Here is a 72,089-nt window from a genome sequence, read left to right as displayed (position 1 = left end):
CCCATAGAAAATTTTAATTTCTCGCCTTTGCTACTCACAAATTTATTTGACCGGCTATTAAAGTTATATAGTCTTTAATTTTATTCAGCCGTATTCGAACGATCATACACGACGGTCTTGTAAGAACGAGACATGTAAAGGTCGTTTATCTTACTATCTCACTCTATCCTACTATCTAGCTAGTCGTTTTAAAATGAGAGCGTAACTACGTTTGTTTGGAGAACCGAGCTTGAAGCGAGCTTAACAGACTTAATTCCCTACTTTGACGTAAATGCCTGAAGCTGTTTTTATATATTTGGTAGGCGGGTGGTTATGCTCAGTATTAAACTTCAAAATAACGTCGTCTTTACTGACATGCGCATACGCCTTGCACCGTCTACTCAAGTAGCTTGAACATGTATATCTGGCGCCGCCGTCGCGAATATTCCCGCTGACGAAGTATGAATAGTCGTTGATCATTAGCAGTTTTGTGCCTCTTTCTAACGTTATGTATGACGCTGAAATAATAAAATACATTCACTTCACTTTACTTACACAAATGTTAGAACGTGACAGGCACGGTCACAGCAGTCACAGGTGATAAAATCCGCGACCAAAAATATATTATGGTCGGCTAAAAAATAAGTGCATTCCCGTTGCCAGGGAGGTTTTGGGATTATACTGAGCAACTTTTACTATAGGTGGTCCCATAGTTCCACGAAATCGTAAAAAAAAAAAATTACCCATTATTATTCACAACGACGGGACTTAATCGCGTAAAATAAGTTTTAAATTTACCTCCGACGTTTCGAGGACGGCGAAAAAATTTACCATCCCATAGAAAATGGACCAGCCAAAATGTATGAAACAGCCAAATTTTTTTTCGCGATTTCGGGGTTGGTCCCATAGTAAAAGTTGCTCAGTAAAATCCTAAAACCTCCCTGGCAACGGGAATGCACTTATTTTTTAGCCACCGTATGGTCAACCATATTAGGCAAGTTGGTTTACCGACCTATAACTATTTACAAGTAGAGGTCGAGGGAACAATAACATAAACAATAGCTTTGTTTTAATAGGTTATTTTTATCACATATTGCAAATCACAACAACGTTAAATTTAAAACTTATTTTACGCGATTAAGTCCCGTCGTTGTGAATAATAATGAGTAAATATCGTGAAAGTTTAAATCGGTGTTTAACTTTTTACTGTCCAACAATGGGAATATAGTTTTTATTTATTTCCAAGCAACGTGTCCCGGACCCCTAGTGTAAATTTCATTCGGTAGCGTGATGAGCGTACGCGTTTGTGTTATGTCTATTTTTATATGGGATTTGGACGTTTTGGAAACTCAAAATCCCATCACGTCACGCTATCGAATGAAATTGCACAAAAGCTAAAAATATGAAAATTGCTTCTCAAAATGCGCAATTTTATTTTTGAGGGAACTCATCGATTCCTTGTTTTTTGTTCAAACTTACAACAAATTAGAATTCATAACGCACATCTATCTGGAGTACGCTGTTTCCTTGAAAAAATCCCTGGGCTCTCGCATAAACTTTAAGAAACCCTGACTCATCAGATTAATTCCCTACTTTAATGTAAAGGCCTGAAGGTGTTTTTATATACTTGGTGGGCGGGTGATTATGCTCAGTATTAAACTTCAAAATAACGTCGTCTTTACTGACATGCGCAAACGCCTTGCACCGTCTACTCAAGTAGCTTGAACATGTGTATCTGGCGCCGCCGTCGCGAATAGGCCCGCTCAGGGAGTATGAAAAGTTACCGATCATTAGCAGTTTTGTGCCTCTTGCTAACGTTATGTATGTAGCTGCAAAAACAAAACACAATTAACATTATAGTAGTCTATATCACTACTACATAATGCCTAATTATGTACAGTTACATGCACTGTTCTACACACATATTATAAGCTCTTTATAATGTGATCAGGAACCGCATTTTAGGACCGCCATTGTGGCATTTGATCACAATTCACAAACTTATTAAAATGTCATCTCGACTTATTTTGTTTGTCAAAGATGTTCTAAATTTGATTTTGTCATTATTAAATCGATATCGAGGTTATTACTATGCAGACAAGTTGGTTTACCTACCGTTAACTACAAGTAGAGGCCGAGGATACAATGAAATCAAATAAAAAATAAGTTTTAATAACTTTAATCACTAATTGCAAAGCATAACTTTGTATTTTTGAATTTGAATTGTAAAACACAGCACGTTCCTTCTTCAAAGTTTCATCTGTCAAAAACATAAAACAGAAAATCATATACATTTATTTGCAAGCAACGTAATACCCCGAGCTCATTTTTAAATACTTCGTCGGCAGATGGTTATGCTCCAAGTAAGATTTATATATGATTTCATCTTTATTGACATAAGCATAAGCGTTGCATTCCTTACTGAGTCGGTTTGAGCAGGTGTATCGGATACCACTGGCGCGTGAGTTGCCATTTTTGCAGAAAGTGTACTCGTTGATGTAGAGAAGTCTGGTACCCCGCGTGGTTGTTATGTAAGAGGCTGAAAAAAAAAGTAAAAGTAAAAACCACATCATGGGGAGACTAAATCTCACAGACTACGTTGGTTAGGCCGTCTTGAGAAAATGGATGAAGATCGGAATGTGAAAAGAGCGTACTAGGGTGCGTAGCCAACGTGCAATCGTTAACGCTCCGTAGCGCACGAAACGCAACTGACGAAGAGTGATAACGATGGCACGTTGGCTACGCGGCGCGCCCTGGGCCGCCTAGCAAAATGACGTCCTGACGCCCCGGGTACCGCTGGAGCAACATGATGGGAGCGGATCTGCGCGAACACCGAGTCAACAATTGGCGAGAAGTAGCGCAGGACCTAGAAAAGTGGCGCTGTTTTGTGTCGAAGGCCATGCCTCATTATCAGTTACTGAGCCAACGTAGTAAGTAAAAACCACATGGTGTATAGCATATAGATTAGAATGGACGTCAAGGAGCAATAATGCGAGACAATCTTATTTGCATTTTAATGAATTGACAGAAAGTTATAATTCCAACAACTCATATATGCTACCTGACAGGATAACAGTTTTCATTAATATAATGTAGATAACTTTGATCACTTACTTAAACATAAGTTTTGCGACAAGACGTGTAGATACGCAGTTAAAACAAGACGACAATTGTACAAACGGCAAACAAAAGAAAAAAGTATCGGGTTGGCAAATACTACGAGAAATCACGTGACTATTTTAGGTTAAGTCCCCGGCACTCGTTTGCACATATTTGATGGACGCATTGTTTAGTTATGGTTAAAGTCTGCCTTGATAATGACTTCGTGCTTGTCCGTTACTATCTACTGTGCACTTTTTTCTGCTTAGAACATGTGTGTCTCAACGCAACGATATTACTGCGCTGCGCCAAAGGGTCTGAACATTGACATACAATTTAAACTTTTTGATAGAATCCATCATTAGTTTGCACATATTTAACGGGCGCATGATTATGGGTCAAATCCGCCTTTTTAATGACGTCGTCCTTACTAACATGAGCATGAGCTTTGCACTTTTTATTCATTCTATTGGAACATGTGTATCTGAAGCCATCGTGGACGGCGCCGCTGCGGCAAAACGTGTAGTCGTTGATGCATAGCAATTTTATTCCTCGCGTTGTGATTATGTATTTGGCTGGAAAAGAGTTCGTTTTCATTGACTTGCCCAGGAATTATGAGTACGTGTGTCGTCTTGTGAAGGCGATACGGGTCAAATGTGGGGTCAAAATTGGATTAGTAAACAATTTCGTATTTAAATTCTTGTTATGATGATAAGATAATAAGATGGTAGGTTAGACGCAGGGATGTGGGATGAGAAAATATTTTTTTAACAGAATCATTGCAGTGAAACTACTAAATCTACTAGCAAACCAGTATTTACTTTGCGGTAGACAAACGCATGTTCAACATTCGATCTCACAGCCAAAATGCATCAATTAACCTTGAAAAGATTCTATAACCTCTAGCGGCCCACCAAACAATAAAAAATGGAAGTATATTTTAATCAATGAAACAAAATAAAAGCGACTATGTTCCCATTTCATAGTGAATTTCGTTGGAAGTAATTTGTACTAGTATAAGGACCATTAAACGCTAGAGGATAAGCGTACTTATATAAATAGTAAAATAATACCACAAATTAATTTATCATTTTATTTTTATTTTATTTTATTATTCAAAATTAGTTACACAGCATTACAGTATTACTACTAAGGCACTGCGAACTATAAAGCAAATAAAAATACAAAGATACGAGAAAACACAAATAATAAATAATGTATTAATTACAAAAATAATAATTTTAATATTCATTTCAATTAACACAATTTAATAAATCTGCCGGAAGACATACGCATAAATCTCGAAGGTGGATGATTATGAAACGTGTTGGCCTTCAAAATGACGTCATCCTTGCTCACGTGAGCGAAGGCCTTGCAGCCCCTACTGAGGCAGCTGGAGCACTTGAACCTGAAGCCCTGGTCGCGAAGACGGCCTCTGATGGAGTAGGAGTACTCCCCGATGATCAGCAGCTTGGTGCCGCTGGCTAAGGTTATGTATGATGCTGAAAATTACGACTTTTTGATTCTAATCTGTAAATATATGAGTTGGGTGGGTGAATCGACTTTTTCTTGACACTGTGTGTCTGGGTCATTCTTAAAATAAAACCCTTGTGTATGGCATTTAAAATATCTAACACACATTTTTATGGTAATTCAAGCGCTTTTTATAAAAAGTCATCTACTTAGCATAGCCAAAACCGGATTTGGATTAGTTTATTTATTTATTTTGTACTAGAAGTACATTTTGTTCGAGCTAAGATATAAACAGACTGAAGGTTGATCTATAATCGATAATTTCAAAGAGAAAGTAATGTAGTTTCTTCGGAAGGTATAACACGTAGCCGCCGACCATATATTATAATAAAGTATATATTATGAATATTACTTGGAAAAAGTAACTGTAGAAAATCAAAAATTTACAAGCGCAAATAATATGACAATAACGAAATATGTAATGTAACATTTTAATGCATTTACATTAATTGGTAAAGTAAATTGTATGTAGGTCCAGAGTTTAAACAGAACGAAAGAAAAGCAATTCTGAATTATTAATATCTAGATTTATTTAATATTTTAATCTTTACAAGTTCAACTTGCAGGTTAATGTATAGAAAAATAGAAATTACATGTAATTTTATGTACAATAATCTGTTTTGCTACTTACTGATCTACTGGACGATTAATTTACTTTTGGTAATGACTTAACCTATTAACCTATTATAAAAAAACAGGTTTACTTATTACCTAGTTAAGGCATTAAAATTCGTCAATCTTGGAATTCTTGGATTATTATAACTTCTGTAATTTTCTGACAAGTGTACAAATCACTATCAGGATAAAATGTATTTAATTAATACAACAGTGTTCTAGCCACAGGTGCTCCCAGAGTAAATGAAGCAACAAGCTTCCTTGGCCCGTATAAAAAAAGGCAGGCAACACATCGCTTACTTTTGGAAAATTTGAAGCATTTTTAGACAAGTTTTGTGGACTTGTTTAGGCGACTGAGCGATTCAATATCTATTTATTTATTTTATTTATTTAAAGACGCATCAATCGTTTGGTGATTAATAATCTCCTTTAGTATTGTAGTATCAGCATAAAAATGATCAAATTAAAATCCAAAATCATTTAAAATAACACCCACCAAGTTGTCCAAGCTGCACCGAATTCGGCGGGTCATGATCATCACATTTCCCTTGACGATCACATTTTGCTCGTCCACATGTAAGTAAGCTTTGCAGTTGAAGGTCATGAATCTGGAACATCGCTAGTGCGGCCACCGGACATGGGGTTGTTCTTGGAATATCAAAATAAAATCCAACATCATCATTTAAAATAAACCCACCAAGTGCACCAAATTCGGAGGGTCATGATACTCATGATCATGAACCACATTTCCCTTAACGATCACATTTTGCTCGTCCACATGTAAGTAAGCTTTGCAGTTGAAGGTCTTGAAGCTGGAACATCGGTGGTGCGACCACCGGATATGGGGTTGTTCTTGGAATATCAAATTAAAATCCAACATCAACATTTAAAATAAGACCCACCAAGTTGCACCAGATTCGGTGGGTCATGATCATGAATAACATTTCCCTTGACGATGACATTTTGCTCGTCCACGTGCAAATAGGCTTTGCAGTTGAAGGTCTTGAAGCTGGAACATCGGTATCTGGTGCGGCCGCCGGAGATGGGGTTGTTCTTGGAGTACGTGTAACCGTTGTGGAGGACGACCGTGCTGTGCTGGACACGTATGAATTGGGCTGAAATTTAATACATAAAGAGACAAGATTTAATAAATAATATACAACTCATCTTTGGTTTAAGGATGGTTCATAAGTTATTTTCTAACTAGATCCTGCTTTTAAGAGCCGCAAAAAAAACCACACACTGTAGTAGTTTATGCAACTGATACATAATGAGAGGCCTAAAAACACAAGTGTGGTTTTATGAAACGAGCATCAGCGAGTCAGCGAATCTAATAGTCCTATATTTCGAGTTCAACATATTTCGAAATAGAAAAAGGTCGCAATACTATAATATGGTAACATTAAAAGCCCAAGCAAGATCTTCATAAATAAAACTAATTTGACTATGGGTATTTAAAAAAGTAACACGTGTACAGTTTAATTTAAACCATTTTATTAAAAAATTATGAGATCGAAGCTACAAATTGTGCAAAATTATTTTATATTTGACTAGAATTGCATATCACTGTAAAAATGAGCTTTGGAATGTTTAAATTCGGCATGTTCAATGAAACCATCTTTTCATAATACAAAATCCTACAGGCAGAATTTAAAGACAAAGTTTAACGCGGAGTGCTATTAGCGAAGATGTGCGCTTAGAAAATATGAGCTTAAAACGAGGTCATAATTGCGATGGTTTAGCTGTATTCATGCCCTGTGATGTTGAGAAATCAACTACTTAAACATTTATTATCCTTAGAGACTGAACCACTTTATAAAACTGTAACAGTAAAAACAATGTGGCTAGATTAATTAGATGCCTCAAGAAGAATAATAACAATGTTTCGATATTGGCGTACCAATTATACATTTTAAAATTAATACAAAAGTCCGGCAGACCAAGCAGGGAATTGAACTCTCCACCTCTGGTTCTACATCTTGGTATAATAATATATGAGTTCAAGATATTTTAACATGCTGAGTTTGACTAGAAAATTAACATCAATCATACTGTTTAAACTTATAGAATTAAACAACATACAATATAACACCTATAATTTATGAGATCAACTGACTAGACGTAATTACAACTAAGGCTTAAACGAAATTAACTAGCTACTTTTAAAACTATTGTTCAAAAAATTATGTGAGATAATTAATGAACTGGACAATTATGACTTCTACTCCTATTTTTTATAACATAGACATAATTATATGACACACTTTAAAATAATTTTATAAACTACTAGTGAGTCATTAATCATCATTTATTTGCCTTACGAAATAATGTATATTTTGAATTTAAAATTTAAGTAATATCTACCAGGCTCTCTACTTATCCATAAATATGTATAAAATACATACTACATCATAATTAATTGCTGTATGCAAAACAAGGGCATTCTATTTTAAATTTTACCTATTGTTGATTTTATTAAGTACTATTAACGATTAAGGCTTTTGTTTTAATTTAATAATTTAAGTGAATGTCTTATCACATCAGTTTTTTATTTAATGTTACGATGTTATGATTAATTTAATACATAAACTGAAATAAGCGTTTCTTAGCGTTATTTCAGTTCATGTAATAATTGCAGTTTTATAATGTGTTAGAGTCTGGCTAATGCAAGTTGAACCTTTTAAAACGCGGCAATTTTAACAAAATGTGTAGCAGGCGGCTCTTTAATTACAAGGAGTGCATAATTTTATACTTTTTATGATTTCTAGAATATGAAAATTATTAAAAAGTATAAAAGTTATACAATCTTTGTAATCAAAGAGCCGCCTGCTACAGTTTTTTTTTAAATTGCCGCGTTTTTTTAGGTTCAACTTTCATTAGCCAGACTCTAGCATACTTCATTCTGAAGGGACAGAAGGGCAAGTTGATATGATACATTTAACAATTCTAACTAGTATATCCGCAAAACATAAAAAGTAACATGTTAGATGATTCACTATGTCCAGTCTTAAATCAACGTCATCTTATTCTATAAACGAGATCAGTGGCTCTATATGTAGCTTTAATATTTCTAAATTAGCTACAATATCATTAAAGTATGCGACTAGCTAGTGGGATATCACTTTATTATTATATTATAGTATGTGTATTGCTTTAAATGCTCTGGGTCATTAAAACCATCACCATATCTGGACTAAAATTGCAATTGTTTGCTACAGTGCAATCTTCAAATCGTAGGTTAATCAATAATGTATAAAGCACAACCGACTGCGTGTGCACAGATGTGCACATGCGCGTGCGCTAAAATGTTGGAGCCGTGCACGCACACGTGACGCAAGCGGTGTGTCGTTTCTCATAAGGATAAGTACAACGCGTATACCTCTACGCATACGCAGCCGGTGTGCACAGGAATTTAACCCTTTATAAGGCAGAGGGGTGACAGTAATTATGCAAAATTGAACCCTATCACTTTGAAACAAAGTTCAAAATCATGTGGGAAATATATTCCCAAATATATTGGTATCTGTAAGCTTTACAATAAAAAGTAGCAGTAGCATTTTGGAAATGTAGTAAAGCATATATTTGGTAGTCTCCAAATGTGGTATTTTGGTATTATATTTTTATTGTATTGACTAGTCATGCATATACCTATACCTTTATTCGTGCTACAGCACCAAATCATTTACAAACTATTTCTATTGAATCATACATTGATTAACACTCTCGAAAAATAACGTGCTAGTAATACTTCACTTATATATAAAACTTTTATTTCACAATGTACTATACTACTCTAAAAAGCTCTTAAAAGTATGTGATTGTAAAAGAAGCCAATGTGCTTCTTAGTTTTATAGATTATGTCGCATGGTTAGGTACAGTCAGTGCTCTAACGTCAGGTCAATACGGCTAAGTGTGGCTGTGGGACTGGGTTAAGTGTGGCTGGTCTTTACATTGGAGCCTGTTACAGCATCGATGTGTAAACAGCCCCAATGTGAAGACCAGCCACACCTATCCCGCAGACTCACTTACCCGTATTGACCTTATCCATTTTTCTAAACAGCTAGTATGGCTACGGACGTGGCTGCTTAAGTTGGCCCACTTCCTGTACCTGGTACTCATTTTATAGTAAAGTCAAGAGTTTTGCAAACTGATACGTCTCTTAAAGCCTCAACACAACCTGAACCTCCGTTCATTAGTTTTTGTTTGTCATGTTTGGTTTGAGGCTTTTTGGAATTCTAGTTGAGAACGTTAGTGCAGTGCTATGGTGGCATTTCAAGATAATATCATCGTTGAAATCCCAGCGAAATATTGTATCTTTGTTACTCTCATTTTCATTTGTTTAAAATCTCTAAACTCCATTATTTATGGTGAATGTTAAGGCTTTCGCAACCAAGTGAACTAATGGGGCATTCCAGGAGAATGTCGCTTACGATATACCATTCTTTTATAATACTTTTGAATATGCTGAGAAAGCTAATTTTGGTCCGGTAATATTTTATAACTTGGCTAACAAATTGACAGTATATTCTTAAGATTTAAGCATTTGATTAAGGTATATTTGTAGCGTCATTCTCGTGGAATGCGCCCAATTCATTTATGAACCGTATAAACGGTTACGCGTTAATCTGGTTCATACATCGTCAGATCCAGATATTTAGCCAAGTTAAGATATCAGTTTCGTATGGGCCCTCCAATGGCGTCATGGGTGTGGTCCATGTTGCTTCTGACGATGGTCATGTCGTCAGCGAGGTGGAGGTAGGCCTTGCACCTGTGCCAACGGTTCTTCGTGCAGCCCCATCGGAAGCCGCTCCTGGTGCGACTCTGCTTGTAATAAGTAAAGTTGTGGTAGACTAGACGCTCCTTTCCCCTGGCCGTCATGAATATGTTTACTGAAATGTAAATTGGTATAAATATCATCCGCGGAAAATAATACTTTGCTACTATTTGCAATTGTGCATGAAAGAATTAACTACAGTGCCTTGTTTGTGTATTTGCCTGAATTTTGCAGGGCGGTGATTTTTTTTACTCCTATTTATAATAATGGCAAATTAAAGGACTATTAGTCGAGTTAAAATCAAAATGACGTAATCTAAAACAGTCTCGTTTTAGGAATTGATAAACATATTTTGGGAGCTATAATAACTAATAGATTTAACAGGAAGTGTTTCCTTTAATTTACGGTGGGGCGAAGATTTAATTAAAATAGTCATTTGTTATCATAGTTTTTATTCGTATAACTATCATAATTCGCGAAACGTGATCTAACCAACTTGAATAGAACAAAGTGAGGGAATGTCATTATATTCTATTTACATTTAAAGTTGTATCCATCCTTTCTTGGTCCTCTTATATCTCGGAGGTCCATGGTTGTGTCGTTCGACAACTTTCTCAATGTCCAGATTGTCCGACACCAAAAGGTATGACTTGCAGGAGGATTCGGTGCAAATCCACTTGTATCTGTTATACTTATTGCTGGCTCGACCCTTGTTGGTGTAAGTGTGCTTATTGTATCTGACCAGCTTCTTGCTGTTCGTTAAAGTTATAAGTTGACCAACTGGAAGAAGAAAATATTTGATGAAGGCTTTTAAATAGACGTGCACATTTTTGAACAGGTTAATGAGGTCGGCGACTGTCAAAAGACCAGGCCACCACCCTTTTTACCTGCCTCTAGTTTTGTTCCATGAAATTTGGCTTAAGGGCATCAAAGCTGTACAATTGTACAGCTTTACAAAAACAAGTATTTGTATTTGTAGTTTTTTGAAAAAAAAAACAAGTATTTGACACTATTCGTAGGACTGACAGGTCTGCACCATCTGCAAAATACTAAATTCGACCGGCCAATCCAATTACAAGGCTCTTTGAGAAAATGGAAACACCAAGTCGATTTTTGTGGCCGGTTAGGCGAAGGGCGAGAGTGTCTGCTTTGGACTGTCTATTTTAATGATGTACGTGTAAAACGGAGTTTTTAGTTATGCCTATCATGCAGAGTACTTAACCACGGTGCTCATATTCCCATTATCACTGACGATTCTAAAGTGTTTTTAATACGAGAATCTTGTTGTCGACTCTTCCTCTTCTTATTAGCTAATTTAGCTATGCGCCATTTTGTTTTGGCCAAATGATGCTCAAGAGGCGTCATGTCTTTCACTAAACGCTTTTTGTTATGGTATCTTTCTCTGTGCCTCTTCTTTATCTCTTTTTCTCTGTCAGGGTTATGCCTGAGTCTTTGTCTGTATCGTCGCTGTTTTTCAGCAGCAGTCAAAGGTCTACGTTTCTCTGGAATTGACATTATTATTTTTATTGGCATTGTTATTCTGATTACTAAATTGTTGTGATTTATAGGAATACACACAAACCTGAAATAGATAAGAAATCTGTTGCTATCTAAATTTATTTAGGGCAAAAAAAGGTATTTTTGCATTTTTTATTGACACACAGTTTTATTTACAAGGGCAGTAAAACCAATAAAAAAGTAGTAAGAAAGAATAATTCTAGATCACGAAATTATCATTTCCCAGGAGGTTTTATACATTATTTATGAAATAAATTTCTTTTAACTCATTGTTCTAAGCTTCAGTTTTTCTGACAAAGAAATCCACCATATTGTGTTTTTACTCGTACTCTCAAATTATAAGCTACTATTCTATCTAACTTTAATATATATGCCATTATTAGTCATGTGATACCGGGAAGGCGGATGAATCTTGTTGGCGACTCTTCCTCTTGTCATTCGCTAAGAGCCATTTTGTTTTGGCCAAATAATGCTCGAACGGCGTCATGTCTTTCACTAAACGCTTCCTATTATGGTATCTCTCTCTATCCCTCTTTTTTATCTCATTGTATTTGTCAGGGTTATAATGCCTTCGTCTTAATCTGCATCGTCGCTGTCTTTCAGCAGCAGATAAAGGTCCACTAAGTTTTTCTGGAATTAACAATTACACCATATCATTTTTAATGGCATTGTTACTCTTGAGTATGATTTATAGGAATACTTACATACAAACCTGAAGTGGAAAAGGGATTTGTTTCTATCAAAGTTTTTTGTTATGTGAACTTATATTCTTTGAATAGAAAAAGGTAATTGAAATTAATATAATTTTAATTAATCAATTTTATTTACAAGGACAGAAAAATAAATAATGAAAATGACTAATTTTCCATCATCAAGTACAAGCAACTAATCTATCTAACTTTAATATATTTTCCATTATTAGTCTTATGATACGTGGGAGGTAGATGTGTGTGGTTAATGTTAGCTCTGGTAATGTTGGCATCGTGGTCCAAGTGCAGGTAGGACCTGCAGCGGTGGTTGCTGTTGTTTGTGCAGTACCAACGAGATCCCTTGGCAACTTTGCCGTGTTCGTAATATGAAAAGCCATCGTATAGGTAAATCAGCTTCCCGTTTTGTAATTCTATGAAAGAACCTAAAACATTTTACATTGTTTAATTAAGCATACTTATTTCTAAATATGTAGTACTTACTTAGTACTACTTATTTTGTTATTCAAGGTTTTATTTCAGTAAACAAACGTCAATGCAGAATTTGAAAAAAATATTTTTTTACTTCAGGTTTATTTCAAGATTAATACGACTAAGATATATACTTCATGTTCACATCACTTCATTCTTTACCATAGGTACATGGTACATACATATATTATAAGTAGTGTACATTATCAGACTACATATCATATCGCTTAACTATACATATTATTACATATACAGCCTCAACTTACTCAACTTCGACCGGAAATTATTTGTTTTCCAACCATGTCCAGGTGCCGTAGGTTCAGGCAGCTTTTTTGGAAAATTATAGCGCTTTTTTAAATCATAGTACGGTTGCCAAATAATATGAATAGCTGAATTGAGGCACTTCTCTAGTAACTTCATCGATTCGTAACATGATTAAAAAAACTTTCGCTCGATAGAAAAAAATCATGAACTCAAAAACACCATTAAATAATTGTAATAATTTTTGCACAAATGCTAATAATACGATAATTGCTTCTAAAAGTGCGCATTTTTTTTATAGAACTCATCGATTACTTCTTTTGTTAAAACTAACTAAAAACTATAATTCAAAACAGAGATATCCGAAATCCCGGGCACGCACACTGTGCGTCGCACAGCCTTCCCGCTTAAGCCCACGCTCAGTGAGAGTGAAAGAAGAATCTGATTCTGAACTCACTGCGCCGTAATCTTCAAGAGGCTATTTAAATTTAACTTATAATAACTATTACATTAAACATTTCAGAAACCACCTACCTACGGTATCGGCAATAAATTCCATTTTATGCCACAAGTGCCTTATATCATTTTGGAACAGAGCTGATACTCTTCAAACATAGCAAAAACCACCACAAAAAATTCGCTTTCACGTAAAAAAAAAACGCATCGAAATCGGCCCATCCGTTGGAGACCTGCGATGCCGCAGACAGACAGACATTGGCGTCAAACATATAACATCCCTCTTTTTGCATATTTACGCAGGCAATTAACGGGGTATTACTGCAATGTTCTGCCACCAGAGTGCAGCACTAGCCCTTTTAGTAAACCATAGAGTAACTTATACATACTGTACCTTTAATAGGTTTTTGACAAGTTTTCAGAGATAATAAAATATGACATTAATGTAGTGGCGCCCCCTAATCAGAGTTTCACGTAATATTCCCTATTTGAGTAACCATATTAGCTGATTTTAATATATTTGCCACTACTAACCCTGCGATATACTCGCTGCTCGTAATACGAGAAGCCGTCATACAGATACACCTTTTTCCGCTTTGTAGCTCAATTATGGTCCCTGAAACACGGTAAATGAATCTACAGATTCCTTCCTTTACTAACGATCTCTTCAAGCAGTGAAATTAGTATATCAGTCAGCTGTCCTTTTGCCAGAGCATAGTCGCTATCATCGTCATCTTGATGTAACATTGATTGATTGAGAAAGCTAGCAGCAGATATAAGCCTATGTTACCATTGCAATTCCTTACTGCAATGTTACATCAATTATGCTTGTTTTAGATCGGAGGTCTTGAGTTATTAGTTTCAACAATAATGAATCAATGAAATGTTTCATCTTTAATTTCTAAAACTAGCTCTACCATTATATGTATATACATATATCTATCAATACACATTAAAAACTCTTCGCCTATTTTAATTGAAGCTTCACTTCTCGTTTCATACAGGATAATATTATTTACTGAGTTTCTCTTTTTCTAATTTGCTCATGTCTGCTATTTAAATTTTTAGTTTAATTTTTGTCCATTCCAATTTCCTCCTTTTTCGATATCGTCTTTGCCTTTCGGCGGCAAAGCTATTTGTTCTTCCACATATTTTGTCGATGTGCGATTTCCAAGAGCACTTATCATCTAAAAGTATTCCAAGAAATGGCACTTGGTTATTCTCTACTGAAGTTTTACCATCATATTCAACTTTTAGGTCCCGTTTTTTGCCATATAAGTTGTGAAATTGCACATAAGTTGTTTTATTAATATTTACATTCCAGCCAACCAGGACCAGCCAAAATGTATGAAACAGCCAAACTTTTTTTGCAATTTCGGGGTTGGGTCCTATAGTAAAAGTTGCTCAGTATAAAACCTCCCTGGCAACGGGATTGCACTTACTTTTTAGCCACCAGTATGGTCATTTGGTCAACGTCGTCAATGATATTAATAGGCAAGTTGGTTTACCGACCTTCAACTATTTACAAGTAGAGGTCGAGGGAACAATAATATAAACAATAGTTTTGTTTTAATGGGTTATTTTTATCATTTATTGCAAATCACAACAACGTTTGACTTTTTACTGTCAAACAAACGGAAAATCGTTTTTTTAGGGTTCCGTACCCAAAGGGTAAAAACGGGACCCTATTACTAAGACTACGCTGTCCGTCCGTCTGTCTTTCAGTCTGTATCTCATGAACCGTGATAGCTAGACAGTTGAAATTTTCACAGATGATGTATTTCTGTTGCCGCTATAACAACAAATACTAAAAACAGAATAATATAAATATTTAAATGGGGCAACAAACAAACGTGATTTTTTGCTGTTTTTTTTCCGTAATGGTACGGAACCCTTCGTGCGCGAGTCCGACTCTCACTTGGCCGGTGTTTTTGGAATGCCGGGACACCAAATAAATTCTGTAAAAATGTTCCGGTTTTTTTGGAATGCCGGGACACCAAATAAATTCTGTAAAAATGTTTGAATTTAGTTCTCGTTTCATTTTTTGAACAACGGTTCGTTCGTTAGTTTTTTTTATCAAGTCTTGTTTTGTTTCAGTAAACAAATGACAATGACAAGAAAATTATATTTTACTTCATGTTCACATCAGTTAATTGTTTACCATATGTATTAGTAGATCTCCGATTCCGTTCCTAAGAAATGGAAGTACGGCTCAACGCTGTCGCTAACTGGATATATTATCACCTTTACGAAGATCGGAGCGCTGCACGACCGACATGCGTCCGATCTCGCTGAGGATCGTCGGCCGCCTAACAACTCATGTAAAGGACATATTTATGACTGACAATTCTGACATACGAGAAAAAGAGAAGCAGAACTAAGTAAAATAGGCGTTTTCTGTTGAAATCATGAAATCAAAAATGCTAATAAATTTCTCGATATTATTTATTATTACGATAATATTTAATTCTGAGAGACTTAAGATAAGATGATGAAAACCTTTATTTGAAAATAGATTATGCTGCATAAAGATGCGTTTTTTTGTTAGAATAAGATAAAAACGAAAAATGAAGACGTAACTTTGAATATCCGAAAATTATATTTGTTTATTTCCGGAGCTAACCACTACCGCGTTTCAAAGATCCTATTATTATTCGATACAGGGCCTTAAGGATTACTTTTTTTTGGGTTCCGTACCCAAAGGGTAAAAACGGGACCCTATTACTAAGACTCCGCTGTCCGTCTGTCTGTCTGTCACCAGGCTGTATCTCATGAACCGTGATAGCTAGACAGTTGAAATTTTCGCAGATGATGTATTTCTGTTGCCGCTATAACAACAAATACTAAAAAGTACGGAACCCTATGTGGGCGAGTCCGACTCGCACTTGGCCGGTTTTTTTGTTAATACTAAATTAAAAATAACAAATTCAAAAAAAAGATGTCCGCGATCCCGGGTACGCACAGCCTTCTAGCTCACGTTCAGTGAGAAGTGAGAAGGAGAGAAGCACCTGAACTCACGGCGCCCTTAGTCTTCAATAGGCGTTTCTTTATGAAGATGAGTTATGAAGGCGATTTGAGTAATTAAATTTTCTGACTTTAATATATTTGCCACTGCTAACCCTGCGATACACAGGCGGTGGATGGGTGTGATTAATATTGGCCCTGAGGAAGTTGAAACTGCAATCCAGGATGAGAAAGGATCTGCAGCGATGTCTGTTATTGCTGGTGCAATACCAACGCGCGCCTTCGGCGATCTTGCGCTGCTCGTAATACGAAAAGCCGTCATATAAATACACATGTTTCCCGCTTTGGAGCGTAATTAATCCTGAAACACGGTAAATTAATAGAGATTCTTTCCTTATTATAAGGATTTCTTCAAGCAGTGAAACAAGTATGTCAGTGAGCTTTCCGCTGACCAGAGCATTACATATACCTACTTATAATCACTAAAAAATCTTCGCCTATTTTAATTGAAGATTCATTTCCCGTTTCATGCAGAACAAAATGAGAATCGAATAATCAAACATAAAAAAATGAATAATGACTATATTTAACACCAACATATATATTTAACATATATTTAACATGATAAGTGCAACCTCACAGATTTTCTTATGCAGCAGTCTCAAGGGTTGCTTAGTTTTTTTTTGTTTTTTTTTCCAGTGTTTCTTTACTTCTTTTTGTCATTCTTCGCTCATATCGGTTTGATTTGACTTTTATGATAATATGTGTAGGCTAACATAAGTCCTAATTTGCCTTTGCTTTTGTTTAATCTTTCTATCTCTTCAAATTTGCCTTCGATTTCTATCTCTGATTTGCTTTTTTTGGGCTATCTTTATTGATAATCTTTACAATCTCATACTTTCTACGTTATTGGTTCTTTTAAGTTCGTATAAATCTTAAATAACAGGCTCATTGTAGATAAGCTTTTCTCGATATTGTCTTTGTCTTTCAGCAGCTGCTCTTTCTGTCTAAACAGTAAATAGGTCTTCTTTCTGCAAAATATAGCTATTTCAGATGTATGAGTCAAAGGAAAAATTCAAAATTTAAAGTGTAGCAAAAAATTTGGTAATCTAGCGGCACGGCCTCCAGAGAGATTGATTTTTTCTACATTGCGTGTATTACGTTACTAAGAAGCATCAAAGTATGTTCCTGGACTATAAGGTTAATTTTCATTTTAGGTTAGTATTCATTTGCTGCAATGTTTTATGTTTTTGTCTCATCTTTCTCTCTCTCCAATATTTTCTGAGTTTCTCTTTTTCTAATTCGCTCATGTCTGCTTTTTTAATTTTTTGTTTCATTTTTGTCCTTTCTAAATCCTTCTTTTTATACATTTCATATCTAACCGGATCATTTCTAAGCTTTTCTCGATATCGTCTGTTCTTTTCGGCGGCGGTCAGAGGACCCTTGTTTTGGAGTGGTGGGACTTCAGTGTACCAGATTAATTCTGTAAAAAATGTTTGTATTTAGTGGACTAATTTCACTTTTTAGCGAAACAACACATGAATAAACACGCGTAGTTTTTGTATCGTGTTGTTTAGTTCACAAATGACAATACAGTATTTGAAGAAATGTATGTTTTACTTCACGTTCACATCACTGCATTTTATACTATAATATATGTATGTAGTATGTACATGTATATTATGTATGTCCATTATCAGACTGTATATTATATCACTTAACATATACCTCCGCAACTTCGATCGGGGATTCATTTGTTTTTCAACCATGTTCATGTTTTTAAGTTTTCAAGAGGAACTTCAAATCTAACTTATAAAAATGCAGGCAATTGGAGTAACTTTAACTGCTGAGTTCAATAAATTTGCCACTGCTAATCTTGTGATACAAGGGCGGTGGATAGGTGTGATTGGTTACTGATTATAAAAATGCTTATTAGTAAAATGGTTTTATTATCTTACTTAAATGTACCAACGTACAAAATGCCATTAGTTGTATTAATTAAAATTACAAGTGCATTCCTATTTCTTACTAATTTTTGTTCTGTCTTAGTCTCTGTAAGAAATGTTTTCACCTACAGTAACATGTAACAGTTCCTGATTTTATTTGCTTTGATTTCCAAGTGTCTGATGTTCATAAGTAATTGTATACAACGGCGATATTTAAAGTAAAAATTGAGAATGCAAAAATGTACCTAAAAAGGCAATAGCGGCACGGCCTTCAGAATACTTGATTGATCCGACATTGCTTGTATACCGAGAAGCATCAGTGTGTTCCTAACACTATATTCACTATATTCATCTTTTCTAAATATGATTCAATTGCTGTAACGTTTTATTTAGTTTTTGTTTCATCTTTCTCTCTCTCCAATTTTTTCTGAGTTTCTCTTTTTCTGGTTCGCTTAAGTCTGCTATTTTAATTTTTGGTTTCATTTTTATCCTTTCCAAATTCCTTATTCTAATCATTTCATATTTAACTGGATCCTCCTTTTTAAGCTTTTCTCGATATCGCCTTTTCTTTTCGGCGGCGGTCAGAGGACCCTTTTTTTGGAGCGGAGGGACTTCAGTGTACCAAATAAATTCTGTAAAAATTGTTTTATTTAGTTCATTTGTTTAACTTTTTTGACGAAACAACACATGAATAAACACTATAAATACTCATAGATGCATAAATAACGTTTCTTTGCACGAGTATAACAATCACACTATAAAAATTAAAATCCTTTAACTAGTTTTTAATTACATGTCTTATATTTAATAATACAATTTGATTTATTTGATCATACGTGATATTTACAACACAGGAACAAAATATTTTTATTTTGGACAGGAAATATGAATAATATGATAATGCAGATTTTGTGAACTAGGTTTCAATAATTAACATTTATGTTAAATCACATTTACAATAGGGTCTATCGTGAATTTATTTTGTTACCTTTATTTAATTTACCGAGGTTTCGACACAGGTTTACTGGTCGTGGTCGCGGCTAACTGACGTCCCAGCAAAATGTCAAAACAGAGATTTGTGTGACTACCCGACGAAAAGTGTATGAAAAAGTTTGGGAAAGACAACAAATTTTAAACCACCCACTACACATACATGTTAATTATTGTCAATAGTCCGACACGCAACCCTCACCACATCCACGCACACATCCGAAGATAGATCCCTCTAACTTCTGGATCACTGGTCCCAAGTTGCCGATAAGTTAAATCCATCTTCCCTATGAACACGACCAGTGAAACCTGTGTCGGAACGTCGGTAAATAAAGGTAACAAAATAAATTTGCGATAGACCCGATTGTACATGTGATTTAATATGTGTTCAAAGCGCGAATTACAACAGATTTATGATTTTTAACTGTATCCCAGCAGTGTTTGTATATTCGCCTCTAAGTCGTTTTTCTCTAAATATGCGGGTAGGTGAATAAAACCTGTTAAAGTGTAACGATTTCTTTTTTACAAACCTCCGACGGTAATGTTGAAATTTAACTTCTATGCCTGTAGTCCACGCTATTAGGTCTATGTTATTCGGCCAATACCCACATTTTGCAAATCCATGGCCGTTAGCCTAGGCATTATTAGTAAGAGTAATAGTAGACTATTAATATATTGTCCTTCATGCGTTCCATTTTAATTTACATAGTATCTCATTTGATTTCAATCGCTAGGCTGTTCATGGCATTGTTATTACGTAAAAGTTTCAGATCTCCACGAGTTCCGTTTTTGTCGCCGCCGTCTCGCCTGCTTCGTCGTCATCTATTTTGCATTTCTTGGACCACCACTAACAGCTCGGTTATCTGGCTAAATGCTTTCAGCCCAGTTTCATTGGGTTTGCCATTTTTCTTGCCTACCTCAGCAATGCGTGTTTTCGCAGAATGTTTTTGAAGTAAAACTACTTCAGGCGCGACTAGAGGGTAACTCAGATTTTTTTTCTAACGGAAGTAACGCTCAGTAGTGGTAGTGACACACGCGCAATAGGACACACGTCAAAGTGCCAACATAGCGATAAAGTCATCGTCAAAGAAGTTTTACTTCAATCGGGCATAGATTACACGCACACACTTTTTAGGGTTCCGTACGTACCCAAAGGGTAAAAACGGGACCCTATTACTAAGACTCCGCTGTCCGTCTGTCTGTCTGTCACCAGGCTGTATCTCATGAACCGTGATAGCTAGACAGTTGAAATTTTCACAGATGATGTATTTCTGTTGCCGCTATAACAACAACAAATACTAAAAAGTACGGAACCCTCGGTGCGCGAGTCCGACTCGCACTTAGCCGGTTTTTTTTCCTTCTTTCACTTTACATCGGATACAAATACCTATTTTTATTCCAAATTGGGCAGCTGGTACTAGATAAATTGAAAAATAATCGTCCTACTGCTGGCTTGATGTTGCGAGGCATGACATGAGCCATGGTCTTACAAAAATAGGATGCGGAAGATAGCGCAAAGTGGAGAAGAACAAATCGGAAACCGGCCCTGGGCTCCAAAACAGTAGCCAAGGACCCAACCAGGATAAACACTAAGATAAAAGGCGAGATATATTAGATTTGACCAACATTAAACACATTCGCCTGTGACTTAATAAAAAAAAACACTGAATAAATGGATACATACATTTATTTAATGCCAAAAAATGGACACAGTAGATAATATACAAGATAAGATAAAATATACCAGGACGTCAAACAGGAGATCCCCTCAGCATGATGCCAACCAGGTCTTCAGTGGGTCTTCAGGTCGTCAACTTGATAAAGAAAAAGTGCCGACACAGATGTCAGCGAGCTAACACTACTAGGTAATAATAAAATAAAATTGATTTAAAAGGTAACATTAAACATATTAAACGCAGAGAGTTGAAAGGTATAGGGAGCGTCGCTAACACAGAACTGTGATTTCATAACACGCCGATTTCTTCATATTTACCTACGCGCGATAAATATATAAATTCGTTCAAAATCGGTTTGTCCTGAAGTCAAAAACTCAAAATATTATTTACTCGAGTAAGCTTTAGCAACAAGCACACTTGAAATCGTTTTACATAAATATCATCGGTCTAATTATTGGAGCACAAGTTATCCCAACATTGATGCTTACAAAAGTCTACCGTATTCTACCGTTTTCTTTTGTCAACTTGATAAAGAAAAAGTGCCGACACAGATGTCAGCGAGCTAACACTACTAGGTAATAATAAAATAAAATTGATTTAAAAGGTAACATTAAACATATTAAACGCAGAGAGTTGAAAGGTATAGGGAGCGTCGCTAACACAGAACTGTGATTTCATAACACGCCGATTTCTTCATATTTACCTACGCGCGATAAATATATAAATTCGTGCAAAATCGGTTTGTCCTGAAGTCAAAAACTCATAATATTATTTACTCGAGTAAGCTTTAGCAACAAGCACACTTGAAATCGTTTTATATAAATATCATCGGTCTAATTTTTGGAGCACAAGTGGAGCACAAGTTATCCCAACATTGATGCTTACAAAAGTCTACCGTATTCTACCGTTTTCTTTTATGATTGACCGGAATTGTCATTTGTAGACTTCTCTGTTTTGTTAATTAACAAATAGTTCGCTACAACTATCATCACTTTATTAGTACTTATGATAAGGCCTAAAACACGGCAAGCATAGTCCTATCATATTAGGACAATTCGGGCAACACGTAAGAGTATTTCTTCTTATTTTGTCTGTGTCCCAACAGTGTTTGCATCTCCGCCTCTTGGTAAAGCCACGTTCGTTTTTCTCTAAATATGCGGGTAGGTGAATAAAACCTGCAAAAATGTAACGTCTTGTTTTACAAACCTCTGACGCTAGTGTTGAAATTTAAGTAAGTGACTCGGCCATTAAGCGAACATGTAGGTACATTTGGTATCACAGCAACAATATCAATAAACAATAGTTTTTTGTGTAAAAGATTTATGCTAGCACAGCACATTATAATAATTTGTCTTAGATCTCTAAATCTTACCTTTTCAGGCATTCACATGTTACTATCGCTAACAAAACTATTATATTATTTAAAATAAACCATGCCACTACAATGTCAAAAAATACACACTGAAATAATCCATTCAATTTTAATGGATGTTTAAAAATTAATTAATTACAATTAAGTCAAAGTACATAAATAATCAAAATCATTCAGATGACTTAAAATTGTTAAAATATTTAATTTTTAAACATCCATGTGTGACATGAAAAAAATCGAAACGTGAAAAAACTTAAACTATGAACAGAATATAGGAATTATTGGAATTTATAGCTAGCTTAACGGCAAGTACCGGACTTCCTAATTACTTACAAGACAAGACACACAAAGCATTTATTGCGAACATACGAGTATTACATAAGATTACATATCCAGCATGTCTATACCCTGTAAGGATGCAGTAATCTTATAACTTGAATAACAACTTACCACAATCGTTTACATAGAATTATATAGAACATTTAGCATAATAGGTAGTAATAAAACATTCTGTCATCAAAAAAACACCCTCGTGTAGAAATATTAGTATATTAGATGGATATTAAGTGCTTGCCAGACTTATATTGACCGGGATATATCCTGTGATTTGTTTGTGTAAAAAACCAGTGATATCCGAATCAAACAAGCGTAGTGACAGTGACACTGTGAGTGTAGTATGCTTGAACAGACCAACGAGTGTGAACGCGACCAGACCAACGAGTGTGAATGCGACCGATGGTAACGATGAAAGCGAACGCAGCTGACGCGCAAGAATGAGGGTAGACCGAGCGCGGTCTACACAACTTTGACACCCACCCGCTATCTTCAGTCACCCGTGAACAAGATGCATGTAACTGCGTCGAAATATCGGGAGCTCATAAACAATACAAAAGGTAATCACTGTCTATATCCCGGTCGATATAAGTCTAGTGAAACTAACCGTGAATCATTCAACTCTTATTAAGTGCTTGGTTTTCCCACGTCATACAATTATAAAAAAAATCGGACAATTGCGAGTCGGACTCGCCCACCCAGGGTTCCGTGGTTTGTAGTATAAGACGATATTAATTGCCAAATTTCATAGTTCTATGTCGACGGGAAGTACCCTATACATTTTGATTACCTTAATAGTGTTGAAATATACGTTTTTTGCGCCATAAACGGCCATATCTTTATTTTTACGTTAAGTTAGAAGTGATTTTATCACAGCTTTAAGGGACTATATAGACCTAAGTTTTAATCTTAACTCAATACCTCCACGCGTTCCCGAGATAAAGGGTCTTGACAGACAGACGGACGGACAACAAAGTGATCCTATAAGACGTCCGTTTTTCCTTTTAAGGTACGGAACCCTAATATTATACCCGAAATATCTGACGCCATCATTGGATTTTATTTTAGGCGCTGTCAATTCCTTGATAGCGTTAGCTCCAAAGTCCTTCATTCTCTGCTTAGCCATGGTGTGGCGTGGGCCCCAAATTTAGTGTTTTAACCAATTTTAATGTATTTTCCAGAGTTAGTCCTATGGTACCGAGGGGCATTATGGGTGTGAGTGGCTACTGCTTTGAGGACACGCATCTCGTTGTCCAGGTGGAGGTAAGACCGGCAACGGTGATTGCTCGTGCAGTACCAACGGGAACCGTTAGCTACTTTACGCTGTTGGTAATACGAGAAGCCTCTGAAGAGATATAGCAGCCTTCCGTTTTCTAGTTCGATTACGTTACCTGAAAAGTAAGTTGATATTTACCGGGTAACGTTCTTATCTCAGTTTCTATGTATTTTGTAGATTTTTTTCGTTTTGCTATCTTATCTCTAATACCTATGGAGAATTTTATTACCTAACCGTAACTGTAAGTAAGTTTGTGTGTACTCACTGCTCACTAACTTAACGTCTTGTTTCCACGTAAAAACATAGGAATCTCTTTTAAAATAGAGGGAAAAAATTGGGCAGGATTCGTGAAGAAAAACATTGTTCTTAGATTTTTCCTCAACAGATTCTTATTATATTCCTACAAATCATATTAATGTACTCTACAATATCTACTGCGTTAAGTAGTCTTTACTCGATCGCGGTCCTCTGAAAGTGTACGTTGTTGGCTTCTAACATCTTGTCTGTATATGATAAGGATCTTGACCGACTTGGAGTATATGAATATGAATATGTCATATTTTTTTATACAGCGCATCCGAGGTTTGAACACTACCTTCTAACTACCACACACATATGAAAGGTCAAGCCTAGGCTTTTACAAACTTTCCATTTTTCAACTGATGGTACCTCGAAGCGTCATGACTATGATCGAGCCTCGATTTAATGACGTTGCCATATGCATCCATGTGAATGTAAGATTTGCAAGTGCCGCTCCTGGTGCAGGCCCACCTGGACCCGTTGGTCAGGGTATTTTGCTTGTAGAACGAGTGGCCGCAGTATATGAATACTTTCTTTCCATTCGCTAGTTCTAGTATAGCACCTGAAAAAAAAAGGTACGGATTCATAAAGAAAAACACTGTTTTCAGATTTTTCCTACAGAAATCTTTATTATTGTCATAAAAACGCAAAATGTACTATATCTAGAATATGTATTCAACTGCGGTCCTTAAAAGTGCACGAAGGTTCCTAGTTTCTTGAGGGCTTAGATTAGGCTCTTACATATTTTCCATTTTTCAACCGATGATACCTTGTAGGGACATGGCTATGATCAAGTCTGGATTTGATGACGTTGCCGTAGGTATCCATGTGGATGTAAGCTTTGCAAGTGGCGCATTTGTTACAGCCCCATCTGATCAGGCCGTTGGCCAGGTTATTTTGCCTGTAGAACGAGTGGCCGCCGTATATGAACACTTTCTTTCCATTTTCTAGCTCTAGTATAGCACCTGAAAAATGGTATTGAACATAGACCTAGCATTACATAGACCAGCTATACGCGTGCGCCCGTAAGGGATAGACATAGATGACGTCATAAACGAGGGGATACCATATTGGTAAAAATTACCCCAATATTTGATATCACGTTGGGGCGATTACCCTGGAGGCAAAGTTAGCTTGTTTGACGGTATTAAAAAAATGTTAAATAAAATGTCAATGGGCCGTTCTTTTTAGGCGTATAAACAATGAAATACCTCCTATAATTCGCGCAGGTGGTACAAAACTAAACATGTTTAGTAAATAAAACGTAAAATAAAATGTATTATGGGTTTTAATTTAAAGAAATCACAAATCGCAATCACACCAATTAATGTGCACCACATTTAATCTTCACAACATTTGTTTATTTATTTTTTGGAAATAGAAGTACGAAAAAACTTCGAGGTCAAAATTACCCATAAAATTATGATATTTTAATCTGGTATCCCTAACATGATTGTTATGCAGCTAAATTACGAAAAAGTTTAAAAATGGCTGATCTCAGACTCCTACCTACCTACGTAATTTGGGCGGATAATTTTACAAATAATGTTTTGTTAATTTGCGTAAATAATTGTGATATTTTTATTGAAATCGTTTGATTCTACATTGCTTTGAGTGTAACGTAATTTTACGATGTTATTCTCACATATTGCGTTAAGAGGAAGGTGTAAAATACCGTACTTACGTGTGAAAGGTTATGATCTCATATTTTTGCTCAGGGCGGCTATTACAGCCGATTACAGAACAATTCACCAGTATTTTATCAAAGTTCAAGCATTCAAAACGCTAACCATCACTATATTTCATAAGAGAAAGCACAATTTCATACAAAACAACGATAATTAAACAAGCAACGAACAAACATGACATGTCACGTACTTATTTGTTTGCCACAACCTCGGTTGTGGCAGCGGTGGAAAAGTGAAACTATGACAAGGACAAACAATAACAGCGCTTTCTCTGCTACTCCTACTGAAAGATACATAAGACTATCCCGTTCGGTCATTTTCCCCCACTCCTCATGACCGATCCAGTTATACTAGATTCATGGTATTGAAGGATTGTTCTCTATTTGGACATATTAGTTATGTATGGTGTTAACTTGCGTTAACAGCGCCATCTATGGGACTCCCTCTAGTCTCTATCGAACCCTCGATGGCTTACCTACTTTACGCACCCACCAGGGTACGTAGTTCACAAGAAAGTCCATAGGTGGCGCTGTAATCATTAGACATAGGTTTTGAATAGAATAAAAAATATCTACTCGCTCACTTTCCCAATATACGCCATAAGAGATACACGCTGGTTTCTCTCCGACTCCTGAAGATTCCTTCGACCTCCGCCCACGTGCCATCACGTGGCCACGACCAGTGTCACAAAAAAAAATCGCGATAGACCCGATAAAATTATTGTATTTTGTTTTGACAATCTTCAATGCCTTCTACAATGCGACATTAGAGCTTTGGTACGATTATTTGATTATTGAGCGAGAAAATAGTATATCGTTCATCGCTCTTGTGGAAGGTAGGATATCAACCAAGTTTAAAATGAAAATCAACATAATTAAAATAAAGTCTATTTTAAAGATATCCATTTTTATCACATCCTTTCTTCCCTTCCTTCCTTTAAACATTAAGTGTAGATTAGATACACAAATGCATTGCGTCCAACATAGATATTTCACATTTCAAAACATAAGATTAGTTAATTATCATATCTTCAAATATTTTCCATCTTTCGTCATATGGTACTTCGACGGCGGGTGGTTGTGGTCACCCTTGACGAACTTGACCATAAACTGCTTGTCTAGGTGCAAGTATGTACCGCATTTCTTGCTAGAAGTACACGTCCAACGAGAGCCGCCTGTGCTTAAATCGCTTCTTTTGTAGAACCCGTAGTTGCAGTACAAGTATATAAGCTTTCCATTTACTAGCTCGATTAATCCTAAAAGATTGAATATTTATAAGTTACTGATGACGGGTATGAAGTACTATCATCATCTTCCTCGCGTTGTTATCCCGGCATTTTGCCATGCCATGGTTCATGGAAGCCTGGGGTCTGCTTGGCAATTACTCCCAAGAATTGGCTTAGGCACTAGTTTTACGAAAACGACTGCCATCTGACCTTCCAACCCAGAGGGTAAACTAGACCTTATTGGGATTAGTCTAGTTTCCTCACGATGTTTTTTTTCACCGACAAGCGACTGGTAGATATCAAATGATATGAAGGGGGGAGGAAAGGGTATAAAGTACTCATCATCATTAACTTAAGAGTTATTCTCTTGTCGGTGGAGTATCTTCCAGCTTTCCCTATCCTGCGCCAGCTCTTTGACTTTTTGATACGACACGACCCCTACTTTTTCTTTCACTTGATCTAAAAAGCTGCGAATAAAGCTGTGAAAAGTACTATGAAGAATTAAATATTACTCATTGGCATTGCTCATTGAAACCCAGTGAATTAAAGTCTGATGACTTTAATACAATAACGTAGCTTTGTAATCTCACATGGGACAAGAGACAACCCAACTTCAGGCGCTGGGCGTGTGTTGTGCAAAAGAAAAAAAATCAGACGTTTATATATCGTAAGTAAAAAAAAAATAATCTTAAAAAATATATGATTTTAGCAAATGGTAAAAAATAAAGCAATAAAAAAGTGGTGCTCTTCATGTTGCAGTAAGGTCCTATGATGATATTGATACTTTTTCAAACTTTCGCCTCCTTAAGTCTTTTCAATGTCCACGGAACAAAATATGAAAGACTTGATTTAGGTTGTTTAAATTTTAACATATTTGCCATTGCTTGTAATATGGTATAAGGGTTTCGAATGTCTATGTACCGCCTTGGAAGCGACGACCTTCTGATTCTCGTCTACGTGAATGTATGCGGAGCACATATTGTTTCTAGTGCAGATCCATTTTGTAACCTTGCTTTTAGTCAAAAATTTCATCTTCTTGAAAGCGTAGCCCTGGTACATGTAGAGTTGTCTGTCGGATGTTAGTTCGATGATTCCTGTAAAACCATAAAAATTTGGAGTCTTTTTTAAGCAAAAAATATTATTGGTGCGCTGCGCTGGAGTGACAATCAGGAGGATCAGTTCAGGCTAATCATTTGTCAATTTTGTCATCAAACCGAGATGTATGGACACAACATAGATTCTTAGATACGAAGGAGCGATTGGGAAGAGTTTTCTGTTTCAAAGGATCATGGCTAACACGCCGTTTTATTTACCATTGCAATCAGATCATCCACGAAACACATTTCCTGTTTTCCTCGATCTTGTTCGTTATAATTTTCCTTACTTACCATGAACAGCAACATGGAACTTATTAAAGTTATTTTAAATGGGTTACTCATATTATTTAGGCGAAACATGTCCAGCGATTATTCGATTATTCCGACTATTCGTTTGAGTCACACGGCAGTTTTTATAAAACTTCTCGTCGGTACATAGCAAATTGTACCATGTCACTTTCTGCAGCATTCGTATGCGAAATCTAAGCGACATTAATGCGAAATCTAAATCCATTAAACATTTTTACATAGCATCATTCATGAATTTTTTGGAAGATTTCAATCGATTCTACTTCCCGTGAGATTCAAATGTTTCTACTAAACATCGAAATTGTTAAAGAAATTTTGTTCGCGCGTAAAAACGCCCATACAAAAAAGCGCGCTCTGTGACGTCACGTCACACGTACACGGCTACGAACGCCAAGAGGTATGCAAAAAATTAAATCAAAATAAGTTTTTCTCATTATAACATAAGGAATCTGTTAAAAGTCTTTAATGTACATTAGGACAATAAAATAAAAAAATTACTTTTTTAAGCTTTAATATCTTCATAAAAATATTACCCAATATGCGGATTTCGCGTTTTCGTATTAATTTTGTGTTTATTTATCAAACGTTTTTCTTCCCAATCTGATATATTTTCCACTGCTGAGCCTAACATATACACCACGTGCATGATTGTGTTCATTCTTCGCCGCGATGATGTTCTGAAAATTGTCCACGCGGAGAAACGCAGAACATATGTCGGTCCTAATGCACACCCAACGTGTAGCCAGGCCGTTAGCTAGGACTTTCTTTTTCGTGAAAGCGTAGCCTAGGTGCATGTAGAGTTGTTTCCCGGATTCCAGTTCAATAATTCCTGTAAGACAAATTTCATTTTTTTAATTGTCATTTTCCCATGTACTAGGGACACTAGGGTTCAGCGCAGTGCGCAGGATGTCTTTTTCTTTCATGATTTTTTGTAACCCGTCATTTCATTACTCACATAAGATGGCGGGCGACATATGTCGAAAGTCCAACCAAGGAAAAGGTGCATGAACTATATTCATATACCTTTTCCTTGGTTTGACTTTCCTCTTACATCCCTCCATCGTCGTTATCATATATATTACCGTAAACCTAGTTACTTTAAAACACAGACTTTTTAGATTATAACCCCTATTTTTGGCTGTCATAGTAGGGGAAAAAATGTCTCAAAAACAAACTAGTTGGGTCATAATCATTTACTTTTTATTTTTTTCAAATCTTCAGAACATACTTTGAAGTTAGACACACGCTGTAATTGTTTTGTTTTCATTTTATATCGCGCTTTAACCTTGCCTTTATTTACAGTCAACGCAACTTGAATTTCGAGCTTCCAATCAATTAACTGCCAAACATTTTCAAAGCAAGGATAAGAAGAGAAGTATAAAACAAACTGTTAAGATTGATAAAAAATGTAATCGAAGACAAATAGCAATTCAAAAATAATCATTAGAAAAGCAACACCACACTGTTTATAAGTAGTTGAGTAAAATCATAATACTAAAAAAAACACTAATCACAATACTAACGTCAGTCTCATAGAAAACAAATCAGACAAATTTCAAGAATAAAATGAGATCTTAAATCAGAGATACCGTGATAATAATCACGAAAGAGACCTAAGTACACGCTAAAACTACACCTAAGATTATATTAAAACACATAATTTCTAATCACATCATAATACTGGACTCGTCAATAAATGCAAAAAAATATCACACTTTCCTGGTAGACAAAATTAACTTCTAAAAACGGTTTATAGCTACGCAGCTTAAAGACACTTAATTTATTTTGACAAAGGCACATTCTATATATGTATAAATTGCTTGAATACGCGAGTCTAATAGTGGTATAAAATTAGTTTCATCTACGCTAAAAGGATATCTTTATAGGTAAATGATATTCTAATTCTAATGGTATACATCGATGTGATAAAATATTTGGCTGAATGCATCATTAATAATTATTTCTTTTGCATTATAATTTGGATGCAGTGTCTAATAGATTTGATACAAGTGAATTTGAAAATTTAAACAGGGGCAGGCAGTGGTAGGCAGTGATAAACATGCATTCAACCAACTAGGTAACCGATATTCGTAATATAATCTAATCTACTATTAGGAATAAGCATATTGTGGTGTAAAAACTTCATAGTAAGAAGTCAGTGAAGTCAGAAAAACTTATAAACTAGTAATCAGCGAAAACACTGTGAGCTACCAAATAATCTTGCAACGATGACATCGGGGGCTCGACGCCGAAACTGAGATCATCATATTCGGGGTTATCCATGGGATTAATTTGCATTTCAGGGTTACCAAAATTCTTTACGCGAATGATAGGCTGTTTCTCTTTCTTCTCCTTCTTAGGCTTGGCAATCTTCTGCAATTGAACTTGTTTCATGAACTCCAGTTTGCGTATTTCGTCGCTTTTTTTAGAAGTGGGTTTCTTTTTGCTCGGAGGGTGGCTGTGTGTGACGTTGGCTTTGAGAACTTCAAGTTTATCGGTGATGACGAGGTGAGCCTTGCACTTCCACTTTGAGCCGTAGGCGGTGCAGCTCCAGCGGTGAGCGTTGGTCCTGGCCTTCAGGTGCTTGTAAAACGTGAAGTCATTCAGGCGCAAGTTGATTCGGCCGTTGGGACGAAGGTAGAATTCCACTGTGAAAGAAATACCAACACTGAATAAATGCAATAATACAATGAGATACCTTAGGTATATTTAACTAGTGCAACTTTAATACTAAAGGAAGGTGAAACAATAAAGGTAAGCAAAGCATGTTTGGGTTTTAATATGTAAACTAGCGCTTAATTTTTAAAATATGTACAATTTCATACCGTGATAAAAGTAAAATCTAAGCTCTTATGGTATAAGTAAAGGTTAATATGACTTTATTATTATGATCCTTATTATTAGACATCATCAACAAAAGAGTATAAGCACGGAGGACTAAACAGACCAGAGCATCCGCTTTATACAATCGTGGTGACATAATAATTACAGTACACCATGCGTGCGGCGTTTGTTCTTTAGCTCATGTAACTACGAGGAGGTAGAAGAGACGTCAGACAAGTCCAACATACTAAAGACAACAATGTCTTCATTCAATATTATCCTCGCTCTATTTTTCCAGGGAGCTTATCTCACTGATTCTTTAGATAAATGGTCGCAAGCAAGGTTGTATCAAATGCTCTGGCTAGTTAAGTCCTCTTAAAAAATGATTACAACAAAGGCTATGGCTAAAACCCGACCCGGCCCTGTATGCTTGCGATCTTCAGCGAAGACAGGGAAGTTTCGTCCTCGTCGGATGAGCTTTTCTTCAGCTAAAACAAAAAATACACAAGAATGTAGGAGCTTTTCAAAACTATAATGTGATTTTGAATTATGACAATTTGCCTGAATTTTGGGGCTACTATTAAAATGAAATTAAGTCAACTTCGACTAATACTGGCCAAGCTTATATGACAAGTTATTAAAACCTTTGATTATGGGTTCTATAACGACATAACTTTATGGGAAAGTCCTGCTTCTTGTCAGCAAATTTCACTACAATCGTATCTCAAAAACCATGATAAATAAGATGTGAAAGATGTCGGGTCTACCGTCACTTGGTGGATTTGAACCCAACTCAAAAAACAACTTACATCAATTTCTCTAGCATACTGCTGCTTAATTTTCTCCAAGAAGTAAGTCGAAGGTGGATGCGTGTGCTCTGTATGGGCCCTGACGACCAGCATCTCATTGGTCACGTGGAGGAACCCTCGGCAAGACCGGGAGCCCATCTGGGTGCAGCTCCAGCGGAAGCCGTCCCTGAGGATCTTATGCTGGTAGTATGTGTAGCCGTTTAGCATCAGCAGGTCTTTTCCGGTGCGGCCTTTTACGAGGAGAACTGGAAACATTAGATATGTTAGTACCTATCAGGGTGTAAGGAAGAATTTCAACATTCGCTTGCAATGCCACATGTGTAGACACCCTAGCCCCGTCTCATCTCCACGGAAATACTGCAAAAGCTAACGCGGCGGCAGAGGCGGCTGAAAAATTAATAAACGGCCAAATATAGGGGTCTCGGCCCCGAATACGATTTTCGTACCTATTGGTGTCGAGACCCTTGGGCCGTGGGGTCCGAACGCACCTACTTTTTAAGGTTTTATCTAAAAGAATAGTAGACGTCACCGGTGATCGTAGAGCTGGCAGCTTCCTCGCACAAAGAGTAAGCATGTGATACAGCGAGGAAATGCTGCCAGCATCTACTGCACCATGCCGCAGGGGAATAGTTTTTTATTTTAAGCTTAGTTTTATTTATTTTCAGTTTTAGTTTTTAAGTTTTATATGTTAGCTATTTATTTGTTTTAAATAAAAGATTACAAATTAGGTAAAAAAATATGTGAGACTAAATTAGGCTAGTAAAAAAAATGTAACATGCGTCTAATGTCTATACATTTATAAAAATATCAGTAAATGAAGGTTATTATTAAAAAAACATATATTATTATATATATCCATCATTAAACCTATGTGCAAATTTTCAATCCTACTCTCACCTAGCTGCCTACCAATTCTTATCCCATGAAATATTATCACTCCATCCCAGAAAAACATTCTTCTTTAACAACTTTACAATTTTTTAATGCTTTTGAATGTTTCGTGATAATTTTAGAATATGTCCCATCACTACACCTATAATATGACACCGGCCCATGCGTATGTGTGTCAACGTGCTTGATGATGCGTCCATCATAAGATAAGATAAGATACGCCTTGCACCGCTTGGAGGTGTGGTTGTTGCACGTCCAGCGCACGCCGCTCTTGAGCGGGCACTGGCGGAAGTAGGCGTAGCGCCCGTGCATGGCGAGAGTGCGCCCGATGGTGGTCTGGATGAAGTTTACTGAAACGAGGACAATATTGGATTATTTATTCATAACATTTCTTATACCATGACGATGAATCGGACCCTGCAGCCTATACTTGTATTCGCAATCGCAGAGTTGATGCGAATATGCTCGTGCAAAGTTGTTTTTATACATTTTTTATCCTCCTAAAGAGGACCACTGATTCCCAGTCCGCCGGACGATATCAGCCTGTCAGTTCTTCGGAACTGTCAATTTTTTATTCTAACTGACAGGCCGATATCGTCCGGCGGACTGGTAATCAGTGGGCCCCTTTAGGCTCACGGTCCTAGCTATAGTGCCTACTATAGTACTTATTTAGTTCGATGACATTTAAATCATATTTAATCGGAATAGAGATGTTTTTGTTTTGTTTCGTTCTATTTTCAAACAAAACAAAATCAACTTTATTTCAGTTGGATTTTTCATTTGCATGGCTGGGCCTCATGAGGATAGCTGTACTGATTTAGCACCGATAGCTGATCGCTATTCAAATCCTAAAAGTTAATGCCGGTGATTTTCAGCAGGGGTCCCGAGTCACCTGCGTCCATAAAATACAAGTATGACATATTTTCATACGGTGTTTTATTATTTTAAAACCCGTGCAGACAAACAGTAAAATTATAGTTTTTATATTGAAATAATACACGTTTTAATCAAGGGCAAATGTCATGAAAAAATTAACACTGAAACTCGAATATATTTGCAAGGGCAGACTTTAAATTGGATTGATAAGAAAAAAATCACGAAAACATGCTGTATTATTTTCATTAATTTTCAATTATATTTCGTTACCCCTCATACCATAGCAGCATAATTTTAGTATAAAATAACTATTCATATAGCTGAGGAACGTCACGAGCAAAATTTTAAAGAAATGTATATTTTCATTAGGGTTGCCACCCATACTATAATATCTTATCGTGCTATATTTTAGTCACTTGTACTATATATTATACAAAAACAATATAGTACGAAAAATACTATATTTTCATCACTCAAGAATGGGGTACTTGTACAAATGTCACCGATATCGCATCGTATGCGACTTGGATTTTTAATTCGCCTCAAATCGGTGCCTTTTTTTTTAATTTCCCAGTAAATACTATATTTTTTCAATATTTTGACAAAAATACTATATGTGTATAGAAAAAAGGTGGCAACCCTAATTTTCATAGTAATCGAGCCAATCGAGGTAAAACGTTTATACGCGTGCAAAATCCCTAATAGCTTCCTTAGCACTTTTCTAATTTCCTGGCTTTACACCCCATGCGGGTGAGGTGCTGAGGTGTTCAAAAATACCGCTACGCAGCCTTTTATTCTCTCCGCAATAAAGTTTTGCTATGATCACTTTTAACCTTTTCGACGCCGTGTCAAACACAAAAGCAGTCATCCAGACGCCACGTCAGTCGTCACCGAAGTGTCAAAACTGAAATTGAACTTTATGCATATGCACGTAGGTCTATGTTGCTCTGTGGTCTATGTGACCGATTAATCGGTCTTTGGCGTTAAACCTACGGTGCGTATATATCGGTCCTTGGCGTCCAAAAGATTAACAACGCGGGGGGAAATAGCCAAGAAGACAACGCCAAACAAAAAGAAAAAAAATATCGGGATGTCAGACTATGCTACCTACCAAAAGTCACGTGACTATTTTCATACATTATTTTAAGTTTCGACTGCCATCTTGTCTAGGCCTCCTGGTCCGTCTAGCAACTCCAGCATGACAATTAATTATACATCGACCAACGCCAAACGAAAAGAAAAAAATATCGGGATGTCAGACCTACCAAAAGTCACGTGACCATTTTCATACAGTTTCGACTGGTATCCTGCTGCTAACTTTAGGTACTTCGACACAAAGTAGAACTAACTAAAGCACGAATGTACCTAAGTAGCTTGCTGGATATATTAGTAACATTAAACTCGTACCCACAGAGCCGTTACTGTACTCATGTTGGTGACGCTTCGCTTATCGCTTTAGATCATCACAAGTACGTCAGTGAGAGCGAAGGATGCCTCAAGTCGGAAAGATAACCCACACAAACACGACCCTAATATAATACGCTTTTCAAGAAATCCGTGCCAGGCCAAAAAGTCTTATTTTCGTGCGAGTCTCAATGGCGTAAGAACGTTTATACTTCGATAGTAAGGCTTTGCGATCGTGCAGACTCAAAAAGTGATATTCGTGTGAGTCTCAGTGTCATTTGAACATTTGTTACGATAGTTTTGCTATGGAGGAAATCTTGAGACGCGGCAATGCCCCGAGCAAGGTCATTTGACTAAATCCGAGTACATACATACACTTCGTACACGTTACATTTGCAAGTGTGAATATACACATGTATTCACAGCTCATAAGTAAAATGTTCTAGAAGTTATTATCCGACTACGGATTTATTTCGATGGTAGGACGCGACTAAACATTATTTTTTCCAGCCCGGCATAACAGTTATAGATGTCTCAAAAATCTCAAAATTTATGTTGTTTCAATCTACCTCTGTTTTAACTCAGCTCGGTCTCCCCTAATAGAAACTCTTCCTTTAAACTTTAAACGTGTAAAAATTAAATGTAGTTAGCCTACGTCTAAAATTTTTTTTAGGGTTCCGTACCCAAAGGGTAAAAACGGGACCCTATTACTAAGACTCCGCTGTCCGTCCGTCTGTCTGTCACCAGGCTGTATCTCATGAACCATGATAGCTAGACAGCTGAAATTTTCACAGATGATGTATTTCTGTTGCCGCTATAGCAAGAAATACTAAAAACAGAATAATATAAATATTTAAATGGGGCTCCCATACAACAAACGTGATTTTTTTGCTGTTTTTTTCCGTAATGGTACGGAACCCTTCGTGCGCGAGTCCGACTCGCACTTGGCCGGTTTTTTATTCTAGATACTACTCGTAGTTAAAAAAATTAAGTGTTTTATGCCTACCAAGTTTAAAGCGTCGTAATAGTTTCACATGTGGTAAGTAACCACACTGATCACATGTGACACGTATTTGCTTGCTTCCTCCTAAAATAGACGTTTTTGTGCGTGTACAATTAAAATAAAACACAACCAATTTCATAGTAGATTTATAAAACCAATTTTTTAAATCAAATTACAAAAAAATGCAACAAAATGAGCATGGATCTAGTCACTAAACTAAAATAAAACTAACTATATATGATATTATAATTTAGATATATGTAACTACGTAGGTTGGTAAGTATATCACGACCTAATAAATAGTTAAGCACAATTTTATCGTGAGAACAGTATGTGACTAGGATATTTTTATACATTTCATTCAAAATGGGACCTTAAAACTAGGGCGTTAAAAACCATTTCCGTATTGGCAAGAGACTATACAAATTGGCACAAAGTTAAGTACTCTTTTCACAAAAAGTACCAGAACAAGTATGCAACTTACAATTTAGGAATATGAAATGGAATACAGTAATTTTAAGTAAGTAAACCTATTTCCTTGAGAATTAATCTCAAATTGCAATGATTGCAAATCTCGATGCGCAGGAGTCCGTATATGTAAGACTTGTAACTTGTAAGAGCAACTTGTAGGCTTAAAGCGGCAACTATGGATTGGACATTCTGCCGTCCAAAATTAACTTTAATGCCCAGTGAGATACGACATAATTTTGAATGACAATCATTTGAGACCATCTAAGGCAAGGTGAATGATCCAAGAACAGCTAGCGCCGCCTGTGGACCTTTTTAGAAAATAAAATTCTGCTATATTACGCCATTTAAGTTAGACACGATTTTTAATTTGAGAGAACGAATGATGCGCAGTTATATGCTAGAGAGAGCACAATGCCATTCTATATAAATTTAGTTATTTAGATCTATTAAAAGGTGGGAGCAAATGTTGCGTTTATCCATTAAATTTAACTCCAATAATCAATGCCTGATACATAACCAAATTATTTGATATATTATATGAAGGGGACTATAGCTATAGCCCAATCCCTCTCGCGCATGAGAGGCCTGTGCCCAGCAGTGGGACGTAGGTATATAGGCTAAAATATTAATACTATTACTATATGAATGTGGCTATATTTAATAATACTATACTGCCCTACCACCACCTAGCAAAGCTTAACAGCCATTGAAGCACCAGTTTCAATTTGTAATTCTAGCGCGAGATTATGGCACAGAATAAGTAATAGTATTATCATACAGAACGGCCACGCACCGCCCCGCCCCGACTCGAATTACCTCGCCCCGCGACAGCAGATTGACGGCCGTTTGCGGGCTGCTCAGTACAATTTTTAAGCAACTTACTCACACTATGACGCATGACGCGAGTACAGACTGCCGTTCACACATATAAACGCAAGTGATTTTGGATGTATAGCGTGTCCGCCCTGTGATTATGGTATGGTCAAGTGTGGCTGGCCTTCACATTGGAACGTGTTTAGTGTTTACCTATTTATTGACGTATGATTATGATTATTGATTAGTGTTGCGAGTTCATTCATACATTTGCTACTTGCGTTTAATGGCAAATGTATGTACTCGCAATAAACACTAATAAAATATAAATTAAATAAAAAATAAACATTTAATTCAGACAATTGAGTCCATATTTCTTAAATAAATAATAATGACATCAAACCTCTCCAAACGGCCTCTACGTGTCGTATCTATATCCCCACGCACGCCTTAAATGACCAGGCTTGAAAACCCGAGTTTGTAACGGAGATACAATAAAATAAAATTAATTTAAAAATCAAAATTAAAATTATAATTAAAATTAAAATAACAATAAAATTAAAGTTAAAACTTGTCAAATGTGTAAAGAGGCCCAATGTGAAGGCCAACCATATTTACCCATATTGACCGTAAACAAATGAACGAGGTTTAAAATGGCTGTTATTATGTGTGCTGGGGCAGTATATAATTTATACGAATGTTTAATCTTATCACAATTAAAGGAATACTGAATACACAGTAGTCCCTTATAACCTAATTAAATACAGGGAACGTAATATTTCCTTTAATAAATGCAACTAGGAAAAGATTATATACAATACCTACCAAAGTATTAAAAATACTTGTCATTGAACCAGATTCAATAAATTATATCGTGTGATTATATATGATTTCTAGTCCTTTCATCAACTCTTTACATCATTTTATAAGTAAGCCTTTGAGTAAGTACCTAAATGTAGGAGTAAGTAAATTATTTTAGCCTTATTTAAGGGGTGTTTAAACTACGGCCCGCAGAAGCTACGCGGGAAAAACAGAGACAAATTTATTTATTTTAGGTGCAGTGTGGCTCTCGGGTCAATAGTTTGGCTACCCCTGCTCTAATCAATTTTTGCAAAATACCGTCATTAAAGCCATGGTTGGCACAAGTTATACGTTACAAAAAGCATGCACAAAGCAGCTTTTATTAAAAAAGGAAAGTTCTGAGTAAGAAGTAATTGATAGCCAAATTCCTTTATATTTTAAAAATATTTAGCCGGTGTTCTCTGGCCTTTAATATACATCAAGAGCGATAGAAATGGTGATAGCTAATCTTCGAATTTTGATGTTCGGGATGAAAGTGTCTTTACGCTTTTAACCCAACCACGACTGCCTAAGATGTTTTTCTCATAGATCAATCATTAAAGTTATACTTAGTATAATTATCCGCATGGTTATGAAAGCCCTTATGCTTAAGATATCGGCCTTCAACGGTGGTCTGTATGCAGGAGCTGCAGCCGAGGCGCTTGCGGTCTCTGCAAGTCCAGTTGATGGTGTTCTGGTAGCGGTTGTTGATCCAGTACTTGTTGTCTTTGAAGATGAGGACCATGCTGCCAGTGCGATGGGAGGGGAGGTAGTAGATATCTGAAAGGTTACACGTTTTAGCAACTGATTACCTTATTACCTCCGGGTATCTTATAGCTGCTGTACAGTCACCAGCAGATATATCGGAGCGGCCGAGGTGCTCAAAAATATCTGAACACGCACTCTAACGCCTTGACAATAGAAGCGTGTTCAGATATCTGTGAGCGCCTTGGCCACTCCGATATATTTGATGGCGACTGTACAAACAAACTCGTCGAGGGCCTCTCGCCGAGCCTCGGCAAAAAACCGACCGCAATCGGGGAAAGGCGAGGCAAGAAAGCAGTGTGTACACATTCGTTCCCGGGGTCTCTCGACGAGTGTGTACAGCGGCATTAGGTTTTGGTCTACCATTGACGCGTACTGCGTATAGCATGATGTTTAGAAATGTTCAGAATGTCATGTAGAGAAATACAATCACGATGTAATAAGGAATAGTCAGTTTATAGTGTCAATGGAAGACCAATATTTACATCCTAGGAACTAATTCATAAATAGCACTGTTGCAGATATAATTACTGGGAGGAAAAAAGTTACAAATAAAGATACCAAGTCATAATTTTATTAAGAAGTGAATAATACGCAACACTTATCAGAATACTGTATTTTAAATATTTTCACAATATTTATTCTCTAAAATCTAGCAGGTCCCTACAGCAGAACGCTTAAGAAGTTTAAAAACAATAAGTACATAAATACATCACATGATAAAAATACTCAATACAATGTCGAAAAACAATTATTTAAGTGATTGTCTAGCAAAGAGGTCTTTCTCTCTAATAAATCTACCGTCATGACATTGCCTCAAACGGGGTGGGTTGTGGATATGTTTGCCTCTGAAGATTGAGATATAATCTCTTCCATCGAAGCCTTTGTAGGTGATGACATCAGCTCTGCAGCCGTGGACATCTCTTGAAGAACAGTACCACTGTTTCTTCCCATGGGCCTGGTGGTTCTTCATGTAAAAGGTGAAGCCGTTGAGGATAAGCAGGCCAGCTCCGGTCCTTCCGGGTATAAACTGTGCAGGCACTGAAGAAAAACCAGATTATTAATACCACCATATTACCAGGTTACCTTTTTATATATACCGGTGAAGTTTACATGGTCTTTTGAGGCATGGAAACTCCACATTTTTTACCTGTTTTGATACCAAGGATTGGGTCAGGGTAGTCGTGCGTCTCAAAAAATATCTCATCAGTCTAATTACCGCAACTCTATTAGAAATGTGTTTTAAGAGTGGTGGTACTTAGACACACACCCAGAAATACATTTTGAGAGAGACGATATGAAATGAATACACAAAACATTAAGAAATATTTATTTGTGTTTTAGGGTAAGGTAGGGTTGTAGGGTAAATAAATCAACAACATCTCTTTTATTGAAATAAAACTAAAAAAACACTTTTATCAAAACATATTTCTTACAGCTATGTTTGAGATAAGTTTATTATTACATTTTTTTTTGTTAAGAAATTATACAAAAAAATAAATAAAAAAGTATGTAATGGCACATTGTTTAAAAATAAAACAAATCTAGAAAAGTCTAGAAGAGTATCCATGTTGAAAGGCAGATATTATTTCAGTGAAAGTGTTAGTGACATTACAAAACGATTTATAAAACAATATTATAAAACAAAAATAAAATAACATTAATATTAACCAATTTACTTTTCAAATTAATTATCCCACTTCTGAAAATGAGTTTTACTTTGAACGCTTCAGAATGTTTATACAAAAAATATCTAGTCACTTTATTTGCTTTCTTGGAAATCTTAAACTTATTCTAACTCATAGTCTTAGCATAGAGAAGTAACAGTATTATCATACAGTATGGCCACGCACCGCCCCGCCCCGTTTCGAATTACCTCGCCCCGCGACACCAGATTGACGACCTTTTGCCGACCGCTCTGTACTGCTTTTAAGTTACTCACACAATGACGCATGCCGCGTGTACACAACGTATACGGATATATTCATCACCTGATTTTGAGATGACATTAGATACAGCATTTACAATCTCAGAATAAGTGCCTTAATTTTATAACTTTTGGCATCTTGGTAATGCCACTCTGGCATTCCTTTATTTTCATACATACATACTGTCTTCATATAATTAATATGAAGATGTATAAAGATTGAAAATTTAAATTGTCAGGTGATTGTAAACAAGGTGTAACAGTTTTTTTACCTTATAAATATCAGCTACGCAAGTAAACAGCTACATATCAACTTTAGACATACATACAATACTTACAAACATACATACATACAGATAGACAGATGGACAACACTATGGCTATGCAAGCTAATGGTAACATGAGGATTTCAGAAATACTTTTCTAAACCTGAGTGCACTTTACTTTTGAATGTTTTTTTTTTGTAAAAATATACAAGCTTCTTCGTCCGTCTTCGTTTCCGTGGGACGATGATGATGATGATGATGATTGATAAAAAACTATCCTCAGGCCTCAAATTATATCCATTACAAATTTCATTTAAATCAGTTCAGCGGTTTAAGCGTAAAAACCGGCCAAGTGCGGCGTTTGTTGTATGGGAGCCCCACTTAAATATTTATTTTATTATGTTTTTCACTTAGTATTTGTTGTTATAGCGGCAACAGAAATACATCATCTGTGAAAATTTCAACTGTGTAGACATCACGGTTCATGAGATACAGCCTGGTGACAGACAGACGGACAGACAGACAGACAGACAGACAAACAGACAGACAGACACACAGACGGACAGACAGACAGACGGAGAGACATACAGACAAACGGACAGCGGAGTCTTAGTAATAGGGTCCCCTTTTTTACCCTTTCATAACCATAATCATTTATTTGCCTTTGGGTACGAAACCCTAAAAAACCGGCCAAGTGCGAGTCGGGCTCGCGCACGAAGGGTTCCGTACCATTGCGCAAAAAAACGGCAAAAATCACGTTTGTTGTATGGGAGCCCCACTTGAATATTTATTTTATTATGTTTTCAGTATTTGTCGTTATAACGGCAACAGAAATACATTATCTGTGAAAATTTCAACTGTCTAGCTATCACGGTTCATGAGATACAGCCGCCTGGTGACAGACAGACGGACAGACAGACAGACAGACAGACGGATAGACAGACGGACAGACAGACAGACAAATAGACAGACAGACGGACAGCGGAGTCTTAGTAACAGGGTCCCGTTTTTACCCTTTCATAATCATAATCATTTATTTGCCTTTGGGTATGGAACCATAAAAAAGGGTTGCAGACAGACAGACTGCACCACAATGATGTTTGTGATGATCATTATACTGTACGTAGACAGTTGTTTCCTCCTAGGTAGGGCGCCTTACAAAATTACTTATTATATCTGCATCATGTAAAGTGCTATATATTGCTTGCACATTACTTGTGCATAAATATCTACCTACAAACATACATACACACAGACAGTAGGACAATACCAGAAAAAACCGGACAAGTGCGAGTCGGACTTGCCCACCGAGGGTTCCGTACTTTTTAGTAATTTTTATTTATTTGATACACTAGCAGCTCTTGAACCTGATGCGTGTATATCAAGCACTTGTATTTTATTTGTTGTTATAGCGGCAACAGAAATACATCATTTGTGAAAATTTCAACTGTCCAGCTATCATAGTTGATGAGATACAGCCTGGTGACAGACAGGCGGACAGACAGACAGACGGACAGACACAGACAGACGGACAGACAGACAGATGGACAGACAGACAGACGGACAGAGGAGTCTTAGTAATAGGGTCCCGTTTTTACCCTTTGGGTACGGAACCCTAATAATTTCTTCTTAGTACTTCGTAATACTTTAGGCAAACATACATAAACAGACATATAACACCACATGGCTCTATCAGCAATGGTTGGACAAACAGACAGACAGACAGAAAGGGTTTGTTTATAAAAGCATTAGCTGACAGTATGATGACAGGCGGGATACTTGTACGTTCAACAACGCTTAATGCTAGTCAATAAATATTTAATACGCCCTGATTATTATTTTAAATATAGGATTATTTAGACATACATACAAACTTACCAACATACATACCGACAGCCGACATTTAAGGGCTTTTATTCTTGTCCATGGGACAAACAGGCAGTATCCTGTGTCTATAAACCGATTGACGATGATGATGAATTCATATTTACGAATATTTAAGGAAATTGCCTGATATATTAAACATATTAATAACGGGTCACTCACGTATGTCTGTGTCTCACGGAAGTTATTAAAATTGCCTGATACATTAATTTCAATATTTATTTGCCTGAAATTAAACCTGGTGCATAAAATTTCTTTGGCTGATACTCATTCCAACCCTCTGTTGAAGATTGTGAATTTGGCACATGGTATTTTTATAGGTACCCGATGTAGAGTATTCTTAGTTATAACTTAGACTAGCCATTCTCAGTGTGCTCCGGGGACCCCTAGGACTCTGCGAGAATACATGTAATAATAAGAAAAAAAAATCCAGCTTCTTTTATAGGCATGTCTGGTCTACAGTGATAAACGAAAATTTTCGCTTTCTGAAAGGGTTCCGTCACCAAAAAAGTTGGAGAACTGCTGACTTAGACTAATTATCACAGAAAACCGGACAATTGCGAGTCGGACTCGCGCACGAAGGGTTCCGTACCATTACGCAAAAAAACGGCAATAAAATCATGTTTGTTGTATGGGAGCCCCACTTAAATAATTATTGAAAATGGTGTGATGATTTGTGAAATCATCTGTGAAAATTTCAACTGTCTAGATATCACGGTTCAGGAGATACAGCCTGGTGACAAACAGACAGACGGACGGACAGACAGACGGACGGACAGACAGACAAACGGACAGTGGAGTCTTAGTAATAGGGTCCCGTTTTTACCCTTTTCGTACAGAACCCTAAAATGTGACAGACACATTATCCACAATGTACAAGATTTTAATATTTCTTGTATACATAGGAGCTTCTTCGGGAATATCCTATGCCGAGGATGAATTCAAAGTCTTGTTCAACATTCACTGTATTTGTTTCTGGTACTGAAATGTGCTAATTACTATCAACTCTCGGTCATATCTTTTGACAAGAACTTATTCTAAACTTAAAATAAAATTAATACTAGTTAAGATTTACCAAGAGAGCAAAAATTCACTTTTATCATTAACATAGAGATCATAGGACCATGATGTACTGAAATGACATATGAAAAAAAACAAAAGATAAAAGAAATGACTGCATTAAACAGTCTTCTAAAAGAGTTTTTAAACCTTTTAAATGAAAAACATGCTATTGATTCAGAATAAACTTGGTCAAAAATAAAAAATCGTAAAAGAATAATGCACAAAAACTAACACGTTCACCGATTTTTTTTGCCTTGACTCTACGAACAACCAAAACCTAAAAGTAACCAAGCTTGTTATGATAAAAGAAGCTTTTATTGTAGTATTTGGTTATACATGGAGTTTGGATGCCCTTCAGTAGATAACTTACGGTCTAAAACTCACCGAGCCGCCGACAGGAACTGAGGATTGGACCCCAAAACAGGGGAAAAGCGGGAACAAAAACTAACCTTACTCACTTCACTTTCTAACGCTATTTTCTCTAATTTAACACCATGCAGCGATATCACACATCACTTAAACAACACAGCACTTTTTTCAGATTCACAAAAGCTTATTTTAGATGAGATTTCGCCAAAAAATTAACACAAAACACTAAAAACAAATTTGACATTCTAAAGCTCTGAAGATTACGCGCATTGCTAGCACTCGCGAAAATATATTTCGCCACTTAGCGGTCCCTTTTTTAAGTCGCGGATCGCGAAAAGCTTCATCTCAACGCATTTAGCGGAAATAAAGCTAATAACAATGTAAAACAACAATATTTGGCATCGCGAAGTTATTTTGACACTTGACTTGACATTGCCAAAGCCAGACAAGCTTTTTAAAATTTTAGCATGGATACGAGTTTTTTGAGACATAATATCACTCACTATCACTATCACGCAGTATCACGTTGTATTTTGTGTTATTTTAAACGTCAAACCTCTATGAAATTATACGTATTAAATAACACTTGCACTGCGTGTGCTATCAAAATCGTTGCAAACTTGTCTTGGTCTACGAAAGCAATACAAAAGTCAATTTGATAAGTCAGTAAATAAGAACCAAAAAAACTACACTCATTCCCTTCTTCTGGGCGCAAGCACCAGTGCAAGACAAAGACAGTATGACTCTCTGCGTCTACGCCCGAAATGAGACAGTGCCTTGCCAAACTTATAACAAAAATCCCATATCCCATTACGTTTCGTTACACGCAAGTCAACAACGGCGGGGACCGTTGTTTGGATTTAACTGCCACCTTGTGATGAAACAGTGAACTAAATGACCATTACCAACTATTACATAATTTTAGTTGGTCAAACTCTTCTATACTCATCCTTTTCTTTTGGGTGCTAGTACTAGTGTAAGACAAAGATAGTATGATGCTATCCGTCTTGAAATGAGACAGTCCTTTGATAAACTATACATTAATTACAGAAAGGGTGTAAGTGTAGCTCTTTGCTTTCACGAAACAATAATGTATTAAGTTACACAATATCGTATTAATTTCATTACATATTGTTAATTACGACTGTATAAATCCGATACATACGGACTGACACTCGACTGCAAATTGTTTGGGAACTGCACGCCGACTGCGTCCGTCTGTACTGTACCAGCCCTAAAACGCTCAGAATAATTATTGAATGAAGGATTATTATATTTTTTTCTGTAGCTTTGTTTGCCATCTAGCGGCTATATTCAGAACTTTCAAGAAAACAACTTACGCTCTCATCTTTCTTTTACATGGTGTAACTTGTTTCCGTAAAGACTTCGTAGATGGCGCTATATTCAACCTTTCCATTTATTTATTATTCGCTCTTAGCGTAGATGGCGTAAATAACTAAAATTTTATTTATGTCCGAAAGTGTTTTCGAGAACAAGAGAACAGCCGTACATTTTATTGTTTTCTTAGATAGATGTACCTACGTTATTAACAGCTACCTTAATCCTTGTTAAAACAATCCTAAGAGGTGACCTTCCCTACAATGTTTGTAGCAAATCAAACAATTTCCCAGGTAGCAGTGACGTCAGCGACGTCATAATGACGTAATAAAGACGTCATAAAGACGTCGCTGACATCATAATGACGTATAAATGCTACCTGGGTTATGTGGAACGCTTTATGATACCCATGTCTATGGGAATAATTCTGTAGTCCGTAGCGATGTCTTACATTACTTAGTAATCTTAGTATACAATTTATGCATTCGAATATAAACCGTTTCAGTAGAGAACTAACGGCGCGATTTGTGAAATGAATTAGAAATTCACTAGATATGAAATGAAATAGCAAAGATATGTGACGTCCCACGGGTAAAGGTACCTTATGGCGGTTGGCGCTTACGCTATTATTAGGCCAATTAATATTGAATGGCGCTTACGTCGCATAGCGCCTCAATGAAGTTCACGTAGTGACGCGATCGAAGCTGAAACCCTCACCCTCAGCGTGTATCCGGTCTTCTGGTGTACATACTCCACCACTCCAGCAGCCGTGGCGGTGTAATGGGGGCGCTACACATACAGCGCCTTACTCGGTGTAGCAATCCGCAAGTCATTAGCCGGTTCGGCGGTACCACACTGAGTCCTATAAGGCGCCGAGCGCGCCTTCTTTTTTCTTGACACCAGAGTGAACACCTCATCCACACTGGCACCAGGGAGCTTCTTTTTGAGAGCCGCTCGCTCTTCCGGTACCTTCAAAGGTAAACTAACCCGGTTTTGCGCAGATTATACTCTAATTATTATGTATAAGTTACGTTATACACCTACAAATTGGTGCTTACTTAAGTACCTAGAAATAACGAACCACTAACGTACTAATCACCTGCCAACCTATACAATATGAATAGGTACAAACAAATATTTATCCCTGGGAAGGTATGTAATTATGAGTAATAGGGTCACTGATTTGATTACACATCGAGCCTTTATTAAGGATCGGTGCTTAATTTATAACTGAAACTGTTTCCATTGTTTTATCGCAGGTCACCAGCAATCATAGAATTAAAGAATATAGTTTCAGTACCATTTCGTACCTTGTCACAGTGACAATCAATATGAAAGTCGGCAGGGACCTCATATAATAATACTTTTGTTACCTTTTGTACTGTGACAAGGTGCGAAATGGTACAGAAATTAACTTTCTTGACCGTACCATACAACATGGATTAAACAATAATGTGGTACTAACAATAGTATTTGTTTTACAAGAAGACAAAGGTGTTGTTTAACTCCTCTTTTTAATATCGATACCTGAGCAAGTGAGCAAGCGAAAGATTGCAAACTTGGAGTTTCTATCATTCAAAAGTCAATTCGACTGGCCAACATAGGAAAACAGCTCTAAATTTGCATTACTTTGCCATTCTAGTGAATAAAATGCTACTTTCTCGTCAGTTTTTGAAGAATAATGAGAGCCTTTACGTTTACGGGCTTGTGTGGTGAAACATTATGTCAGTTCCATAATGCTGTGTTTATGCCTAGCTATACTCGTATGCACCGCCGCGTCTACGAAATACCACACATTCCACCCATCTACCTGACCTAACCTAATAAAAGACGATGCAATTTCCGAGCTAGCTTTTTCAGTCGCCCCTTGTAACCTAGCTTGAAACCGAGCCGACCTTGTACAAGAAAATTAAAAAGATAGCACATTGAAGTTAGCTAGGTATTAACTTGTTAACTGAACAATACCTATAAAATGAAAGAAAAAAGTGACCAATGGATAGAGATTTATCTCTATCGCGAACTTCGAAATTCAGTTTCCGTATCTCGAATTCTCCATCACTGTCATTTCAATAATGAAAACTGATAGAGACGGAGATACAGTAAACAGTCACTTCGGATTACGAAGTTTGCGTTAAGCATTTAGTTTATTGAAGTGAAGAAGGTCGAAGCAAAAATAGATATAACTCCGTAATAGATGGATACAGTCTAAGGAAAAAACGTGCCTCGAAAATCAAGAAAATTTGGTACTCGATCAGAGGGCGCTACTAGCTTTGGCCTACTGTCGTATAGATGGCGTTGACGGTTTCATTTGTTATTAAACAATTTTAACGCATGTCAGTGAAAGAACATGGGTCAAAATCATAAAAATAATTAATGCAAATAAAAAAAGCATTTGAGCAGTACCGCTCTAGTATAAGTTACTCTATGGTCAAAGTTATACTCTGGCAATCCCACTTTTTCAGAAGAAAAAGGAGTAAAATTCAAATTTTCTATGGGACAACCCTTCGCGCCTACAATTTTGTTAACTACGTGAATCGGGTTCATAATGTACGAAAGATAGCAAAAAAACATTTTTGTCGACATTTGTATGGCAAGTATGGCAACATTTGTACGGCTACTTTATCATAGAAATGTCGAATGTGGCATACAAATGTCGACACAGTGCCATACAAATGTCGGAAAGGTGCCATACAAATGTCGTCAGGGTCTTACAAGTGCCAAAAAATAATAAATAGTGCGATAACAATTTTGAAACTGTCGTAGAATGTCGAAAAAATGCCATTTACATGTCAAAAGCGCCATACAAATGTCGGTATTTAAACGTCCATATATCTGGATAACTATAAAATGTAGAATGGTGCCTCGTACTGTAAATTTTTTTGTTGTTAAAAACCCTTCCTAAAACGATGATTATAAATCTGATTTTCCAAAAATAAAAAAATTGCCATACAAATGTTGAAAAAGCACCCTCTTAAAAAAATTACGATGTGCGCGTCAGACAAATGTGTACGCAATCATATTAAATGTATGAAACCGATATGCGTCACGACACACGCAACACGACACGACAGACAAATGTGAACCGGGCTTAATCCCCCAGAGACCATGGAAACAGTTCGAGGTCGCCATCTTTGAATAACGATATGAGCAAATGTTTGCATTTCATTCAGTATTAACATTAATGCCGTCGGGATCGCCTGGTTCGAGAAACGTTAACTTTATGGATCAGTGACAAACAGAATTAAATGTTAAACATGCTTGTTATTATTATTATGTCGACCGGCTAACCCCATTGAATGAATACGCTTATACTTTGTTTACACCAATGGTGATGCCTTTCCACAGCGCAATTCGCCACATGACTGAGCGCGCGATTTTGACTCCAATGTATCGGGCCCATTTGTAGTGCTCGTAAGGCCGGTCTTTACGAAGTAAATATATATGTCTATGGAATCAGTGTTTTCGCAATATTCGATCATACCTTTGGCGCGTATATCCGCTGCTTTTGATGCTGACTGTAGTAGAATTTCTAGAAACGAAATCTATTAGGGGAGACCGAGGTGAGTTGTGACAGAGGAGAGTTGTGACATAGTCGAGTTTTTGGAATCCATTAACTAATAACGAGCTTGCAATAGCGCGCGTTTGTTAGTTCAAATTACTAGCTAACAAACGCGCACTGTTGTGAGCTCGCTAACAGTTAATAGGTTCCAAAAAAATCAACAATGTCACAACTCTCCTCTGTCACAACACTACCTGTTATATGTTACTTTTTTTTTTATGAAATAGGAGGCAAACGAGCAGACGGATCACCTGATGGTAAGCGATTACCGCCGCCAATGGACACCCGCAACACTAGAGGGGTTGTAAGTGCGTTGCCGGCCTTTAAGATGGGAGTACGCTCTTTTCTTCGAAGGTTTGAAGGTCATATCGGTCCGGAAATACCGCAGGCGACAGTTCATTCCACAGTTTAGCTACTTTAATGTTCATGTCAATGTTATTTCAGAATATCGTTTTAAAAATGAGAGCGTAACTTTGATCGTATGACAGCGACATTCGAGTGACTTTTAACCTTAGTATGTTTAATTATACGTCCTTTTAACATTGACTTGTCGTCTTTCGGTCCCATAATTTATGTAAATATCTTACTTACTTAGCTAGAAGTCTTATAACACGAAAGAATATAAATGAGAATGATAACTGGCTTCGCTAAAACTAATTTAATCTTACTTGGATGGTGTATTCACCTCTACTTTGCGAAATATCCGTCTTTATGGTGCACTCTATGGTATTACTTGATATCAAGATTATGTTACAGCTATTACTGTAGAAATATGTTCATATTTAATAAAAGTTTTAGTTAAACCCCTACACTACAGACAGAACCCCTAACCCCTAGTGTTAATTTCATTCGATATTAGCGTGACGTGCGTTCGCGTTTGCGTTATGTATATTTTCGTGTAAACTTAGTGTGCTTATTAAAATTTTCTATAGTCACTTTTGCCGTAAGTAGCATTAATATATATATTTTTACTTAGGGAAAATTGTCTCATTAATGTTTAGTACTTAGGGAAAGTTATTCTAGATCTGTGATAAACAGCAGCGCACGTGAATCTGCCCAAAACTTGAGCGATCGGCATTGAATGTCGGCAATGAAATGTCGCCAAACAGTCCCGCGCTCCATCGGACAAATAGCAGCCGGACTAATAACGGCGAACACGGATATAGAACGGAGTAGAAATGGGTAATTCCGTCCAATCCACGGCAAATCCGCGTTAGATAGCATTATAAAATATGTTTGAATGTTTGAATTTATCTTTACCAAGAAGTACATGGGGTCCCTTTGTCTGACATAATTATTGAAAGTCATAATGTAATGATTGTCTTGTTTATCATTAGTCATAACTCTGAAAACGTTAACTTTTCAGGATTTTCGTAAGCTTATCCTATAGATAGGTTAGGTTAGGTTTGTTTTATGGCAATCCTGAAAAGTTACGTATTTCTGAGAAAAACCAAATTATGACTAACGAAAATCCGGACAAACTATACATTATGACTTAAAACTTTATGGAAAACAAGACCCGAAGTACATAGGTACATGCGAGTTTACCATTGAATGGGCCAGTTTTCACAATATCTGCCAATTCCACCCGTTAGGTACCCTTTCAGCTTCTTTATCCTTCACCTATCCTTGGCCGAAGGGTGTCAAGCTCCGGCGGTTCCACGGCCGACTCCCTGACACTGCGGGGCTGCGTAATGCGTAGCATTTAACATATATTTTTTATAATATGTCCACTACCACCATGACCACGACCACGGCCACCACGACTCCACGACGCACGACACACCGTCGCGACGACGACGACGTGACACGTCACCGGCACCGTCCCGCCCCCGTCCCGTCCCATCCCGTCGTCGGGGTCGGGGACACGTGCGTGACGGCGGTCGGGCCACGACGACGGGAATATTTCGTTTCATTTATCGCTCACCTACGCGGAAATAGATTTTATTTCATGTCAAAAAAATTGCTTTGTCGTACAAAACCGTAGCTTCGTAGGAGTGCCTACCAGAAAAAAACCGGACAAGTTCGAGGTCTGACTCGCCCACCGAGGGTTTCGTACTTTTTTGTGAAATTTTCAACTGTCTAGCTCTCACGGTTCATGAGACACAGCCTGGTGACAGACAGAAACACGGACAGACAGACGGACAGTGGAATCTTCGTAATAGGGTCCCTTTGGGTACGGTACCCTAAAAAATACCTAGCATTTGTTAATTAGACATTACATGCCTCCATACCTATCTAATTAATAATTTGGTAATTATTAGCGATATCTATCGATATCAATGGAAAGATAATAATAAACTAATGAATAATTCTTTTTCTACTCGTCGAGTATAATCTGTGTATTACAACTTCACATGCAACACTACAACCTTACTCTTTTCAACGTTGGATAGTCTATGGCACTTCCGACTCGAGCATAAAAATTTTATCGATACGGTTTAGTCAATTATAAAAATTTTGAAAATAGAACTTCATACATTTCGTGGAGACTCGATTCAATGCATCTGCTTTGTGATTGGTTGGCCAACAAAAACATTTTATTTTATGTTGTAGTAGAAACAATTTCTTCATAAGTCAGAAACGCGCATGTGACACCCTTCATATAGCAACATCCATACCCTACGAAAACCACTTAGCGTTGCTTGTTAGTCTCCATAGGCTACGGTGGCCAAAATCGAGACAAAAACTGTCTTAAAATTGAATTTAGCGCGGAGCAGGTATCAGGGCCTCATGAGTTACGAGGTGTCGTTGATCAACCCGCCGGGGGCGCCGGGCCCGGCGGCCGCGGCCGGGGCGCGCACGAGTATGAAGGTATCGCGGGCTGCGGCAGCTCGCGTATCTTAGCTGTGAACCTTTGTATTGTTTACCTAAGTATATGATTCTACTAGTTGAAAGTATTATTTTTTTGTCTCGTAGAAAAAGTATTGTATACAATAGTGATATAATCAAGCTTTTCAATCTCGTACCTTAACTTAAGCAACTCAGCAAGCTTCGTTGCTTAAACACGGTACTCGACTGAAAAACTCTCTATTATATCACGATTGTATAAAATACTATTTCATAATTATTATATATATAAATTTGCTATGTAAAAAAATTGCATCGGCCGGGAATCGAACCCGGGCCGCCCGCGTGGCAGGCGAGCATTCTACCACTGAACCACCGATGCTTGTATTTTTATGTTGAATATATCAATTATTATTACCGTTATAGAAAGGCAGATGCGCGCGAATGCGCGAGAGTCGTTACACAAGCGAAATTAGATGGAAACGTGACCTTTCTGTAATTGCTTGTTGCTATGTACCTAATGTTGGCAAAGCTGCAGATAAGGTTTTGGGCCGTTTGTAGATAAGAAAATACAATAAAAATTATCGTTAGGCGTGTTTTCAGTTTTAGAATATGTGCATAATATACGATTGGCCCTGTGCTTTTTACTGATTGAATATTTAGAGTACTTTTTAAATAAGCCCACACACAAAAGTATGTAGAGTAGAAATTTTTATTTCAAAATATAACAAATCTTTTATCCATAAATATGCCATTAGTATTTACACATACAATTGTGTTATAACTGTATCTTCGATAATTAGTAATAAGCCCAAATTTCTCAATTGCAAAGCGAGCATCACAGTATGATTCCTCTGATGAGCATGAGCATACGCTCTCTCCCCTCTGGTCCTTCGAACCGGATCAGAAATTGAGGGTAGCGTGTAATAGTTTGCCACACTTTTTTTGTTTTGTTACATATTTTTTGTTAAGTAAAATATGCATACCGTCCAGTTTAACCCCTTTTATTGCACTTAAAAGGTAATGTTTTAAGTGTATAAAATAGGTCTGGTGCATGGTGTATAGTAAAATGTCAAATGTCTCGTATTCTGACATTAGTCTAGTTGTCAATTAATAATGATTAATAAAATAACACTTCCAGAAACCTAGAATATTGAGTTAAAAATCAATAGCAGCAATAATTGGACTAGATAGCTCACTGTTGACGAACCTGAAATATTGATGGAACGCTGAATGTCCATTTTTCGCCCGCAGTTGTACGGGTAACTCTTCCAATTTAAATGAGTTGTGAATCCGAAACCTAGCTATGTAGTTGATTGGACGTACTCTAATCAAACAGCGCGTAGTCCAGTCAAGCCGTAACGAAGCTTACACCAGCGATGTTTACACCGGCCCGTTAATCGGATTAAAGACAAATTTGCCTCAGCACGGCACGCTGCAATCAGTCGGGATCGGGATGTTTGTTGTCGTCGTTATAGGGTTCTGGAAGAGCTGTTCACATATAAATTCTTGTGTAGTAGGAAGATCAAAAAACAATATCATATCATATTAAAGACAAATTTGCCTCAGCACGGCACGCTGCAATCAGTCGGGATGTTTGTTGTCATCGTTATAGGGTTCTGGAAGAACTGTTTACATACTAGATGTTTCCTGTAACAGGAGCAATAAATTAATCTGTAGGCTGTACTCCTCAAACTGACCAACATTTGTCTAGCAACATTTAAAAAAAACTTGTGTTTTGATTTTCATTACACTTTAAAGTTTATTCTAAGACGCAATGTATTGCAAAATTTGTTATATTTAAAGGGTGACAAGCAACGTCAAACACCCAGATGGCAGCGTACATTGAAAATAATATTTAATTAGTATGAAAAAGGTATAATCTAAATATTTTATAATTTTAAAAAGTTGCTGAACAAATGTTGGTCAGTTTAAGGCGTACAACCTCCAGTTTAATTTATTGCTCCTGTTATAGGAAACACCGTCTATATGTATAGTTTTTATATCGATGTTTAGGAAAGAAGCCATTACTTGGAATTGAATGTACCGCTGACAGAGATGGCGCTCATATTTAATGTATGACATATATTTCGGGTATATATTTTTCAAATTATTTTTTATTTAGGTAATAGGCACATAAAAATGTATTTGATCGATAGTGTAGTAAAATAAAACCGTATGACATGATTGCCTTTGCCTTACGTAACACTGAAAATAAGTATTATCTATCGCTGTTCACTGTCCAGTACCCAATACCAAAGAGGATATAATAAGATAGAGCGGTACTGTCATAGTAAATTTTGTAACCACAGTAAATTCACTGCCATCTATCGACACACGATTAAAACTAAAAATAAAAATATCAAAAAATGTATTTATATATGGATAAATGTTTTTTTTTACTTGCAATATTTGCATTGATTATTTTTATATTATTTTGACCCACGTTCTTTCACTGATATGCATTAAAATTGTTAAATAACAAACGAAACGTTTTTTCCTTAGACTGTATCCATCTATTACGGAGTTATATCTATCTTTGCCAATACTAAGTATTTAGGTAAACAGTCCATTTCAATTTCCCTATAAAAGAACTTAAATTCCAAAAACAATGTTTTCTTTCAGTACAGATAAGATAAAAATGTCTAAACTAGTTTCTTACCCTGAATTCCGTTCGCGAATTACGGCTACCAAGTTCAAGCAAATAGTCTGAGATCCGCATGAGATTTTTACTACCGCAATAAATTCGAGTTTGAAATTTTAAAAATTTATCAAAGGAGTATCTTATTAAAATATGTACAACCCATGAAGGCATACCTAAGGTGGAGCGAGCTGTCACTTATTTTTGCCATACTAAATTGAACCTTATCTCCGAGCCAGAAAGGTGTTCCTACCGGACTAGAGAAAACGGTCCACAACGTATTGAACCTAAGTTCACCTATATACTAATAATATAATTATCACACAACGTTTAATATCGTGCATTATTTATTACTGACTTTAATGGTCGTCACGTTTTGACGTTAATTGTATTGCATACTCATATCAGCTATTTAAACCATTAAACAAGTAGAGTTAGACCAAGATAACTTTGCAATGATTTTGATAGCACAGAATGTGCCAGTGTTATTTACACGTCACAATTTCATTTAACGTTTAAAATAACACTTCCACAGTGGGCTATCAAAATCACTGCAGACTTATCTTGGTCTAACTCTACTGTTTAATTACCTATACCTTATGAAACCTAATGGTCGGATGCAAAAGGTAATATAATAATGATTGATTGATTGATTTGATTATATTTATATTTATTTATGTTGAATGTAAGGCAGATTTTCACGTCACAATAAATAAGACAGTAAATAGAAAGTCCATGCATAGATCGTGATCGGCAACGCAGGCTTCGTCAAGTGGACACAAAAGCAAATCAGCAACAGGCTTCGTCATCTACTTACAAATGATGTAATCCGCAACAGGCTTTGTCAATCTTAACCACTAAATTAAACTATTTAGGCTATGGTGCCACCCCGGACTGTAGCCGGCCCAAACGAAACAATATAAATATAATGAAAAGCATACATGCATTAGAGATAAAATGTATTAGATATTTTTAATGATTCGGTTCTGTTTTCACTCTTTGCCAAAATAACAGACGACGTCATTAATTCCGTCATCGTATCCTGTACTATAGGTATTTTTTTGCGCAGTTGCGTTGTTTACGGTGGACCTTTGCGTGCTATATACTAAGCCTTCAGGGCCCTATGGGCTCAACAGAGATCATGGACATTTATTCTTTCGGTCCTTCTGGAAAAATACTTTCAAAGCTCATAAACCTTCTAGTGTACGTGGCTTTTTCTTATGGTACCTGTAGATTTAGATTTAGATTTATTTATTTCAGGATAAAAATTACACTATAAATTTGCATCAATGTCAAAATTATGCATATCTTCTTATCATGATCGTCAAACATTACATACTAAAAAATACAAAATAAATTAAAATAATTTTTTCTCCCAATAAGGAGGAGGTAAAAAGGAGCCCACTGACTATCAGTCCGCCGGACGATATCGGCTTGTCAGTTAGAACAAAAATTTGACAGTTCCGAACAACTGACAGGCCGATATCGTCCGGCGGACTGATAGTCAGTGGGCCCCTTAAGTATATATAAACAAAAACATGTCAAAAATAGATGTCAATCTTAGCAATTTAGAATCATCATTAAATGTCAAACAAAATAAAATATCACAAAAGAAGTAAATGCCATTTTTAAAATACAATAAATCATTTGAATCATAAATAAAATTACATATATCATTACAAATTCAATTCCATGAAATCACTTAGAGAGTACAGAGGGTTATCCAACAAACGGTTTCTCAATTTGCGCTTAAATGCTTCGTCACACTGCTCATTTTGTTGTTCGTATAGTAAGTTGGGCCAATGACTCGAGGGTTCTTCCTTGAAAGTGCCATGCGACGGGGAACTGTTCTCAGACGCCCTGTAGCTCGAAGCAGTTTGCCTGGAAAGTTAACTGTAGCAAATTGAGATATATTGTGTCTTACATATAGCAATAGATCGCACAAGTATTGTGAGTAGTGCGTCATTATACGTTGAGAGCTAAAGACCTCTTTGCAAGGCCAAAGCCAAAGGCCAAGGCCAAGCTTCTTTGTGTGTATTAGGAGTTTCAGAAAAGGTAAAAATGTGTCCTACCTGTTTGGGTCGATTTTTCATCTTCCATATAAATTTATTTAAAAGTGTTTTTTGTAAGGGTCACTCGGGCGGGAAAGTCGCACTAGTTCCGTGCGATAGATAAGTATACACGAGACAAATGTATACATTCACTAATCGCTAGGCTTTACCGCTAGTATATACAAGTAGTTATAGACGCGACACCGAGCGACCGGGGTAAGAGAAAGAATATTCATATAAAATTTGGGTAGCATCGGATTTTTTCTCTTTCGCTCTTATAAATTTCGGTATTCGCCCTCGCCTCCTACCTATGATGCCACCCGGTCGCTGATAAGGACAAAGCATGGCACTATTTTCTCTTTCCTCTTATAGGAATCGCAATAAGACTATCTTTCTCTATCAAGGAGTGTCAGGCCCTTGGTTAGAGATGTCTGCAGGTGAGAAGACAAGTAAGGGTACTTAATCCTTCTTCTCGCTCTGTGGTCTTAGGCAGGAGCACGGCCTGGAACACATGTAACAAAAAACCGGCCAAGTGCGAGTCGGACTCGCCCACCGACGGTTCCGTACTTTTTAGTATTTGTTGTTATAGCGGCAGCAGAAATACATTATCTGTAAAAATTTCAACTGTCGAACTATCACGGTTCATGAGATACATCCTGGTGACGGACAGACGGATAGTGGAGTCTAAGTAATAAGGTCCCGTTTTTACCCTTTGGGTACGGAACCCTAAACATGACGTTTTTTATTCATTCCAGAAGTATTTCATATATTTTTTCCATCATTAGCAGCTTTGTAAATCATATTCGAAGGTATAAATATTAAAATTTAAAATGAATTCGTTTCAACAAAACATACAGCAAACCTTTTTTTAGATAACGGTAAAACGTAGGTACACAAACTCAGTGCTATTTTACTGAGATATAAATCGAAAAACTTGCCTCCTGTATACAATGACCATCATAAATAGTAAAGAAGCCAGAAACTTGGCCTATTCTTCGCTGACAAAGTTGTTTTTTTATATTTGACCAAAGATATATTCGAAATAGATACCGCAAGTAATGTGTAATAGATGAAAATATTATTTATTAAATTCGTAAATACCTAGTTTAAGTTATTAATAGTTACTCACTTGGATAAATTAAACAAAACATACAAAACAATCTGCTCTCAGTAAAGCTTTAGTAATATTTATTCAATGAAAATGTTATTGTTGACAGCTAATAAATCATATCTATAACCGTGTCATAAAATAACATAACCTAGTTTAGGGCTCAAAATACTATTCCTAGGCTTATTTAAAAACCAGCCAAGTGCGAGTCGGACTCGCGCACCGAGGGTTCCGTACTTTTTAGTATTTGTTGTTATAGCGGCAACAGAAATACATCATCTGTGAAAATATCAACTGTCAAACTATCACGGTTCATGAGATATAGCCTGGTGACAGACAGACGGACAGCGGAGTCTTAGTAATAGGGTCCCGTTTTTACCCTTTGGGTACGGAACCCTAAAAATCGAATCCTCTTACCTAAAGATGAAATATACGATGTAAAAAGCTCTAAATAATTTATATGCCTGAATACATCATTTTTACAAGGTTTTATTTAACTTACTATATATGTATATAATTATGCTATGTTAAAATCAAAGCTTGCAAGCTAAATAAGACCCACTTCCCATTATTCGATTGAGCTGAAACTACACATACGACATGTATAATTTGTGTGAAAATGCAATATTATGCGATCATCGAGTTTGATGAACAGAACTCTGTGATAAAACAACGCAAAATAATTATGTTTGGGTTTTTAAGAAATATTGTGTAGATGAGATTTTGTTGCCCAGTTATTGAAGGAAAAGTACAGTCAGCGATAAAGCTTGTACTATCAATATTTTTTTTGACTAAAAACTTATTAATTTCCATTGCATCTTTTGGACGACTTCTATGCCATTAGACGGAAGAGAGTGGCCTCATTACTACGACGTGTGCGCGGCAGCACTAACAGCATACTGGCGTCTCGACCTCGACTGCCCGCTCATTAGGTACTGGACAGAAGTAGTCATTGGTAGGTCTAAGTCTAAGTAGATATGTGCCGGCCCGAGTCCTTGATCAGGGTAGAGCGAAATCGGGTTTTGGCGCCCTTCGTTGAAGCTTTTTACCCAAAAGCAAAACGAACCATATTTTTGGCCCGCGTCACACTCGCGTCTTTTAAAACTATTTTTTTTCTCATTTGCCATTTTGGCGCCCCCCTTGCCATCCGGCGCCTAGAGCGGCCGCTCCACTCGCTCTACCCTAGATCCGGCCCTGGATATAAGTTACTAACATAATTAATATTAAGGCTAAAATGTTACTAACAAAATATGGATCGCTTTTAGTCTGAAATAGCGATATATATTTTTTTACTATTTTCTTGCGTAGTCTATTTCATTCGTTCGTAGATCTGTAATGTAACAAAAACTCTGTTTACGACAGCGTGTGCTTACGACACTTGTGAAAGGCAGCGTCAATCTTGGACATCTTACGGCTTGTTCCAGCCATTTTGTTTTTAGATTGCTGAACCCAAGAGAGAATAATTTTTTTTTTGTGTTTTGTCAAAACTACCAGGGGCCCGTTTCTCAAAAGCTTGTAACTTGTAATACAAGCGGATGTCACAATTTGACAGCCTTTGTTTAAAAGGGACTTCCACTTGTATTACAAGTTACGAGCTATTGAGAAACGGGCCCCAGACAGTACCTTACCCTTATGAAATATCTTCGTTTATTGAAACTTGTCATTTTGGTCGGATGGCAGGCTTTCGTAAAAACTAGTGTCTACGCCAATTGCGATTAGTTGCCAAGTGGATTGGCAAAAAGCCGGGACAACGCGAGGAAGATGATGTTGTCAATTGTAATGTATATATGCAAGAGCGATAGATAGGTAGAATTTTAATTTTCTGTTCGCGATAGGCCCCAAATCATTCCATTTGTTCAACAGAACCTCTGGAACTACTACCGCCGCTACACCTAACGTCGCCCGCCTCAACGCTGCAGCAATAATGCCGCAACAGTAATGCTGCTGCAGGAGTTATCGTCATCCGAATGTCACCTTTATTTCATGGATCTACTGTTTGTTATGGTACTCTATGGTTAACGGTTAACGAAGCATATTTTTGCAACATTGCGTTATTATTACTATAGAGACGACATACCAAACAATGAAATTGTTGCAATCACAACCTGTACCACGCGACCAAAACGTCGTAAGCGCCGTAAAATTCATGGCGCTTACGCGTTTAGGTCGCGATAGTCACGCTCCGCTTCTATGGTTTGATGCCAAAACGGTAGCAACTCATGGCGCAAAATACTGGTGCTCTGTGCCGGTTCTGTACATTAGTAATAATAGTTCAATGTTTTGCAACGATCTCTCAAACAACTCGTATGTCAAATCGGTGCAAATTATATTTCGTCAACATCACAATAATTTATATTTCGCGATTCAATGTATTTTTGCTATAAAATATATCACTCTGTACAGTCTTCTCTATTTATAAGACTGACTAGGTACCTACACGTATTAACCCACCCACATCAGGGTATTCCCGGCGGCCAGACGGCCTGATTACTTTTTAAACCTATTTGTTTTCTATTAACTCTTATCGATAGTTTTATAGTACATTATTGTCGAGGCTCGGAAGTAGCTACTTGCTGGCTGAGGATTCGTTTTAAACGGACGACCTTGGGAGTCCGTTTAATTGAATCCGAAGCCAGCAAGTAGCCTTCCAGCCGAGTCATATATAGTGTTTTTTTTTTAAATGGCGCAATAAATACAAATATAATAGAAATATTTTACAGAAGCAACGTTCTTATGTATATATTTTCACAGAAAAAAGTAAAAAGATTTGCTTTGCCGCCGTTTTTTTTTTATTAAAAATAGAAGTGTATTTTTCTGCTGAAAGTACGCCAACCTATTTGAGACACCTAAATAGTCGCGGTACCAACATTATAATAATAAGTACTGATTAGCTAGAGATCTTAGATCCCGTTTTCTAAGGGGACCTTGCATTTTTGAGACAAAGCAAACCGCTTGGAACAGGTGTTCCTGGGGGTGATCTGAGCTGATTTAGCCCGGTTGCCACGAGGTTCCCCCCAGCAGGTGGGCAGGGGAGGGGGGGGAAAGTGCCTCCGGCGCGCCCCACTCTTAAGCTTTATATCTGCATATATCTAGCAAATATATCAAGTTTGGTGTCTTTTTCGTATAATTCGAGGATGAAGAATTCATTTCTGTGATTAAATTTTCACTCACCCATACAAAAAATACGAGAAATTGAAAATTCAAAAATTTTCTTTACACTTTTTTTTTCGAAAATCCTCTACAAAATTAAAACTATGGCGATTTGCTCTAGAAAAAAAATACCTGTAAATAGCCCAGTTATCCTTCTATATAAAATAGTAAACTTGTTAAACATTTTTCTTTTATAACTCTGTTAAAAAAAATGTTTTGTGTCGCACGGCGTACCCGCGTTGTAAGAGCGGTATGCAGCTTTTAGGATTTTTAAGTATGTTTAGATGATTTCTAACAAGTTGTTATTCTTCTGGTTGTAGATTACATTAATAAATTACTTCTGGATGTGATATATAGTTGGTCAAGCAAATCATGTCAGCAGAAAAAGGCGCGAAATTCAAATTTTATATGGGACGATATCCCTTCGCGCCTACATTTTATAAATTTGCCAGTAGTTATTATAAATGTGATAAAATTAGCATAGTTAGATGTTTGACAAAAATGCGGGTTAAAATTAGATATCTATTGTTCGCAATTGCCACTACATGCACATAGGTCCGTACATTTTAGTTTTTTTAACGCAGTTGCACCTCCTTGCTCATTTGTTTTGCAGCGGCAACGAATAATCTCCAAACAAGCAGCAGCCGCCGCAGGTCGGCTTGTCCATATGGGCTCCCAATAACCATTTTGTTTGGACCAGCCCCAGTCAGCAGGGCATGGTAGCTGTTGCTAAGAGGATATAATCTGTCCCCAAACCTACTCCCCAAACTCCTCCTTGGTAAACTGCACGGAGAATATGTTTACGTAGGGCATCTTCTGTTGGAGGCAGATTCTCTAACTCAGGGTTTCTTAAACTTTTTGCTATCACGGACCATTTTCACAATTTAAACAATTCCACGGACCCCGGTTAAAATATATTTTAGAAAAATAATAAAAACCCTTATTTATATTTTAAAATTTATTTTTATAAGTTTCATTACACTTAGGTTTCGTCAAGTTTATTACAAAATTTCCTAATAAGTATGTTTACAGTAGGTATTTGACTTACTGCGGACCCCTGATAAACATGCTACGAACCCCTAAGGGGTCCGTGGACCCCACTTTAAGAAACCCTGCTCTAACTGGAGATTTCTTATTGTATAAAGTACTCTTCGACACTCATTTACCTGATCTGAAATCAGTAACAAAATGCATAGTGTTAAAATACTGTCTAGGGATCAATTCACACCTCGTAATTCAAATCTGTCCAGACTTAAAAATGTAAGACTCTTACTTGTGATACAAGACCATAACAAATTTTTCCAATATTTGCAAATTTGGCAACGCCTGCTCAGTATTGCCTTGTTTGTCGTATTTAAATCCCTCTGTTACAGCAGGTCCAGCAGGATATGCCCTCCAAGCTTGAAATACGCTTTTTTTCACCTTTCCACACAAAAAAGAAACAGTGTCGCAACCTGAAAAGGCGTGGAAGAATGCTAAGACTACTGTACTTTCTGGTCCTGTGAAATAAATTATATATCTATGCGTTACAAATAAAATCATATGTTTAAAGAAAGTTTGCAGCACGTGACCAATTGCCCAGATGACCTGTCTCGTACTGCGGTGACATATTTATTTTATTTACAATTAATGGAGGAACTACAAAAGTTACCTAATGAAGATGCAATAGCATGGCACGAGAGGAACTGGTCATTCTTTCCTGTGCCAATATGTACCCATAACTCCTGGAGCTCCGGCAATTGTGATATACATGCAACTGCGAGAACAACAAAATCAGTATCCACTGTGCGTAGCATAATTTTTGTGTGACCTGGGGCTACAGCATCAGCCACATAATGGACCATCATGCGCGTGTCTGCTTCCTGTACGAGGGCAACTGGTCACGTGCTGCAAACTTCCTTTAAATATATGATTTTATTTGTAACGCATAGATGTATAATTTATTTCACAGGACCAGAAAGGACAGAAGTCTTGCCATTCTTCCACGCCTTTTCAGGTTGCGACACTATTTCTTTTTTGTGTGGAAAGGCGACAAAAAGCGTATTTCAAGCTTGGAGCGCATATCCTGCTGTAACGAAGGGATTTAAATTTGGCAAACAAGGCAATATTGAGCAGGCGTTGCCAATATTGGAAAAATTGTTATTGTCTTATATGACATGTAAGTCTTACAATATTAAGTCTGAACAGATTTCAATTACGAGGTTGCAACCCTAGACTTATTTTAACACTATGCATTTTGTTATTGATTTCAGATCAGGTACAAGTACGAGTGTAAATGAGTGCCGAAGAAATCTCCAGTTAGAGAATCTGCCTCCAACGGAAGATGCGCTACGTAAACATTATTCTCCGTGCAGTTTACCAAGGAGGCTATGTTTGGGGACATATTATAGCCGCTCAGCAACAGGTTGGAACATTGGGAGCCCATATGGACAAGCCTACCTGCGGCGGCTGCTGCTTGTTTAGAGCTTATTCGTTGCCGCTGCAAAACAAAATGCGCAGGGAGGTGCAACTGCGTTAAAAAAAACTAAAATGCACTGACATATTTATGTGCATGTAGTGGCAATTGCGAACAATATATATCTTATTTCAACCCGCATTTTTTGTCAAACATCTAACTATGTTAATTTTATCACACCCATACTAATCCATACTAATATTTTAAATGCGAAAGTGTGTCTTTCTGTCTGTTTGTTACCTCTTCACGCTTAAACCGCTGAACCGATTTACTTGAAATTCAGTGTAGAGATAGTTTGAGTCTCGGGGAAGGTCATAGGATAGTTTTTATCTCAGAATTCACCCCTTAAGGGGGTGAAAAGGGGGGTGGAAGTTTATATGGGGAATCAATAAAAAGGAGATTGGATAAAAGTCGCGGGCAAAAGCTAGTATTATATATGCGAAAGTGTGTCTGTCTGTCTGTCTGTTACCTCTTCAGGCTTAAACCGCTGGACCGATTTAGTTGAAATTTGATATAGAGATAGTTTGAGTCCCGGGGAAGGACACAAGGTGGTTTTTATATCAGAAATTATCCTTTAAGGGGGTGAAAAGGGAGGTGGAAGTTTGTATGGGAAATCGATAAAAAGCATATTGGATAAAAAATAAGCTACCCAAATACTAACTCCACGCACACGAAGTCGCGGGCAAAAGCTAGTTAATAGTAAAGTTTTCCCAAAGTCTTTATTTATATATTTGTATATATATCACGTCCAGAAGTAATTTATTAATGTAGTCTACGAACAGAAGAATAAAAACTCATCAAAAATCATCTAAACATACTTAAAAATCCTAAAAGCTGCATACCGCTCTTACAACGCGGGTACGCCGTGCGACACAAAACATTTTTTTTAACAGAGTTATAAAAGAAAAATGTTTGACAAGTTTACTATTTTATATAGAAGGATAACTGGGCTATTCATAGGTATTTTTTTTCTAGAGCAAATCGCCATAGTTTTAATTTTGTAGAGGATTTTCGAAAAAAAAAGTGTAAAGAAAATTTTTGAAATTTGATTTTCTCGTATTTTTTGTATGGGTGAGTGAAAATTTAGTCACAGAAATGAATTCTTCATCCTCGAATTATACGAAAAAGACACCAAACTTGATATATTTGCTAGATGTATGCAGATATAAAGCTTAGAGTGAGGCGCGCCGGAGCCACTTTCCCCCCCCCTCCCCTGCCCACCTACTGGGGGGAACCTCGTGGCAACCGGGCTAAATCAGCTCAGATCACCCCCAGGAACACCTGTTCCAAGCGGTTTGCTTTGTCTCAAAAATGCAAGGTGGTGGACCTAAGATCTCCCACTAGATCATCTGTTTGGCTGTTTAATGGACCTATGCCTTCATTTGATATGGCCACTTCAACTTTTAAAAAGTTTGGAACTCGACAAATAATGGAATTTGTATGCAACATTGTAGTCCTGAAATCGAGACTGCAATGTTTTTAACGTTTTAATTTTTTGACTGACCATAAACTACGCACTTCGCGACCTACTTTTTAACCGGCAACGTCGACTTTGACGTCCATTTTTGAGAAAAAGCAATTTTCAGGCGTACAGCTTCTTGTACTTGTTTAGTTACAAGTGTGACCACTATGTTACAATGATAAATTATAGGTACTTATATTATTTGAACGTAAAAACTACGTCAAAAGTGCAGATAGGGAAATAGGGAAAATTTGGTTATTTACAGCTATTTACGTTCTTTTTATGATGGCTGTAAAGGGGCCTACTGACTATCAGTCCGTCAGACGATATCGGCCTGTCAGTTGTTCGGAACTGTCAATTTTTTGTTCTAACAGACAGGCCGATATCATCCGGCGGACTGATAGTCTGTAATGGATTACATTAGGTACATTTACATGCTAATAACTATTAAATGAACAATTTTAATAACCACCTACGCTATATGCCAAAAAATCCATTAAATGCCAAAATGCCTTACATAATTTTGGAAAAGAGCTTATACTCTTCAAACTGCTAAATAGATTTCTATATCAAAATTTTGAAAAAAATACACAAAAATCTATAGATGACAGGAAAACCTATTAGAAATGCGCAGTCAAGCGTGAGTCGGACTTAATTACTTAGTTTTTTATCCGACCCCTACGGGTTTTTAAAGACATTTCACTCACGACGACGACGAAAGACGTTTCTCATAAAAAAATACATTGTTAAAATTTGCATGTGTAATGTAAGGAACCCTTGGAAAGCGAGTCCGACTCGCACTTGGCCAGTTTTTTTATTATAGGAATCTTTACTCGTTTTTTTAACTATCGGGCCGAACAAAGACCCTATTTACCAACCCTATAGCATAAAAATATTGCCTATTATCGAAACATGCAACAACTAAATAATATGCTGTTAAGACATGAAAGTTTCAGTGACGAAGAATCATTTTACATAATTCGCACGTTCTCAAGAAATGAGAATCTTTACAGTCTCTCCAAACCTAATTTTATAAAATACCCATGACAATAATAACTACAAGGACCTAGATCACTTGTTCAATATTTGACTTGGAAATACTTTATTAGCGCCCGAGCAGAATTGTGTTTTCTGAGGACTTGGAAACTTTAAATTTGAAACTCGGACCAAAGATAGATATAACTCCGTAATAGATGGATACAGTCTAAGGAAAAAACGTGCCTCGAAAATCACGAAAATTTGATTCTCGATCAGATGGCGCCACTAGTTTTGGCCTACTCTCGTATAGAGGGCGTTGACGGTTTCGTTTGTTATTTATAATTTTAACGCATATCAGTGAAAGAACATGGGTCAAAATTATATAAAAATAATTAATGCAAATAAAAAAATCTTTATCCATATTTAAATACAGTTTAACGTATTTTTATAAATCTTTATTTTTAGTTTTAAAGTATGTCGATAGATGGCAGTGAATTTACAGTGGTTACAAAATTTACTATGACAGTACCGCTCTATCTTATTATATCCTCTTTGCTCGGACGAAACGTTTTACCTCCTCCTTATTGGTACGGACGGCTAAGGAATGGAATGCGCTCCCACCATCTGTATTCCCTGATCAATATGACCTCGGTCTCTTTAAAACAAGAGTGAATAGGCTGTTACTGAACCGGTGAGCTCCATCTTAAGCCCTGTCTTCACTTTTCATTAGGTGTGACTAGGGCCAATCGCCGATCAGTTTATAATAAATAAAAAATAAATAACGAACAGGCGAACAGTATCCAAATTGTAGAATTTTCCATGTTTCTGATCGAGAATCAAATTTTCGTGATTTTCGAGGCACGTTTTTTCCTTAGACTGTATCCATCTATTACGGAGTTATATCTATCTTTGATCGTACCCATAGAGTATATTGATCGTACGTATTAGATAGAGGAGGAGTTTCGCACCCCTGCTTTTAGTAAGTTTCACTGGTCCTCGTACTTTTTAAACGTCAAACCAAATGGCACCCGTCTCACCGAGGTAAGCATATTAGAACGCCAGTAGCCCTGTAAGTGTAGCTATGCGACAACTCACGACGCTTGAACAGGTGAAACAACCCCCAACCTCCAGGCACGTGTCATAATAACAGTAACATAGTTACAATTAGACAGCCAGCGTCAGCACGTGCTGACTCGTGCTTACGTGCCGAGTTCGGGTATTGGGAGGCGTATTCGAACTTTAAAGGGGCCCACTGATTATCAGTCCGCCGGACGATATCAGCCTGTCAGTTAGAACAAAAAATGTACAGTTTCGAACCACTGACAGGCCGACATCGTCCGGCGGACTGGTAATCAATGGGCCCCTTAAGAGAAAAGGGGACGGCCGCTTCTTCATACAAACGTGGTAGTCGTGGTACCCGTTTTGGCCGTTTTTCTTTGGATATTGAACTAAGTGGAAAATATTTTTAAATAATTAGATGTAAGTATATTTACCACAGCGTTTGACATTTTAAGGAGCGTGAAACAAATTTCATACAATTTTTTAACATACAACTCTTATAATAATCAAAAATTTGAAAAAATCAAACGAAGGGGCATAGCTGTGGTTGATATAAATCAAATCGCGTCGAAATATTTTCAATAATGTATTATCATGCTTACCCTAATATAAAAAACCGGCCAAGTGCGAGTCGGACTCGCGCACGAAGGGTTCCGTACCATTACGGAAAAAACAGCAAAAAATCACGTTTGTTGTATGTTAATATTTATATTATTCTGTTTTTAGTATTTGTTGTTATAGCGACAACAGAAATACGTCTTTTGTGAAAATTTCAACTGTCTAGCTATCACGGTTCATGAGATACAGCCTGGTGACAGACAGACAGACGGACAGACGGACGGACAGACGGACAGCGGAGTCTTAGTAATAGGGTCCCGTTTTTACCCTTTGGGTACGGAACCCTAAAAACAGGCACGTAAAGTCGCAGGACACCGCCAATATTATATGGGCATAATTACCAACAAAGCAAAGCCGTGCTCAAAGTCATTAATCATAAGTTGACTGGAGCAAACGAATTTTAACTAACCTCGAGCGTGGTAATTAACCTTAGATTACTGCGTATACCTCGTATTTGACGAAAAAGAATAGTTGTAAAAGCAATCGTAATTATTACGCAATAAAGTTCATTTACAATTGCATTTTGAATGATGATGCTACTGATACGACTGAGCTCGAAAACCTGGAAACAGTAGCTATCCTGGCGTTTTGTTAACAGGTGCTGCGATCAAAGATAGATCTCCGTAATAGATGTATACAGTCTAAAGAAAAAAACGTGCCTCGAAAATCAAGAAAATTTTATTCTCGATCAGATGGCGCCACTACCTTTGGCCTACTCTTGAATAGATGGTGTACGGTTTCGTTTGTTTTTAACAATTTTAACGCTTCACTGATATGAAGGAACATGGGTCAAAATCGTATAAAAATAATTAATGCAAATAAACAAAAATCATCCATATTTTTATTTTTAGTTTCAATCGTGTGTCGTTTTAAATTCAGATGGCAGTGAATTTACTGTGGCTATAAAATTTACTATGACAGTACCGCTCTATCCTATTATATCCTCTCCTGCAACTAAGGGGCCCAGTCCGCCGGACGATATTGTCCTGTCATTTAGAACAAGAACTTTACAGTTCCGATCTTCCGATGACAGGCCGATATCGTCCGGCGGACTGGTAATAGGTGGGCCCCTTAAGTTACGCGTTCTGAGAAAGAAATTAACGATGCTACTTGTGTTAGTAGGAACTGTCTTTTGAGTCTAAATTAGTAGAAATCAATTTCCGACAGAAGTTCCGAGAGACCGAACAGAATAAAATAAATATTTAAGTTGGGCTCTCATACAACAAACGTGATTTTTTGCCGTTTTTTGCGTAATGGAACCCTTCGTGCGCGAGTCCGACTCGCATCGGTATTTGTAATAGTTATAAATTATGTATATTCTAGCAAACCAACAGCTAATTTTAATTTCACTATCCACAAGATCTCGTCGAATGATGAAAGTTGCGTAGTAATTTGTTTAGATTGGCAAAAGTGAACGGCACGCTTACAACTACATAGAAGGCGGTAAGTCCCACGACGTGTCCATTCTAATTTAAACCTTGGTCAGCTTCTTTTAAGGCTGAAATTAGAAAGACCCAATTTTAATTTATTTTCTGATGTTATTACACATTTTGGTGCAATACATGTTATGTGAATTTTGTGTAGTATTTGTATGAAGAGGTCAGTCAATATGAACGTTTTGGTACAAGCATCGGTGGTTCAGTGGTAGAATGCTCGCCTGCCACGCGGGCGGCCCGGGTTCGATTCCCGGCCGATGCAAGTTTTTTGATATTACAAATTTTCTATTATATACTTTTTAGGGCTCCGTACCCAAAGAGTAAAAACGGGACCTTATTACTAAGACTCCGCTGTCCGTCGGTCTGTCTGCCTGTCACCAGGCTGTATCTCATGAACCGTGATAGCTAGACAGTTGACATTTTCACAGATGATGTATTTCTGTTGCCGCTATAACAACAAATACTAAAAAGTACGGAATCCTCGGTGCGCGAGTCCAACTCGCACTTGGCCGGTTTTTTATTTAACTATAGCTGAATTGCCAGTGTTTAAAAAAAATCAGAATGTTTGTAAGGGTTTATTAGGGTTTTAGATAATGCCTTTCCTTTTAAAGCCTTTTAACCTTTTAAGAGTCCTCCTGACGCACAATGCTTCAATGATAATTTTGCAATAAATCTCAATGCAACAAATCTAAATTCTTATCTTCAAAAATATATTGCGCCAGGAAAAAAACATGTATTAATGAGATAAAAAATTGTAGCGACATCATTTCCTTTCGTCAGATACATCATCATTTGTCATCAACCCTTGCCAGTACGATTATTTATGATCCCATGACCTGTATTTATGACGCAAGGAATTAGCCCGGCCACAAATTGTGCCGTGGGCGGGATTCGGTACATTTATTAGACCGTGCGATATATTTCACCGGCCCTCGGGCTATACGGACGAAGCTGTAGGTCAGAGACTGCGTTAGGTATGTACATGTTAATGTTCTTAATGTTCTCTTCAAATAAAAACAAGAAGACTGAATTCGCGTTCTAATACCAATATTCAGCGCCATTGAACGGAAGTTGAGTTAGGTAAGTATACATACGCTGGCGAGGCTGCGGAAGAATACTTCGGCGTTCCTGGGACCTCGCCGTATAGCAGTGAGGCGGCAACAGAGGGGGTTTAGTGGGTAAACCATGGGTCCCATTAGCCTGTATGGGAGTCCCACATAACCATCCCAGGCCCGTCCCTGCGTCTGGGTGGTATGCGTAACGCATTCCCCCTCTATAAAAAAAAAGGTAAGTATACATACGCGGGAGGTTTAAGGCGAGATTCCACTAGTGTGCGACACTGTGCGGCTCAAGCATTTTTGTACTGAACATCGAACACAATCAATAGATGGAATTGAAAGCTTAATAATAATAACTCAACTTCCATTCACTAGATGGCGCTGCAGTACCCTAAAGGCAGAGGTATAAGCGACCTGAGAGACCTAAGACCTGCTTCGATTGACGGCAACTGGAAATAAGCTGAATATTGGAGGAACCCGATTTTGTATATTGTCAGTTTTTTTGTTTTATTATTTCGTGACTTTATTGTTTAGTTATAGAGTGATCAGTACAATTGGGGCCAGTTGCGCCAACCGGGGCTGCTTTTAAGAACACCATAATGTAGTTGAGTTGACTATGACCACAGATTAATAAATAGTTACTACGTAACAGATACATCATTCCCATACAAAAGCGAAAATACCTACGCTATAATAGCCTACAAATTCTTAATAATAATACCTGCTGCTCAGGACGAGAAGAAATGTACCATAAGTACGCGAACAAAGAGTCGAGACTGCCTTGCTCGCCGTGCGAGTCACGTGCCAACGCGTCATCGTAAGAATACGCTAGGGTTGTACTGTTACTTATGTTATTATTGTAATAAAACAAATGTTGCAAATAAACCATATTTTTTATTAGTCAATCAAATATTTAAAAACAACAATTATATTACCTGACTCAAAAAACTCCTTCATTTACGATTTACCTACTTATGTTCAAAGAAATAAATGGTGACAAAATTCATAAAGAGATTTAAAATACTACTCGGTAAATACGACAAATTTTCCTTTGTTTTTTTGACTTTTACACCCATCTACTGCACAATAATTTCGTGGTTTCGGCATTTCGAAGCGTAGGCGCGGGAAACGCGCGGTGCGAGCGCTCAGGCGGGCGTTCGGCGGCCCTCTGTCGGTTGAATCGTCGACGATACGCCGAGCGGTAGGCATATAGCGCGTGGCCTTGAGCGAGTGAAGGAGGCCTGCTATGACGCAAAACGTCATACATGCACCCATATTCAACGTGTTATACTTATTTCGCTAACTTTGTTTTAGATTAAGGATTTAGGTAAGCATAAATCACAATTTCATTTGTACCTGCTCAATAAATCTTTAAAATGTATGCCACCTTTGGGATACGAGTATTATACCAATAAATTATTGTATTACATCGTGCACAATGAATATGTTTTCTTCTTCTGTTATGGCTCCACTTTTGTAACTTTTGTTTAAAACTGAAAAAGTGCCCGAATGTAATAACGATAAAAATCTAATTACATATATTCAATAAAGTGTTACTTTCACATAAAGATTAGATTTTTCACATTATTACTTT

General features: G+C 37.0%; 2 protein-coding genes, 1 long non-coding RNA gene and 2 other non-coding genes across 5 annotated transcripts; 1 reads left to right on the top strand and 4 right to left on the bottom strand.

The window, feature by feature from the left end:
- Positions 1-29,979: 29,979 nt before the first annotated feature.
- On the bottom strand, positions 29,980-31,658 carry LOC134748723 (uncharacterized). The gene is made up of 2 exons (XM_063683500.1): positions 31,648-31,658; positions 29,980-31,287 (listed from the first exon to the last, which is right to left on the bottom strand). The coding sequence occupies exons 1-2, from the start codon at positions 31,656-31,658 to the stop codon at positions 30,771-30,773; spliced, it is 528 nt and encodes a 175-aa protein (XP_063539570.1). The 3' UTR covers positions 29,980-30,770.
- Positions 31,659-31,754: 96 nt separating this feature from the next.
- Positions 31,755-32,523, bottom strand: LOC134755410 (uncharacterized). Its single transcript, XM_063691963.1, has 2 exons — positions 32,222-32,523; positions 31,755-31,900 (listed from the first exon to the last, which is right to left on the bottom strand). Exons 1-2 carry the CDS (start codon positions 32,474-32,476, stop codon positions 31,817-31,819), a joined length of 339 nt encoding a protein of 112 aa, XP_063548033.1. The 5' UTR covers positions 32,477-32,523; the 3' UTR covers positions 31,755-31,816.
- Positions 32,524-39,067: 6,544 nt separating this feature from the next.
- On the bottom strand, positions 39,068-39,549 carry LOC134755409 (uncharacterized). The gene is made up of 2 exons (XR_010129038.1): positions 39,498-39,549; positions 39,068-39,356 (listed from the first exon to the last, which is right to left on the bottom strand). It is a non-coding gene; the product is annotated as an uncharacterized LOC134755409 (long non-coding RNA).
- A 13,241-nt stretch (positions 39,550-52,790) lies between these two features.
- Trnag-gcc (transfer RNA glycine (anticodon GCC)) lies at positions 52,791-52,861 on the bottom strand. Its single transcript has one exon. It is a non-coding gene; the product is annotated as a tRNA-Gly (tRNA).
- A 16,767-nt stretch (positions 52,862-69,628) lies between these two features.
- On the top strand, positions 69,629-69,699 carry Trnag-gcc (transfer RNA glycine (anticodon GCC)). Its single transcript has one exon. It is a non-coding gene; the product is annotated as a tRNA-Gly (tRNA).
- The last annotated feature ends 2,390 nt before the right edge of the window (positions 69,700-72,089 follow it).

Source organism: Cydia strobilella, chromosome 2 (assembly GCF_947568885.1).
Source record: "Cydia strobilella chromosome 2, ilCydStro3.1, whole genome shotgun sequence".
Lineage (NCBI taxonomy): Eukaryota > Metazoa > Arthropoda > Insecta > Lepidoptera > Tortricidae > Cydia > Cydia strobilella.
This window is presented reverse-complemented; position numbering and strand designations above follow the sequence as displayed.

Coding starts and splice junctions, on each gene's coding strand:
- LOC134755410 (XM_063691963.1), bottom strand. CDS start 32,476: ATGTTTCCAGTTCTCCTCGTAAAAGGCCGCACCGGAAAAGACCTGCTG. Junction 31,901..32,221: donor AGTATGCTAGAGAAATTGAT/GTAAGTTGTTTT, acceptor TTTTTGTTTTAG/CTGAAGAAAAGCTCATCCGA.